Below are 54,782 nucleotides of genomic sequence, written 5' to 3' on the forward strand. Positions count from 1 at the left end.
GCAAAGGGGAACCAACCAGAGCTTTGATACCTGTCGCAAAGGGGACCCAAACAGGGCTTTGATACCTGTTACAAAGGGGACCCAAACAGGGCTTTGATACCTGTCGCAAAGGGGCCCCAAACAGGGATTTGATAACTGTCACAAAGGGGCCCCAAACAGGGCTTTGATACCTGCCACACAGGGCCCCCAAATACCACAAAAGGCTGTGTAAGGATGAATGTGTAAAAATACCACAGCATATGATGTGGGAACTACTGATGTTGGTTGGAACTAGTGTGTCACGGATTCAGCCGAGGCTGCTCCTCCTCCTTGCTCGGGCAGGCTTCGGCGTTCGTCGTCACCGGAGTACTAGCTGCTACCGATCTATGTTCTGTGTTCTACTTGTCTTGTCTTTATTGTTCACACCTGGTTCCCATTAGGTATTGATTACTTCTCTATTTAACCCTCTGGCTCCCACTGTATGTTGTGCGTGTTTGTTCATGTTTGGTTGTCGTCTGGTGAGCAGGTTTGTTTCCTCCCTGCGTGGAGGTTATGTTATTTACGTTACCTACGAGTAAAGTACTTTTTCGATTAGCTCTGTGTCCTGCGCCTGACTTCGTCCTACCGCATCACACTGACATCCTGACATAGTGAGGAAAACGTCTATATGAACACAAGATAAACTCACTTAGACAGTTTTTTTAGATTCTCTTTATTTTTCCTACATGAAATTCCCTCCTGTTCACTAATGTGTTTTAGTGTACATTCAATCTTACCTTGTGCTAATGTGGATGGATACATTTGGTGTAATCACAAATGACTAGACATTACCTGATTTCAAGTCTTCAGTGTGGGCCACTTCCTTATCCCTAAAACCACTATTCCTTTCCTCAGATTTATATTCTGGTTGTCCGAAGCGATCACACCCAGTATCCAGAGGTCGGATGTAGCTGGAGAGATGATCACTACAGTGCTGAAGATTTCGGAGAGACTGGGAGCACTGTCGGTCAACCGGACGGACAAGAGACTGTTCTGGGTCCAGTTCAGTCTGGAGGGAGAAAGTGCCATTGGATCATGTGACTACAATGGGAATGTTATCAATGTCATTGATCAGCCACTACGGTAAGCAGAATATGTAATTCTAGTTATTAAGTCACTAATTTGTAACTACAATGGTTCACTATGTTGACATATTCTAATGAGACCATGTTGCATTAGGGCAGCTATCTATATTTGGCACTAGAACAATATATAATTAGATATCACTTGTAGATCGGTATATATCATTGCTAACTTCTCAATATTCTTCCCACCAGGTCTCAGTCTTTGGGGATGTCTGTGTTCCTGGAGCAAGTCTATTACACTGATGTGACATCACGGACCATATGGTAATTCAGTAAGTACTCAGGGGGTGAGGCAGATAACGTCAACCTAAAGCAAATGACAAACCCCCCTATTGCTGTCAAGGTGGTACATCCCCTCAACCAGCCAATTGAAGACTCCATGCCTGTCTTTCCCGGTCAGAGTTCAAGGTCTGTTTCCTCATTCCTCAATAAATGTGGTCTTACTCCACATTGAGACGTACCATGAACTATTTTTTAAAAATCTGTTCTAAAACTGTTCTAAAACCTTGAACTCTGTTCTAAAACTATTTTCCAAGACCTTGAACTCTGTTCTAAAACTCAGTTCCAAGACCTTGAACTCTGTTCTAAAACTCTGTTCTAAAACCTTGAACTCTCTTCTAAAACTCTGTTCTAAAACCCTGAACTCTGTTCTAAAACCCTGACCTCTGTTCTAAAACCCTGAACTCTGTTCTAAAACTTTGAACTCTGTTCTAAAACTCTGTTCTAAAATTCTGTTCCAAGACATTGAACTCGGTTCTAAAATCCTGAACTCTGTTCTAAAACTCTGTTCTAAAACTTTGAACTCTGTTCTAAAACTCTGTTCTAAAACTCTGTTCCAAGACATTGAACTCGGTTCTAAAATCCTGAACTTTGTCCTAAAACTCTGTTCTAAAACTATGTTACAAAACTCTGAACTCTGTTCTAAAACTATTTTTCAAAACCTTGAACTCTGTTCTAAAACTCTGTTCCAAAACCTTCAACTCTGTTCTAAAACTCTGTACTGAAACATTGAGCTCTGTTCTAAAACTATTTTCCAAAACCATGAACTCTGTTCTAAACCTGTTCTATCTATAACCGTTTCAATGCAGAGTGGGATGGTCGTACAGGAGAATGTGTGAATGTTTGCTCCAACCCTGCTGAGCAGGAGATCTGCCAGTGCACTGAAGGTTTTGACATTAGCAAACACGGGAACTACTGTGAAGGTATGATATCCATTAGTTTAGCACCAATGCTGTGCTATGCTATATGATGTGATATTATGACATTTCAGTGTTACATATTTATTGTATTAATTATTAAGTGTGAAATGGATGATTACCTGGGATTACTAATAAATAATTTGACTAAACATACATTAATCACATCCTAGATGTCAATGAGTGTGGCCTGTGGGACCACGGCTGTTCCTTGGGCTGTGAGAACATTCCAGGCTCCTACTTTTGCACATGTCCCAAAGGTTACGCTCTGCTTCCTGATAGGAAGATCTGCCAAGGTAAGACAGTGCTGCTGAACCACTGATATGTGTCAAGAAAGGGATTACCCTTTAAGGTCTGTGCTGCTCCTTAACCAAAGGTGGTATTGTCTTGTTCATTTGGAAAGTATGGTTATTTACTCCCAAATGTATCTCTTGAAAATGCATTGATATTAATTCACATAAGCGACAAACACTTTGTTGTACATGTTGTGTGTTTAGACATGTATTTGTGTATCGGTGTACTTCACTAATACATATCTAGCGTTAAGCAATTGCCTCTGAGGGTCAAAATGGCTCCCTTGTCTCTGACCAGAGAGCGGAGGTATGTGAGGATCAGGCAGATGTGAGAGGAAGTCTGCCGGATTACACCTATGTGCCAGTCGTGTTAGAAGGGGCACAGCATTATACTAACCCACAAACAAGATGGCGGGTAACTGTACTCTAAGGACCTGCATTGGCATGTTTGTTGTCAGTGCTCTAAACATACTCATAGTTGCTTGAAAACATATAGAGGTACATGTTGAGATAATGTATGGTGTTACCTGTCATTTGGGGTGACTGCTATGGAATTTGGCTCCGATAAATGTCTTAGAAGAGTCCTTTCATTTATCCCATTTGGATCCACTCTTTTGATAGTTCCCTTTTCTCCACTGGTCCAGATGACAAAGTTGTGAACCCAGTCGAACACAAGGCCTGAGATGCCTTTCTCAGACAAGTACAGCTTCTAAAAAGGATGCAGTACAGTTGTGGATCTAGAACCATTCATGTCATTGACTTAACCTCGCATGAAATAGAGATTAGCATATGGTCCACTGACAAATAGTAGGTAATACAGTGTCCATATTAGGACAGCCTCAGAGTCATAATACAGTGTCCATAATAGGACAGCATTTGACATTATACTTTACATTTTAGTCATTTAGCAGACGTTCTTATCCAGATCGACTTACAGTGCATTCATTTTAAGATAACTAAGAGAGACAAACGCAAATCACCGTCATAGAAATCACATACACTACCAGTCAAAAGTTTGGACAAACCTACTAATTCAAGGGTTTTTCTATATTTTTAATATTTTCTACATTGTAGAATAATAGTGAACACATCAAAACTATGAAATAAGACATATGGAATCATGTAGTAACCAGAAAAGTGTTAAACAAATCAAAATATATTTTAGATTTTAGATTCTTCAAAGTAGCCACACTACTTTCTCAACCAGCTTCATTAGGAATGCTTTTCGAACAGTCTTGAAGGAGTTCCCACATATGCTGAGCACTTGTTGGCTGCTTTTCCTTCACTCTGCGGTCCAACTCATCCCAAACCATCTCAATTGGGTTGAGGTCGGGTGATTGTGGAGGCCAGGTCATCTGATGCAGCACTCCATCACTATCCTTCTTGGTCAAATAGCCCTTACACAGCCTGGAGGTGTTTTCCTGTTGAAAAACAAATGATAGTCCCACTAAGCGCAAACCAGATGGGATGGTGTATCGCTACAGAATGCTGTGGTAGCCATGCTGGTTAATTGTGCCTTGAATTCTAAACAAATCACAGACACTGTCACCAGCAAAGCACCCCCACACTATCACACCTCCTCCTGGTTGAGAGAATGCCAAGAGTGTGTAAAGCTGTCATCAAGGCAAAGGGTGGGTACTTTGAAGAATCTAAAATCTAAAATATATTTTGATTTGTTTAACACTTTTTTGATTACTACATGATTCCATATGTGTTATTTCATAGTTTTGATGTATTCACTATTATTCTACAATGTAGAAAATACTAAAAAATAAGAAACTCCCGAGTGGCGCAGTGGTCTAAGGCACTGCATCTCAGTGCTTGAGGTGTCACTACAGACCCCCTGGTTCGATTCCAGGCTGTATCACAACCGGCCGTGATTGGGAGTCCCATAGGGCGGCGCACAATTGGCCCAGCGTCGTCCGGGTTTGGCCGGTGTAGGCCGTCATTGTAAATAAGAATTTGTTCTTAACTGACTTGCCTAGTTAAATAAAGGTAAAAAATTAAACTTAAATGGGTAGGTGTGTCCAAATTTTTGACTGGTACTGTACATCTTCCTCAATAAGTAGCTATCAGCAAATGCAGTACTAGTAAGAAAAGATAAGTGTGAATGTTAGTTCAAGAAAGGAATTGTTGTTATTGTTTGTTTGTTTTTAGGGTGTTGTGGCATTAATCGAGACACTCTTTGAAGAGGGAGGTGACTGTAACTCTTGTCCTTATATGGGCACCGTAATGTTACAGTCTGTTTCATCTTTTTTTAAGGTGAACTAGTAGTATGTGGATGCACCTGTCTCTGTGTTCCATCCATTGCTGCTTTGTAGATGACCCCTGCCTTTTTATTTGCCCAGTAAACTCTCTCCTCTGTGTAGTGGAAGTCCGGAAGAATCGAGTTGCCAACACTGGCCACAACCCTTTTGTTCTAATCGGTATATGGCCTTACCATGGCCGAAGATCAGCTCTGGAGCTTTCCAAAAGGAACAGAGATTCTCAATCATAGATGGTAGATAGCGTATAGTGCATGATAATGCTCATTATCCCATCACACAAAATATAAACCTGGAGGACTGTGATGTTTGGGATTTCAGAAGTGACCTACACCGGACCCACATCTTGGACCGGACGTGACCGGACGTGACGTAAGATTTGAAATGAAGTACTTCTAGAGAAATGTACTTTTCTAGAGAAACTGAAGGTGAGTACACAGTACATAGTAGTATTATGATGTGGCAGTTTGTGGTTGGTAGCTGTCCATGTGCTCTATACGCTCACATCGTTTCCTGGCTGACTCACTATTGCTATAGAATTAGCTACTTCATTGGCAGTCCCTTTTCAATGTGTGCTGCTCTGTGTTGATACCTTTGTTGAATCAATGTTTCTGGCTAAAAGCCTCTTCATATGGCTCTAATGGGGTGGAGTTCAAGGCAGCTCTGGCTGCTTCCCAATTAAACAGTCATCTCTTAGCAACATGTGCTTTCACACTCTCCTTTCACATGGTGAATATCCTCATATGTCAGTGAAGACAGTCTTGGACAGTCTTGCTTGTACAATTTCTGATGTGTGAGATCTTTTGTATCTTTCAAGCAGAGTAATATTGATTCAAATGATAGAAAATGGTGAAAAAATGTTTAGCTTGTGAAAAGGTCCAAAACATGAATGCTAGTTGTGTTGTGTTGTGTTGTATTGTGGTGTGTTGTGTTGTGGTGTGTTGTGTTGTTGTGTTGTATTGTGGTGTGTTGTGGTGTGTTGTGTTGTATTGTGTTGTGGTATGTTGTGTTGTGTTGTGGTGTGTTGTGTTGTGGTGTGTTGTGTTGTATTGTGTTGTGGTGTGGAGTGTTGTACTGTGGTGTGTTGTGGTGTGTTGTGGTGAGTTGTATTTTGTGTTCTGGTGGCTTGTATTGTGGTGTGTTGTGTTGTGGTGTGTTGTGTTGTTGTGTTGTATTGTGGTGTGTTGTGGTGTGTTGTGTTGTATTGTGTTGTGGTATGTTGTGTTGTGTTGTGTTGTGGTGTGTTGTGTTGTATTGTGTTGTGATGTGGTGTGTTGTGGTGTGTTGTATTTTGGTGTGGTGTGGTTTGTTGTGTTGTGGTATATTGTGGTGTGTTGTATTGTGGTGTGTTGTGTTGTATTGTGTTTTGGTGTGTTGTGGTGTGGTGTGTTGTATTCTGGTGTGTTGTGGTGTTGTATTGTGGTGTGTTGTGTTGTGTTGTGGTGTGTTGTGTTGTGGTGTGTTGTGTATGGTGTGTTGTGGTGTATTGTGGTGTGTTGTGGTGTGGTGTGTTGTGGTGTGTTGTATTGTGGTGTGGTGTAGTGTGTTGTGTTCTGGTGGGTTGTATTGTGGTGTGTTGTGTTGTGATGTGGTGTGTTGTATTTTGGTGGGTTGTATTGTGGTGTGGTGTGGTTTGTTGTGGTGTGTTGTGTTGTATTGTGTTGTGGTGTGTGGTGGTGTGTTGTGTTGTAGTGTGTTGTGGTGGGTTGTATTGTGATGTGGTGTGGTGTGTTGTATTGTGTTGTGGTGTGTTGTATTTTGGTGGGTTGTGTTCTGGTGGGTTGTGGTGTGTTGTACTGTGTTGTGGTATTGTGGTGTGGTGTGTTGTACTGCAGTGTATTGTGTTGTGGTGTGTTGTATTTTGGTGGGTTGTATTGTGTTGTGTTGTGGTGTGTATGGTGTTGTGTTCTGGTGGGTTGTATTGTGGTGTGTTGTATTGGGGTGTGTTGTTGTGGTGTGGTGTATGGTGGGTTGTATTGTGGTCTGGTGGGTTGTATTGTGGTGTGGTGTGTTATGTTGTATTGTATTGTGGTGTGTTATATTTTGGTGTGTTGTAGTGTGGTTTTGGTGTGTTGTGTTCTGGTTGGTTGTATTGTGGTGTGGTGTGATGTGGTGTGTTGTGGTATTGTGTTTTGGTGTGTTGTGGATGTGGTGTGTTGTACTGCGGTGTGTTGTGTTGTGGTGGGTTGTATTTTGGTGTGGTGTGTTGCATTTTGGTGGGTTGTGTTATGGTGGGTTGTATTTTTGTGTGGTGTGGTGTGTTGTGGTGTGTTGCGTTGTATTGTGTTGTATTTTGGTGTTGTGGTGTGTGTGTATTGTGGTTTGTTGTACTGTGTTGTGGTGTGTTTTATTTTGGTGTGTTGTGTTCTGGTGGGTTGTATTCTGGTGTGTTGTGTTGTATTGTGTTGTGTCGTGTCATGTTGTGTTGTGTCGTATTGTGTCTGTCGTGTCGTATTGTATTGTATTGTGTTGTGTTTTTTTTTTTTTTTTGTCATTTAGCAGACGCTCTTATCCAGAGCGACTTACATGAGCAATTAGGGTTAAGTGCCTTGCTCAAGGGCACATTGACAGATTTTTCACCTAGTCGGCTCGGGGATTAGAACCAGCGACCTTTCGGTTACTGGCACAATGCTCTTAACCACTAAGCTACCTGCCGTGTTGTATTGTGTTGTGTTGTGGTGTGTTGTGGTGTGGTGTATTGTATTGTATTGTATTGTATTCTGTCGTGCCGTGTTGTGTTATCTCCTTCCCTCCATTTTCTCTGCCTGAGACAGTCATGTAGCCTGTTGTCCAGATAGTGTGTATTCAGATTAGAATGTGTACCCTTTATGTGTGTCAGTCTATCCTGTATAAGTGTCTTCCTCTCCCTGAGTGAATCAGGCTGGATGAGTAAGTGGGGGAACTTGGAGGAGTGGAGAAGACTTGTCAGTGGCCTGCTTGCTTTTTGTTTACTCCGGAGAGCCATCGTCAGACTCCACCAACCAAACTTCTATTCATACCCAGGTTGACTAGCATATTGTTAGCAGCAGTGTCACAAGTGGCTGTGTAAGTAGCTGTAGGAGGGCTAACTAGGCTGAGAAGGGCTCCGTGTCTCCAGCTGTAGTTGAGTTGAGTTAGAAATGTGCCCGCTCAATGGCCTTTGTCCCGTGATTTCACCCTTGTTGACAACATTTCCGGCTCCTCCCATGTTATCAGGATTTATGGCAACACCTGTTCAGGCACCCAGAAGGCCGTGACCCATTGATTACTGTCCCGCTCTCTCACTGTGCACCCAGCCAGTGGGGCTGTAGGATAGGAGAGGAACACACATGAGTCATAGCGGATATATTCTGACATTTACATGCTCAAATACACAGTCACACGCATGTTGGTGGATGCACAGACATCAACATACTCCATAAGTAACATCTGTGAGACAGTGGAAGTGGAGATCACGGTGGGATCAACAGAGAAGACAGAGGAGGGGTTGTAACTTTGAGAAATATATACACCTGTTGCTGAAGTGAGGAAAGGGCACAGAATCCCATTACTCATGGGTAAAGACCAGAGATGATCACATTGGGAAATATCACACTTAATACATAATAGTGGAGTTGTTGTACAGAGAGCCGATGACAGCACTGTAAGGGGTCACATCACATCACATTGACCAACACTGCCATATATACCCAAATGCTTATATGAAATATGAAGACATGAAATACACAAAGATTTGTTTTATTAAAAAGAAGAATACAATACCATTGTATGTACAAAGAAAAACAATATGTTACACAGAAACTGTTGCATTGTTTGTTGGGCAGGTCAAATCTTCTAATATACTAGTAAAGTAAGGCAACAATTAGCTTGAAGGTTAGACTTTTGAGTGAACCATTGCTAGCAGTATAAATCAATGTGTTGTTGGACTAGGATAGTCGGCATGTCTATTGATACTATATTGAGATCAATGAATGTCTTATCTGTTTAAACCTGGTGTGGTGTATAGTGACTAAGAAGTAAGCCATAGTAAACACTGTGGCAGATGATTTCATTATTGTATTATGAAAAATTGCATTAAATTGAGAATGAATGTAAGTGCTGAGCTGCAAAGACAGCAATCTTAAAATGGAGTTGTCATGATGCCAGTATCATGATGCTGTTTGTTTCCAGCATTAGGGCTGTTTTCCTCCTTCTTTTCTTGCCACGATACTTCTGAATATCGCGATGCTGGTATTGTGACAAACCTATCTCAAAGTGTGATTAAAAAAAAAAAAAAATGAAGGCTTCAACAATCAGTGATGTCATGTAGAGTCTTCATCTAGTACTAGCACAAAAATTCTGACCTGGAACTGTCACTCCTGTATGTCATTTGTGAGTCAATGCTGGACCTCGAGAAGAGGAGCATCCTCTCTTGGGACTCCTCGGTCTGCCTGCGGGCCCACAATTCACTGGGATTAGCGTTCAAGGTTCTCTGCTTCATCGACAGTGTCTCGAACTTCACATACGTGTCTTTAGACAGATCGTCTTCCAAACCTGGCACACTACTCTGGCAGTAGAGTGAGAGGATCTTGTAGACCAGCAGACCGATGACAGGTAAAGCCATGGCGCAGGCAATGCCGCTGACGATCATCAGCAGCTGGTTCGCGGCATCGTCCTCAACAATGTCCAGTGTGAAGAAGTTGATGCAGGGGTCTATCCCTGCGGCACTTCCCTTGGTAACCAGACAAACCTGGTACCTCATTCCAGAAGTCAAGCCTTCGAGGAGGACCTTGCCACTCCCAGCATCGGTATCCATTGTCCTTTTGGAGTCGTCCTCATCGTCGTAAGTAGAGTACACAACGGTGAGAGGGGCATCGCTCGGCAAACCGTTGGCCTTCCAGAGTAGAACAGCGCTGTCCACCGTTTCCTCCACGATCTCCAGATCTTGGACGGACTTGGAAACGTCCTTCTTTTTGCTCTGATCAGCCGCCAGCATATTGTCGCTGCCTTGCTGGATCTTGGATGGTTTGGGTGGGGCTTTCTGCTGCACGTTGCTGGGCGTGAGTTTCTTCTTGGTGGGGACAGGTGGCAGCGTTGTCGTGGCTGGGGCGGTGGTGGTAAACAGGGTGCTAGGGGAATTGGGGAAGCCAGTTGCCGGAGCAGAGGACGTTGTGGATGGGCTATTCCCTTCAGCCTCTCCATTGGGCCTCTGTGGGGGCATGGTTGTAGCGACATAACCTGCCACAGACAGGCTGATGGCAGCCTCTGCATTACCAGCAAAGTTCTTAGCCTTGCAGCTGTACTCCCCGTCGTCTTTGTATGAGATCCCATTTAGGCTGATGACGGACCATCGGACACCTTCTCCCGGAGACTCCTGGACAACTGTAGGTAGATCATGGAAATGCCAAGACTTAATCATCACCAAGATGTAGACTTTCTTTGAATGAATCTCAAAGATCAACTGTAGAACAATAGCAAATCCTAACAAATCAATTTTGAAATCTAAAACTATTGTTGAAAAACATGTTGAATAAGACACTGTATGCCTTTTCTTATAATATAATGTCTCACTGTTGATACCTGTGTTGTTGACAGGTGAGCCATCTGAAGTGGTCCAGATGAGGGTAGGTGTGGGGTAACCCGTGGCATCACAGCGAAGAAGCACATTGCTTCCCAAAGAGGCTGTAATCTTGGTGGCTGACATCATGACGGATGGCTTGAGACATTGGTCCAGCTCCGCCCTTTGGAACATAACCCCAGCCAGGTTCTCAGGCCCGCTGCAGGACAGGAACTGATCCATTAGGACTACTGACGTGTCAGACATTTTGGAGAGCTCGATCAGCTTGGAGATCCTGCAGTCGCAGACCCACGGGTTGTCCTGAAGACCTGGAGGGAAAAAGAGAGGAAATGTTTGTGATAGTTATGCTAGATTAAATGTAAATTAATGTTTGTGAAAAGGTTAGGAATGTGCAGTGGTTCAGAGACGAAGAACATGCTAACAATGATAAATGCTAATAGTAATGTGGCTGCGAATGTAAACAAACTAAAAGAGTGGACTCCAGTCTCTCCTAGCTCATACACAAATTATACAATTGGTCACACTTTATAATAACTCCATGTAACAAAGCCTTTAAAATGGATTAGTAAATCGTTTATTAATAATTTACTAAACATTTCTCTATTCATAAGATGTTTAATATAGGCCCTTATAAACCAATCATTAGTTAAGGTTTTTCGCATGGCAAAAGAAAAAGGTAGTCTGTTTTGTCCCATAGTTGCACACGCATTGGTTTTGTTGCTAAACAACCAACCCGTCTATGGCATGTTCATCTTTTTGCGAGAAATTACACTGGTTACTCAAAACATTTATAAAGTATTTATAAAGTGTAAATAGAACACACTTTAGGCCACGCAAAATACTTAACTAATGATTAGTAAATGGTTTATAAGGACCTATATTTAACATGTCATAAATGATCTTATGAATCATTATTAAATACTTTGATAGTTGTATGTAAATGTGTGAATAACTAGGTTACGAAATGTGGGAGTAAAGATCAATAAACAGTGGTGTAAAGTACTTACATAAAAACACTTTAATGTACTACTGAAATAGTTTTAGGGTATCTGTACTTCACTTTACTATTTATATTTTTGACTACTTTTACTTTTACTCCACTACATTCCTAAAGAAATTATGTACTTTTAACTCCCATACATTTTCCCTGACACCCAAAAGTACTCGTTACATTTCGAATTCTCAGGCAGGACAGCAATGCGGTCCATTTCGCGCACCTATCAAGATAACGCGTTTTCATCCCTACTGCCTCTGATCTGGTGGACTCACTAAACGCAAATACTGCATTTGTAAATTATATCTGAGTGTTGGAGTGTGGCCCTGGCTGTCCATAAATAAATAACAAAACTAGAAAATCCAGCCATCTGGTTTGCTTAATAAAAGGAATTTGATGCATAGCATTTACTTTAAGTATGACAATTTAGTACGTTTTCCACTACTGCACTTAAGTACATTTAAAACTAGATTCTATTAGACATTTACTCAAGTACTATTTTACTGGGTGTCTTTCACTTTTACTTGAGTCATTTTCTATTAAGGTATCTTTACTTTTACTCAAGTATGACATCTTGTACTTATCTAAAGTCAACAAAAACATTGACGGCATAATATGCTATGAATTCCATGTTCATCTATTTTCCCGCCAACATTATAGAAAAAAAAACTATACATAGTTAATTTTCTGTACAGTTCTGTACAGCTAGCATGTGTAACTTAGTGTTCTCATTCTAGGTATGGATACAGTAGCGTTACAACTGAGCCATCCTTCTATTACCCTAATGATGGGATTTCTCAGACCGAGGGTCAGACATGGGTCAGATTTGGAGTCGTATCATCTCTTACAAATGACATTAAGTTACTAGCATGTTATGCGTGTGAAAGGAGGGTAGAGCCGCTTTCGCAGAACACACACACAGACACACATGCTAACAGAAACACAGCTACTGTACATAAACACACTCAAACACACATACACTCTCTTTCTCTTTCTTTCTTTCTTTCTTTCTTTCTTTCTTTCTTTTTTCTTTTTTTCTTTTTTTCTTTTTTTCTTTCTTTTCTTTCTTTCTTTCTCTCGCTCTCTCGCTCTCTCGGTCTCTCGCTCTCTCGCTCTCTCGCTCTCTCGCTCTCTCGGTCTCTCGCTCTCTCGCTCTCTCTCACTCACTCATTCACTTACATGCACACTCACACACTCACACGCACACACGCACACACACATGTGGAAGTGCATGTGTATTGTGGAAACCCCTTAACCATGCTTAACCAGATTAGTTGTACTTAACTGGGGACAACCCAACCACAAACTCTAAACCTGTTGTTGGCTTTTTTCCCAACATACTACAGTGCACTACCTGGTCTTTTAAAGGGGCAATCTGTAGTTGTTACATTTTTGGACTTTTGAATTAATGATGTACAGTATACCCATTGATTCTTGAAGAATACCACTTATAAATACCCCATGAGCTTAGTTCAACTGTCTTACCCCATAAAACCCCAAAATAAAAGTTTTTTTTCTCCATTGTTTCTAAACACTGTAATTTTAAACAAACACTGTATTGCCTCAACATGGTTCAAACTATATTGTGACATCATGGATGGTCAGTCCTTCCATCCATAGCTCTGTCTATGAATTTGAGAGTGTTGACATTTCTTCAGCCCTATTCCTCAGCTTTTACCAAAACAGTGGCGGGGTGTCCATTTTGTTATTGTTTGAACTCCAGATTGCCCCTTTAATAGATGGAAGAAAAGAAAAAAGAAAGAAAACATTAACCGCTAATCATTTGTTTTATGTTAGCTCAGGGTATCTTTAAAAACTTCAGTTAAGAGAATTGTTTTACTGAAGACTAGCTCAAATATTGCTCTGTGATACACTCTTGATACAGCCTTTGAGCATTGAAGTGGGCCAACCTCTGAACAGTGCTGAAAAGGTTATTCTATAATGTGATGGTACGGGAAGTGTCTATATTCTTTACATGGGACGTTGTGTGTCTTCCTTAGGGAAAGGCTAATCTTGTTTCTCCTTCCAGGACACCAGCGAATACAACAACTTTTTTCAGTATGGATAAGCTTGCTGGTCCTTAAACACACCATTAACATTATCCCACTCTTCAAGCTAGTTCTCAGACAGAGTGAAAGAGAGAGTATTTTCTTTAAGATGGGTAACCTTCAGTCTTAATGAATTCTATACTTCTTCAGTCATAAACAACATTGTACATGTGATTTGTTTTAGAAATGTCCCATTGGTAAGTCCCTTAACAATTCCCGGTTTATTTATTGATGTATTTATTTATTTGTCTTGTATCCGAATGCTCTCTACAATGTATACATCAGTTTGTACATCAGCATTCTATTCAGCATTTGGCATGCCAATGAAAACCTGGGTACATCTGAGGGCCTGCTTACACCTTCACACAATCTGAAGATTTAGTGTGAAGCCCAAAATACATGGCATGTTTGTACAAATCAAAGCATGGAAAAATAACTAATTAGATTTGTCAAAGCCCAAGGTCAGAAAGGGACTATCATTGCATGATAACTTTAACTCCCCACTTCTTATGAGGTGGATCTAAAATAGGTTGACCTGGTAACAGCTGGTAGAGCATGAGGCATGAGGTGGATCTAAAATAGGTTGACCTGTAGCTCAGCTGGTAGAGCACGGCGCTTGTAACGCCAAGGTAGTGGGTTTGATCCCCGGGACCACCCATACACAAAAATTTATGCACGCATGACTGTAAGTCGCTTTGGATAAAAGCGTCTGCTAAATGGCATATTATTATTATTATTATAACATGCAGCTACTGCACCTAAATGCTGTGGACATGTACAGTTGAAGTCGGAAGATTACAAACACTTAGGTTGGAGTCTTTAAACTCGTTTTTCAACCACTCCACACATTTCTTGTTAACAAACTATAGTTTTGGCAAGTTGGTTAGGACATCTTCTTTGTGCATGACACAAGTAATTTTTACAACAATTCTTTACAGACAGAATATTTCATTATAATTCACTGTATCACAATTACAGTGGGTCAGAAGTTTACATACACTAAGTTGACTGTGCCTTAAAACAGATGTCATGGCTTTAGAAGCTTCTGATAGGCTAATTTACATCATTTGAGTCAATTGGAGGTGTACCTGTGGATGTATTTCAAGGCCTACCTTCAAACTCAGTGCCTCTTTGCTTGACATCATGGGAAAATCAAAAGAAATCAGCCAAGACCTCCGAAAAAAATGTGTATACCTCCACAAGACTGGTTCATCCTTGGGAGCAATTTCCAAACACCTGAAGGTACCACGTTCATCTGTACAAACAATAGTACGCAAGTATAAACACCATGGGACCACGCAGCCGTCATTCCACTCAGGAAGGAGATGCGTTCTGTCTCCTAGAGATGAACGTACTTTGGTGCGAAAAGTGCAAATTAATCCCATGAGGAAGGAAAATTATGTGGATATATTGAAGCAACATCTCAAGACATCAGTCAGGAAGTTAAAGCTTGGTCGCAAATGGGTCTTCCAAATGGACAATGACCCCAAGCATACTTCCAAAGTTGTGGCAAAATGGCTTAAGGACAACAATGTCAAGGTATTGGAGTGGCCATCACAAATCCCTGACCTCAATCCTATAGAAAATGTGTGGGCAGAACTGAAAAATTGTGCGATCAAGGAGACCTACAAACCTGACTCAGTTACACCAGCTCTGTCAGGAGGAATGGGCCAAAATTTACCAAATGTATTGTGGGAAGCTTGTGGAAGGCTACCCGAAACGTTTGACCCAAGTTAAACAATTTAAAGGCAATGCTACCAAATACTAATTGAGTTTATGTAAACTTCTGACCCACTGGGAATGTGATGAAGGAAATAAAAGCTGAAATAAATCATTCTCTCTACTATTATTCTGACATTTCACATTCTTAAAATAAAATGGTGATCCTAACTGACCTACAGCAGGGATTTTTTACTAGGATTAAATGTCAGGAATTGTGAAAAACTGAGTTAAATTTATTTGGCTAAGGTGTATGTAAACTTCCGACTTCAACTGTAGTTGATAGTCTATTGATAGTCTGTTGAGCATCTATAGATGGACTTTCCAAATACAGAGTTACCCAAATAGGTCTTGGAACCTCAATGTGAAGATGGAAATATGCCTTTAGGTTAAACTTAGCAGTCACTAAGTATACACATTGCATTACAGTCCACGTGCCAGAAAAAAAGTGCCATCACGTTGAGGTATTGTCATAACGATTGCCATGGATTTCATGAGCAGCTGATCAGTAGAAGCATGTGTTCTAGTCAGGGCAAAAGCTTGCGCAACCAGTACAGATGTAGGATCTTAATTTGAGACAATTTGCTACAGCAGGAAAATAATCCTGCAGCAACAGGACATTTTAATTATTATGTGGATTATTATTAATGGACATTTTGTAGGGGTAAATAATTTTTTTGTAAAGGAAAATCAAGTCAGAAATGTCTAAGTGGAAATTATAAACTTCAGAAGCCTTTTTAAACCTCAAATACACTACAAGTTTGTGTTGCAGAAAAGTTATCCTGCATCAGGGTGATCAAATTCTACATCTATAGCTCTTGAGGGTGGAGGGTTGTGCACCCCTGCCCAAAGTCCTAACCTTAAACCCTCATCCCCACATCACCCACTCACACTTCAACCTCAGTTCTCTTACCGAGCACCACTTTCTGGGACAGGTTGGAGGAGACATGCATTCTGTTGAACGGCGGCCAGATATCCACGAGGTCCGAAGACAGAGTGGTCAGCTTGTTGCTGGAGATATCCAGGTAGGTGATGTTGACCAGATACGGGATAGCCTCCACAGCCACGCTGGTCAATTGGTTGTTGTGAAGATCCAGCGTCCTCAGACTAGGCATCTCCTTTAGGGACTCCCAGGGAAAGGTGGAGATCAGGTTCCCGTCCAGTCGCAGTTCGTGGAGGACCTTGAGGTTGTAGAAGGCGGCAGCGTCCACAGACGAGATAGAGTTGTAGGTGATCCACAGGTAGCGCAGGTCGTTCAGGTAGTAGAAGGCCTCGGTGGGGATGCGCCGCACTGCCGTCTTCTCTACCCGCAGTTTGACCGTATCCACGGGGACGTTGACGGGGATGTCGGACATGTCTGGGTCGTTACACAGCACAGATCTGAGAGGGTCAGAATAGATAAGCTCAGTTTAAATATATCAAAAACTCATATTTTCTCTCTCCAAAGCTAGAGTTCCATAAAATAGCTTTTACCTATCCAGTATAGTCAGATCAGTGATTACCATTCGGAAGGGGTTGGAGGGTTCTTCAGTCCTTGTCCTTGAGAACCACAGGGTGTTGTTCCAGCCCAGTAGCCTTCTAAACCACCTGATTCATCTGATCATCTAGCCCTTAATAGCTTGAGTATGTGCGTTAACGCTGGGCTGGGACAAAAGCCTAGAAAACTGACCAGGATTGAAGAGCTCTGTACTTTGTGTTTCCAACACTTGAGTTGCAGTTATTCTAAACATGGGATAGGTATTGAGAAAACGTGCACCTCTATTAAACTCATAATTCAAAGTCTAAGAGGTCGGACACAAGGTTATAATACAAAGAGGGACAGGAGGTTCTGATACTAAGAGGGACAGGAGGTTCTGATACTAAGAGGGACAGGAGGTTCTGATACTAAGAGGGACAGGAGGTTCTGATACTAAGAGGGACAGGGGGTTATAATACTAAGAGGGACAGGAGGTTCTGATACTAAGAGGGACAGGAGGTTCTGATACTAAGAGGGACAGGAGGTTCTGATACTAAGAGGGACAGGGGGTTATAATACTAAGAGGGACAGGAGGTTCTGATACTAAGAGGGACAGGGGGTTATAATACTAAGAGGGACAGGAGGTTCTGATACTAAGAGGGACATGAGGTTCTGATATTAAGAGGGACAGGAGGTTCTGATACTAAGAGGGACAGGAGGTTCTGATACTAAGAGGGACAGGAGGTTCTGATACTAAGAGGGACAGGATGTTCTGATACTAAGAGGGACAGGAGGTTCTGATACTAAGAGGGACAGGAGGTTCTGATACTAAGAGGGACAGGAGGTTCTAATACTAAGAGTGACAGGAAGTTCTGATACTAAGAGGGACAGGAGGTTCTGATACTAAGAGGGACAGGAGGTTCTGATACTAAGAGGGACAGGGGGTTATAATACTAAGAGGGACAGGAGGTTCTGATACTAAGAGGGACAGGGGGTTATAATACTAAGAGGGACAGGAGGTTCTGATACTAAGAGGGACATGAGGTTCTGATATTAAGAGGGACAGGAGGTTCTGATACTAAGAGGGACAGGAGGTTCTGATACTAAGAGGGACAGGAGGTTATGATACTAAGAGGGACAGGGGGTTATAATACTAAGAGGGACAGGAGGTTCTGATACTAAGAGGGACAGGAGGTTCTGATACTAAGAGGGACAGGAGGTGCTGATACTAAGAGGGACAGGAGGTGCTGATACTAAGAGGGACAGGAGGTTCTGATACTAAGAGGGACAGGAGGTTCTAATACTAAGAGGGACAGGAGGTTCTGATACTAAGAGGGACAGGAGGTTCTAATACTAAGAGGGACAGGAGGTTATGATACTAAGAGGGACAGGAGGTTCTGATACTAAGAGGGACAGGAGGTTATAATACTAAGAGGGACAGGAGGTTCTGATACTAAGAGGGACAGGAGGTTCTGATACTAAGAGGGACAGGAGGTTCTGATACTAAGAGGGACAGGAGGTTCTGATACTAAGAGGGACAGGGGGTTATAATACTAATACAAAATACATGGACCATTTTAAAAAAATCTGTGAAAAATGATCCAGATTCCAATATAATAAAATATGTAAAGACAACCTCCTGTAAGAAATATGGTAAATACCTGGTCCCCGTTCCATCACTCCGTCCATGGTAAACACAGGTACACTGGGAAGGACAGAAGGAATGGGCCACACTGAAGCAGCACAGGAAGACATGGGCGTAGAGAAGAAGATGCATGGTTCACCAAATCAACCCAACACGCTCACACCACAAGTTCAGGAGAAAGAGGAAAAGACATCCGAATTCATGTAGAAAGGTTAAAAAACACACCTAATTTTTGGTAGAGAGGGGAAAAGAAGAATAGTCCCGGAGTCCCACACGCATAAGAAGTGCTTACAGGTGACCCATCATTAGGATGGGAGAAGGGGGAGGGGAGGACAGTAAGGCCAGATTAGTGGAGGATTTCACGGGGCTGACTAGGTCACGCAAGCCAGGACATGGAGGATAGAAATCAGCCTTGGGGACACGAACGCTAATTGGCTAGCACACTACGCGGGGAGGTTTCCCCTTACCAGATCCCCCAGATCTCCTCACACACCCACAGCCTTCATCACCCCAGTCTACCCCTCCCCCCCTCCCCCCCTCCCCAGCACACACCCAGAGCCTTCATAACCCCAGTCTACCCCCCTGACCCCACCTAACACACACCCACAGCCTTCATTACCCCAGTCAACACTTTTTTGTTTTGTTTAACACTTTTTTGGTTACTACATTATTCCATGTGTTATTTCATAGTTTTGATGTCTTCACTATTATTCTACAATGCAGAAAATTGTCAAAGAAAAACCCTTGAATGAGTAGGTGTGTCCAGACTTTTGACTGGTGCTGTATATATATATGTATATTTAACATAAGATCATTTGTCTTGAATGAGCTCCACCTGTAATCTAAGAGGTGTTATATTGACATCCACTGTGTAGAAATGGTTACTTCACACATATTTATTGTATGGAGAACACTAGAATAATTAACCATTATACTCATAAAAAAATAAGTGTTATTCATTATAAGTGATTTTTTTATATTTACACTTGAGTGGGTCAGAAACAGACTGCTGCTGGTCTTAGCTTGGTCCTGACTGAGAGAAAGAGGGCCGTCTATTGTTAGAATGGCAGTTGGTTGAGAATAGATATACTGGAGTCATTTTGCCTGTGAGGGCAATACATACATACATACAGTACATATACATATATATATATATATACAGGTAACTGCCAAAATAAAGGAATCACCAACATAAAGTGTCTTTTTTTAGGCCGTTGGTCCACCAGATTCTACAAGTGTCTGGAACTCTATTGGAGGGATGCGACACCATTCTTCAACGAGAAATTCCATCATTTTGTGTTTTGTTGATGGTGGTGGAAAACACTGTCTCAGGCGCTGCTATGCGTCTATGAGCCCCCTATTTCAAAGTCACAGAGATCTCTTCTTCTAGCCATGGTAGACAAAATAATGGGCAACTGGACATTTTATACATGACCCTAAGCATGATGGGATGTAAATTGTTTAATTACCTCAGGAACCACACATGTTGGAAGCCGTGCTTTCAATATACTTTGTATCCCTCATTTACTCAAGTGTTTCCTTTATTTTGGCAGTAACCTGTACACACTATTTTCTGTTTGTAATTACTCAATGTTATACTGTACTTACTGCAGTAACCCTAACTCTTACCCCAATCTAATTGGTCATTGGAAATTACAATACTTAAAGGAACAGTTATAGCAATAAGAACACTGCAGAGTGTTTCACAGGGAATAAAGTGATGTTTATTTATGCAAGCAAATTTTGATCCTACAGGTCAGAAAGCCACTTCAAGCTGTTGGCACATGTATGTATAAAACAGATTCAATTAAGAGAATGTTACTATGTAAGTAAGCATTCTTTGTGAAAGTACAAATGACTAGTACGAGGAGAAAGCTGAAAGCATTGTCAGGTCAGAAGCAAAGTTGGTACAAGAATCAGTTCAAGACATGGTTGAAAACTCATCACAAACTAAACAGACACAACTCAAACACTAGCGTCTAATATCAGTAGCATAATGCTGTTACCGTGGGGGGTTTAGTACTGCACATATAAACAAAAGGTTGACAGCCAAAGTGTTAAAAAAAGTGTCCATGCCACGAAAAACATCTACATTCACAGTCTTTACCTAACAGTACAGTTATCCAACTCTGAGTTGAACACAAATGAGCTTACACCTAGAGAGAGCACAGAAATGGTCAAATAAGTGCACAAAACTAGCTCTTAGAAATACTGACAAAACAAATATTGCCAGGCAATGAAATGGTAGGCCACCTTCGGAGTCCTATGGCATATTGATGTGTAAGCAAGACAATCCGACTTTTACTGTCATAAACAAAATAACTTACTGTGACACACACTTTTCTTAAGTCTGATAAATCCACCAAAAAGTGCAATTTTACATGAAAACCCATTTTTTTGCGTCAATATTTTTGTAAGACTTAGCGATTAATAGTGAATTAAACCACAGTAACTTATTTTTATTCTCTTATGAATTGTCCTGAATTTGAAGTGCTTAACATATAGGACCAAAGTATGCATTTATATCTCAATATATGCAGTGCAGAAATCTGCAAAAACTTTTTTCATACTTGTATTTATAAAGTTCAACTTTATGAAATAAGAATGGGGGTATGAGAACATGTTTTCATGTGCTTGTCTGGCATATGATTAAAGACGATGGAATCATTCACAGTCCTTAGATACATAGCTTTAAATTGGCAAGATGCCTCATATTGTAATAAAATAATCCATTGTTTATCATATTGGCAACTAATTTCTTCTTTGATAATGAATTAAGTGTTTCCTGTTTAACAGGCTTCCCGCTGGGCACACATTGGTTAAATCAACGTTGTTTCCACGTCATTTCAATGAAATTACATTGAACCAATGTGGAACAGACAAAAATATTTTAGTCTTCAACACCGATCACCCATCCATGTACGTAGTGCTTCAAAATGAGATCTATATAGACACACAAACATGATAAATGTGCTTGAAACCCTTTAAGCCCCAACTGACCGCCTCAAAACAGAAGATAAATAAATAATACAGGGGGATATGTGACACTTAATAAAACTACAAACTCATACAAATCCAAATAAATTCTCCAAAGTAAAAAAGTATATGAAAAATACTTCTGCTAGCTACTTCCAATTCTACTAAGTACTGAACTACCAACTACTATAAAAGCCATAATAATACAGGAATCATCATCATCATCATCATCATCATCATCATCATCATAATACAGTCCATGAGAGAGGTAATAGGGCTCATCATCTGAAATGCTGTTTGGGGGGGTTGTGTGAGGGTACCCCGGACCACTTTGTCATATGACGCACCAGTGACATCAGCGGCGGCGAGGACCCCAGGCGCCACCCACCCCCCTCTTTAAAGGGGATGGTGGAGATGGAGGGGCAGGGGGGCAGGGGGACAGGGCCAGGCCTCACGCTGGCCTTAGGTGTAGGCGTTGAGACGCTCCTTGGAGCGGGTGGAGTGGATGTCGTGGAGCTCCTGCTCCTCCTTGGACTTGGTGTCCTCGTACTTTTGCATCCTGCACGCGTCCTTCACGTAGGCCCAGTTGGCCGACAGCACCATCAGGTAGTGGATCTGAAACAGAGATGAGTCACCCACAAGTTCAGTCAGGGAGAAAAATCAAAAGCCGCAAATGATTGGTCTTTCACTTTTCCACTGACATCCATTAGGGAAAGATTAATGCCTGTCAAGAAATTGAAGAAAGTGTACCATATTTATATATTGTATTATCACTACAGATTTCATGATACCGTCTTAATGGAGAACATAGAATGAGGAATTAGAATATTAGTAATTTAATAGGATCTCTATGGATTTTCACATCATGACATCATCTGCAGAAATATAAAGTGCTATTATTGTGGCCCACAGCCTTAATTCAAGCTGGAAAATGAGTTAAATTAAGTATACTAGAGGTGAAAAACAATGTCTCAAATTCTGAAATCTTTAATTTTCAATTCACAATGGTGTGTTTCACTGACATGCCAGCAGGTGGCAGTACAATAGAAGAAGTCAGCAGTACCCAGGGTTTCCATGGCAGCAAAGGTTCATGGAGACACATTGCCATTGTGAATGTATTTTGCTTAAATTACTGTGGTTGTTACTTTGCCACAACTTTCACACTGAATCATGGTCAATATAAGAAGCTAATGGATTTAAATCTACACAAAGACCAATTTACTGGTTCTTAAGGATTCCAACAAAAGCTGCGGTCTCAGCTGTGAGGACTTGGAATCGTGAAAAGACTGCATCCATTCTGTTTAACATCTCATGTCGTATTTGATTTTGATCATTAGTCATTTGTTTTAGTAATCAGTTAAATAATCAGCTAAAATGGAAGGACCATGCATTGTTCAATGCATCAACACCTTTTCAGTTCATCATGAGAGAGAAATCAGACTTGCTTTGATTCTTTTTTAACATTGTAGTATCCTTTTTTTACTGCCACGCTTCTGTTGGTGGGCGTCTGTTTCCTAGCCATTTGTTTTGTTAAAATGGGAGGCAATGTCTCACTGCAATTTGCACAATCATCTTTGACTAACGATGACCACATTCTCTTTCTTAGAAAATGGCTCCTCACAAATTACTGAGAGATGTTTTCAACAAGCTCCGGGCCTTTCTTCTCCCAGTTTCCATGACAACGCTGTGACATGCCTAGCATCTCTGGGCCAAAGAAAAACCTTGTCTCACCACTGCGCCAAATACTGCCTCCTGTAGCTCAGTTCGTAGAGCATGGCACTTGCAACGCAAGGGTTCTGGGTTTGTTTCCCACGGGGGCCAGTATGAAAAATGTATGCACTCACTAATTGTAAGTCGCTCTGGATAAGAGCGTCTGCTAAATGACTGAAATGTAAATTGGATCACTAAAAATACTGCCTCCCCATCCATTCCCATAGGCCTACAGCAAAACAGATTTCAGCTACAGAAATCAACCGAGCCCATTAAAACACAACATTTGGTTTACCCCATTACAACTTGTATTTGACCTATTACTGTCATTTTCAAAATGGCCATGTCAAATCAGAACAATTTTTTTGCGTATGGACTAGTTAAATAAAAACTAGTGCAGGGGAAAATCACTGACATGTCTGATTCCTATTTTCTCATATGAGGAACATGAGATATAATCTATACAGTGATCTGTACAGATCTCAGCCGTTCATATAAAGATTGCATGGTCCATTAGATGTGATATTGCCCCCCAAATGGATATAAATCAAAGCTGTACCATCAGCTATATCAACAGAGATAGAAAAGTAATCTGTTTTTGTGTCTTACCATAGCAATGACAGCTGCTCCAGCACCAGCCAGTGAACAAACAAACAGGTGGAATGTCATGTCCAGCTTTATCAAAGACAAAGGAAAGGAAAACGTTAGTCAGGCTTCCCCATGAAAACCACAGTGAACATGTAAAAGACCTATCTGCATTGCTCAAAACATTCATTGATGTTACATGTAAATGTTCATTTTGCAAAAGCTTTTGAACTTTGAAATTTTGAAACCAAGTATCACATCATTTATTAAATATATGTTAAGTGATTTTTATCACCTACCTCATTTGATTCACACATTTTGTAAAACTTGTCAGATCCAGTGCATACAGTCTTCCCCTCCTCAATTGGCACAATACCTGAAAAGAGAGGAGAACATTTCAATAGGCCATTCTGACATTTGCATATTAGTTTTGATTTATCTCAGAATATCTATACCACAGATGTCTATGCAACATTCATGGGTAATATGTTTGAAACTACCCAGAGAGAAGCAGTAAACCCAACTACTGTATATCATGAATCCTTACCATAGTGGCGCGGGTCCAGGCACAGAGTGACTCCCTCCGGGATGGTGGTGTTTTGGCAAATGTTCCAGATGTTGAAGTAGATGAAGACGGGGAGGGAGGTGAACGCTGTCACCCCGAGCCAAGTCAGCATGAAGATGTACGTCAGCATGATGAACTAAGACATAAGATAGGGGAGACTCTTTAGATTCCAGGTTGCAATTTTTATACCTCGTGTCAAGTGAATTAGGAATAACATTAGGAGGTGTTAGTATTTCCCATCAGGATTTATTGTGACTGAATCTATAACTGTGTTTCCCAAACCTCTCCTCAAGTACCCCACATTCCACTTTTTGATCTATTCCAGTACTAGCACACTTAATTCCACTTGGACTTGATGATTGGCCACTTGAAACAGGTGTGCCAGTACTGGAATAGAAAGTGGAACGGATGGGGGTACTCAGAGAGAGGGCTACATTCTGCCCTTTACACAGAATAGTCAAATTTGAGCTACAATATTGTGATTGATGGCACTACCATTTTAAAAGCTACTTTGTCCCTTAGGGACATCACATTACACACATGTCGTTCATAGAAAACGTTACCAGATACTCTTGAAGGTCAGTAAACTTCATCATTCAGTGATTAATTACCCCTTACCCAAGCACTGACACAACGTCCACAGGTGGTGATCTTGAAGTCTCCATACAGGTCCTTAATGGCTCCGCTGGTAAAGAAGCCCTCCACCATCAGCAGAATGCCGTAGACAAAGAACGCTGAGGCGATGCCATAGATTACATATTTAATGATGTCAATGCTGGAAGGAAAAGGGAAAAGTGTGTGAAAACAACTGTAATGTACAGTTATGACATTGTTGTTTCATTGTTATTTTGCATTAAAAACACCTTTATACACCCTCTGTAACTCTGTTTGGTCAAACTTATCATGAAGTTCTATAGATACCATGTAGTTATATTGAATCGTGTATTCACACAATAAATATACAAGTGACTAATTTGAAACCCATTTTAAATCGAGACAGTGTGCTTTCACCAGAATATAATGTTGGTCTTATCTAGCCTATCTGCAATGCAGGTTCTTCTAAAGTACAGAGAGCTTTCAGGTGATACACAACAGTGTGTCTTGAATGTTTCCAGTGTAGGTCATAGGTGTGTTACGTGTGTAGCCTACTCACATGGTGAACACATCAAGGGAATCCACGGGTCCTCTGACCACCTCAAAGTAGTTCTGCAGGATGGTGATGGTCCCGGAGAGGGCCTCGTGCCCGCAGCCGCAGAACAGCGCCACCCCGGCGTACAGCAGGATTGTAGCGATGAGTGATGGGTACGGGATGCCGCCCAGGCATTTGATACAGCACTCCAGGCATCCTGAGCACACAGAGAGAAGAGAGACATTCAGACATCGTGAAAGACAGAAGGGAATGTTCACTATATACAGTAAATCTCTGGACAACAGAGAGCACTGGTTGAGAATGCTGGAAGAAATCTTGAGAGGAATCAATCAGACTAAGCTGTGGTCAGTACAAGGCCTTTATATCACCACCACAACCACTAAAATGATGCTGTTGCATGAGTGTGTGTGAGACTGCCTCAGTCTAAGTGTCTGTGGGCGGGATGTCTGGGTGAATTTGACTGGATCGTTGTGTTTCTACAAAATGCGGTGACCATATTAGAACAGCATCACAATCCCATTGAAGTGTTACTGTATGTTAGTGTTTGTGTATGTGTTTGAGGGGAGTGGTCTGGACAGTGAGTTCATCCTTCATCCTAACGGCTGCTATGCCAACATACTCTACAAATGCATGTCATACATGCTTAACTTTGTTTCAGACTAATGCAATATGCATCAGGTTTGTCCCAATCCAATTTCATTAGTGAACCTCACTCTTTTTCATGGCCAGATATGAGCTGATATTGAGTCAAATAGTATTTCCTCTCCTCCCAGTGCACTCTGAAATATGCTCCCCAAATCAATGAGCAGCACTAATGAAATGCACAAATGTAATTTCACACTCATACAACTGGAGAATTTCCTCCAGTGCCTCTACATCACCATTAGAACCCTTGATTAATTATTCCCCATTCATCCACATTCAATCCCCGCTCAAGTTTCCTATTCAAAAAGAAAAAGTCTTAAAAACCTAGCCAAATCTACTTTTATTGTAATTCTCAGAGATACCAATCAATGACATCTCCCTCATCGCAGCCAAGCAGTCATTTAGCTGCCATCTCCTCTATCACGCCTCGTGTCGATTTTCCGTCACGCTGCAATGCGATAGCAATAGCCCTCTTCCTCCACGCTCTGCATCTGTTTCTACACAGACTGTGACTGGAATAGCAAGTAGGCTAGATATCTACCTCTGCTTCAGCCTGTGAACACATGTTAAGTGTTCCAAAAACACGTGATCACATGGGATCTTATGTGAAGTTAATGTGATAATATGTGACAACATATAAAGCAACATAACATGAAACTATACATGTGAAATCATCCAATCACACGTGAAGTGTTCCAACACGCTTTCACATGATTTCACATTTTCCTCATCCTAGCCATTCTCCAGATGTAATCCACCACCAGTGTTGTCACGTCATCAGGCCCGATTCCCATCGTTTCCCAGCTATGATATTTCCATTTGCGGGGCTCTCGTCCCTTCACGTGGGAATGGGTGACAAAAAGTGTGCCTAGCTGTAACAGAGAGCACTCTGCTGTGTTGAGGGCATGTGATTTAATTGCTCATTGATGTTAATGAGTCGTGTCATGTTCGTTATGAAGGTTTTATTAGGCATACTTATGCATTATTTAGATACTGTATGACTGCTAAATGGAGGACACATTTATTTGAGGTGTATTACGAAAGTTGTGTCTAATTATTATTACAAAGCCACAACACATTGAAATAATAAATAAGGAAAATATATTTAGAAATATGTATATTTAAAATAATATATATATATTTAAACAATATATATGGGGGATTGGAAATTATGCAGACAATTACATTGATGGAAGCCACAATCTATCTGCAATATTAAAGCTGATCTATCCACAAAAAAAAACACAAAAAAAACATTGAAACTATACAGGTTTTACATAGTGTTGACGATGTATAGGAATGCCATTGGAATAAATAATGATGCACTGCAGTTGCAGTTGCTTATGACTGGGCAGAGTTAATAGGCGGTGGTGTGAACTATAGATCACTAAGCACAACTTATACTGATATAATATCCCTGGGACCTGACTATGAAGATTAAAGCTATATGGGATAGAGTTGCCATGGCATCCGCGATGGATATGGGTGTGATCGAGGTGAACACAGAGCAATAAGGAGAGGCTGGAAAAATAATTATGTTTTTTATTGATTATGGGTTTTTGTGAAAAGATTATTGTTGTCTATCAACAATGACAAGCCACAACTTGAAACTAGGATTGAAAATTACTGAGGATATAAGCGAACGATATTGCCACTCCTATTTGCCATATGTTCAATCTAAGCCTACTGGAAAGTGTGTGTCCTCAGACCTGGAGGGCTGAGTGGCGCAGTGGTCTAAGGCACTGCATCACAGTGCTAACTGTGCCACTAGAGATCCTGGTTCGAATCCAGGCTCTGTCGCAGCCGGCCGCGACCGGGAGACTCATGGGCGGCGCACAATTGGCCCAGGGTAGGGGAGGGAATGGCCGGCAGGGATGTAGCTCAGTTGATAGAGCATGGCGTTTGCAACGCCAGGGTTGTGGGTTCAATTCCCACGGGGGGCCAGTATAAAAAAAAAAAAAATTCACTAACTGTAAGTCGCTCTGGATAAGAGCATCTGCTAAATGACTAAAATGTAAATGTAAGCAAAAGTAATTGCGCTACCCAAAAATAGTAAATCCCCCTTTACTGGCTCAAATAGCTGACCAATCAGCCGGTTACCAACCATTAGTAACCTTTTGGAGAAAATTGTGTTTGACCAGATACAATGCTATTTTACTGTAAACAAATTGACAACAGACTTTCAGCACGCTTATAGGGAAGGACATTCAACAAGCATGGCACTTACACAAATTACTGATGATTGGCTCAGAGAAATTGATGATAGAAAGATTGTGGGAGCTGTTTTGTTAGACTTCAGTGCGGCTTTTGACATTATCGATCATAGTCTGCTGATGGAAAAACGTATGTGTTATGGCTTTACACATTTTAGTCATTTAGCAGACGCTCTTATCCAGAGCGACTTACAGTTAGTGAGTGCATACATTTTCATACTGGCCCCCCGTGGGAAACGAACCCACAACCCTGGCGTTGCAAGCGCCATGCTCTACCAACTGAGCTACAGGAGACCACGCTATATCGTGGATAAAGAGTTCTCGATGCCAAACAGTACTAATCAGTGTCTGATCGCGAGACGTATGTACAGGTACTTGAGAAGTGTTCTCCCTGTTTCATTGTGTTTTCAGTCATAGTTAGCATTTCGTATGTTTGCTGTCAGCCTGTTTTTGGAGACCAATTTGCTCCTCCTTTAGTGACAAGTCCATTATTTTGTATCCTGGTTTTGGGACCACCAGTAAAGATCCTTGTTTCAACATCTCTGCCTACTGCCTACTGTCTATCCTGCACTGCACCTGGGTCACACTTCACACCAACCCTTACAGTACACCTGGATTTTGTATTGTAGATATGTGGTAGTAGAGTAGTGGCCTGAGGGAACACATTTAATGTGTTGTGAAAGTGTTATGAAATGTAATGTCAAGTAATATTTTAAATTGTATATAACTGCATAATTTTCCTGGAAGAGTAGTGTCTGCCTTGGCAGCAGCTAATGGGGATAAATACAAATAGAAAATACAAATTGGATTGGTTAGAGTTTGATCTCCATGGAGGGGTCTTCATGATTGGCTGGTAAATGGAAGTATATGAATAAAAACAATTGCCAGTAAGGCAATAGATAGGGGGGTGGTTCTACTAAGCGAACATATGGAATTGCTTTAGGATGGTAATTCCATTTAGGTATCAAAAAATATCTATAAAAATATATTTTATGAAACATTGAATTTGGCCTTACTGCTATTAGCCCATAGCAAAAATACATCAACAGGAATTTTGGCACTAAACTACTTCCATATACAGTGCATTCAGAACATTTTGTTATGTGACAGCCTTATTCTAAAATGGATAAAGTTAAATTTTTTCCTCATCAATCTGCACACCATACTGACAAAGCGAAAACAGGTTTTTTGAAATGTATAGAAAATAAAAAACAGAAATAAATTATTTACATACAGTACCAGTCAAAAGTTTGGACACAAATAAAATAAAATAAAATTGTATTTGCCACATGCACCGAATACAACAGGTGTAGACATTACCATGAAATGCTTACTTACAGCCCTTAACCAACAATGCATTTATTTCTTAATAAAAAAGTAAAATAAAACAACAACAACAAAAAAGTGTTGAGAAAAAAAGAGCAGAAGTCAAATAAAATAACAGTAGGGAGGCTATATACAGGGGGGTACCGGTGCAGAGTCAATGTGCGGGGGCACCGGCTAGTTGAGGTAGTTGAGGTAATACGTACATGTGGGTAGAGTTAAAGTGACTATGCATAAATAATTAACAGAGTAGCAGCAGCGTAAAAAGATGGGGTGGGGGTGGGGGTGGGGGTGCAGTGCAAATAGTCCGGGTAGCCATGACTAGATGTTCAGGAGTCTTATGGCTTGGGGGTAGAAGCTGTTGAGAAGCCTTTTTGACCTAGACTTGGCGCTCCTGTACCGCTTGCCGTCTTTCACAATTTTTATGGCCTTCCTTCCTCAAGTGCAGTCGAATAAACCATCAATGATGAAACTGGCTCTCATGAGGACCGCCACAGGAAGGGAAGACCCAGAGTTACCTCTGCTGCAGAGGATAAGTTCATTAGAGTTACCTGCCTCAGAAATTGCAGCCCAAATAAATGCTACACAGAGTTCAAGTAACAGACACATCTCAACATCAACTGTTCAGAGGGGACTGTGTGAATCAGGCCTTCATGGTCGAATTGATGCAAAGAAACCACTACTAAAGGACACCAATAATAAGAAGAGACTTGCTTGGGCCAAGAAACACAAGCAATGGAAATCTGTCCTTTGGGCTGGAGTTTTTTGGTTCCAACGGCCGTGTCTTTGTGAGATGCGGTGTGGGTGAACGGATGATCTCCGCATGTGTATTTCCCACCGTGAAGCATGGAAGAGGAGGTGTTATGGTGTGGGGGTGCTTTGCTGGTGACACTCTCTGTGATTTATTTAGAATTCAAGGCACACTTAACCAGCATGGCTACCACAGCATTCTGCAGCGATATGCCATCCCATCTGGTTTGGGCTTAGTGGGACTACCATTTGTTTTTCAACAGGACAATGAACCAACAAACCTCCAGGCTGTATAAGGGCTATTTTACCAAGAAGGAGAGTGATGGAGTGCTGCATCAGATGACCTGGCCTCCACAATCCCCCGACCTCAACCCAATTGAGTCGGACCGCAGAGTGAAGGAAAAGCAGCCAACAAGTGCTCAGCATATGTGGGAACTCCTTCAAGACTGTTGGAAAAGCATTCCAGGTGAAGCTGGTTGAGAGAATGCTAAGAGTGTGCAAAGCTGTCATCAAGGCAAAGGGTGGCTATTTGAAGAATCTCAAATATAACATATATTTTGATTTGTTTAACACATTTCTGTTTACTACATGATTCCATGTGTTATTTCATAGTTTTGATGTCTTCACTATTATTCTACAATGTAGAAAATAGTAAAAAATAAAGAAAAACCCTTGAATGAGTATGTGTCCAAACTTTTGACTGGTACTGTAAGCATTTAGATCCTTTGCTATGAGACTCGAAATTGAGCTCAAGTGCGTCCTGTTTCCATTGATCATCCTTGAGATGTTTCTACAACTTGATTGGAGTCCACCTGTGGTAAATCCAATTGATTGGACATGATTTGGAAAGGCACACACCTGTCTATATAAGGTCCCACAGTTGACAGTGCATGTCAGAGCTAAAACCAAGCCATGAGGAATTGTCCGTAGATTTCCGAGACAGGATTGTGTCGAGGCACAGATCTGGGGAAGGGTACCAAATATTTCTGCAGCATTGAAGATCACCAAGAACACAGTGGCCTCCATCATTCTTAAATGGAAGAAGATTGGAACCACCAACACTCTTCCTACCACTGGCCGCTCAGCCAAACGGAGCAAGCATCACGTCCGGACGAAACCAGGCACCACTCATCACCTGGCCAATACCATCCCTTCGGTGATGGCAGCATCACGCTGTGGGGATATTTTTCAGCGGCAGGGACTGGGAGACTAGTGAGGATCGAGGGAAAGAACGGACCAATGTACAGAGAGATCCTTGATGAAAACCTGCTCCAGAGCGCTCAGAGCACTCATGACCTCAGACTGGGGCGAAGGTTCACCTTCTAACAGGACAACAACCCTAAGCACACAGCCAAGACAACGCAGGAGTGGCTTCAGGACAAGTCTCCGAATGTCCTTGAGTGGCCCAGCCAGAGCCCTGACTTGAACCTGATCGAACATCTCTGTAGAGACCTGAAAATTGCTGTGCAGCAACGCTCCCCATCCAACCTGCAGAGCTTGAGAGGATCTCAAATAAAATAAAATAAAATAAATATTACTTGTCACATGCGCCGAATACAACCGGTGTAGACCTTACAGTGAAATGCTTACTTACAAGCCCTTAACCAACAGTGCAGTTTTAAGAAAGAATAGCAAAAAAAATCACACAAAGAAATACAATATAAAATAATACGAAATAAAAGTAACAAATAATTAAAGAGCAGCAGTAAAAATAACAATAGCGATGCTATGTACAGGGGGTACCGGTACCGAGTCAATGTGCGGGGGCACTGGTTAGTCGAGGTAATTGAGGTAAAATGTACATGTAGGTAGAGTTATTAAAGTTACTATGAATAAATAATAAACACAGAGTAGCAGCAGCGTAAAAGAGGGGGTGGGGGCAATGCAAATTGTCTGGGTAGCCATTTGATTAGATGTTCAGGAGTCTTATGGCTTGGGGGTAGAAGCTGTTTAGAAGCAAGAATTTTATATAATAATTGAAATTGAAAAATTCGAAGTTTTGAATCCGACGTCGTTTTGCCTATCAATTCATAAACACTATGCCATGGAATCGGTACGTCAAAAATCTCTTCCCAACTATTTTGGAATCTATATGGGACGGCTGTCAATCCTTTGGTCCTTAAATGAAACTGGTATGTTTCAGTGTTACTTGCCTCGAAGCGAGCATAGAAGTAATTTAGCTTGTCTGGTAGGCTCGTGTCACTGGGCAGCTCGCGTCTGTGCTTCCCTTTGCAGAGAAGAATGGGAGAAACTACCCAAATACAGGTGTGCCAAGCTTGTGACTTCATACCCAAGATGACTCAAGGTGCAGACATCGAGTCTACAGGGTTAATAATCAATACATTGTATGAATAATGTTGATGATTGTGTGCCCAAAATATAATAGAATCCTATGGACGAAGAACCATATATGCGCATTTCAGTGGAGGCTCCTCAGAGGAGAAAGGGGAGGACCATCCTCCTCAGTGAATTTCAGAAAAATAATGGTCTACAGTAGCCTCAACAGCACTCTGTAGGATAGCGCCATGGTGTAGTCGGAGGACACCTAGTTTCCGTCCTCCTCTGGGTACATTGACTTCAATACAAAACCGAGGAGACTCATGGTTCTCACCCCCTTCCATAGACTTACACAGTAATTATGACAACTTCTGGAGGACGTCCTCCAACGTATCAGAACTCCTGCAGCATGAACTGACATGTTGTCCACCCAATCAAAGGATCAGAGAATGAATCTAGTACTGAAAGCATAAGCTACAGCTAGCTAACGCTGCAGTGCATACAATGTGGTGAGTAGTTGACTCAAAGAGAGAGAAAGACAATAGTTGTACAGTTTTGAACAAATTAATTTTAAAAAATGAAGGAGAAGCCAGAGAGAGAGAAGAGAGAGAGAGAGAGAGAGAGAGAGAGAGAGAGAGAGAGAGAGAGAGAGAGAGAGAGAGAGAGAGAGAGAGAGAGAGAGAGAGAGAGAGAGAGAGAGAGAGAGAGAGAGATATGTTTCCTTGTATTTTTTTCACTTTCACTTACTCAGCTAGCAAATGCAACTAGATAGTTTAGCCTACTCAAACATCCGGTTAGCTAGCTGGAACTCTTCCAAGTCAAGGTAAGCTTTTGGTTTTATTAATTAATTGCCACCAGGGCCCGCCGGTGTAACTACTAAACTGCTTGCTGACTGTACACTGTACTGCATGATTGTAGCGGGTTCTATTAGCTATATTGACTATAACATGAGCTAATATGGTTCCAATGATGTAGGCTGTGTGTAGAGTTTAGCGGTTATGATATGAAGGTTCGGCTTAGAAAGTTATTTTTGCCTGGTCACAGACAGCTGATGTGTTGTGCACTGACATCCACAAGCGAAGGGAAAAGGTGAGAGTAGGATAGCGCGTAGATGCGAGAAGGAATTATGCAACGAGCAAAGTGATCATGCTGTTTGAATGTGGCTACTATAAAAGTTAACTGTGTTTGCGTGTGATCAGAGGTGTATTCATTCCGCCGATTCTGTTGAAAAACGTTTCTTAAACAAGCAAACAGAACGAAACGTGGATAAACATACCTGAGTTTGTCCAATCAAAACTCTCGTTTGCAACTGTTGGACTAATGATTATACCCTAGATCAGCTAGATGCAGGCAAGAGTGTGCTAGGCGGTATTGAATGTGTCACTGTCTGTTAACCCTGTGCACCTACGTTATAAACGTTGATTCATAGGCCTCATGATGGTTATAGGGAAAATTTGAGTATCATGTGGTAGCATAAACCTATCGATGTTACATTGAGCTGGGTGAATGGAATATGAATGACAGTCATCGAATATGCTGTAATAGAAATAAGGCCATTCTCATTAAATTAATTCCTCCCTCATCTTAAATGGCACCGACAGCCACTGGTGTTTTTTGAAAAAAATTTGTGGACTTCATGAATCATTATAAAAACTATGGGGAAAAAATAGAAATATTTGACAATATCAGAATTGTTCAAAACTCACATGGTTCTTCGTTGCCAGGGCATTGGGCGGTAGTACTGGTGGCCATATTGGCATTTAATGTTATATGTATGAAGTCTTAGGGATTCATTGAGAACCAGATCTGGTTACAATCAGACATTTGCATGGCACTTTTGTTTTCTAACAAGTTCAACAATTCTCCACTGGAAACAACAGCAACTCCTCCCATCATAACAGTCTAATTACCAGCCTTTTCACAGACTTACACTGAACTTGAGATTCCTGACTCAATCTGTGTGAGTGTTGACGCTAGGCTAGTGAAAATGACAACTAGTGTGAATTGATTGAAAGAGCCACTTGATGCTTGATCCATAATTTAGCACCAACAGGACAGTAACAGCACAGCGCCAACCACTTCCATCCATTATTTACGGCGGCTGCATTACTGTTACATTACCTGGGATGAGAAATATGCCTGTTTAATGAGCTGCCACTGGGGTTCCAAATACGGCTGCTAGAATCCTGACTAGAACCAAGAAATTTGATCATATTACTCCAGTGCTAGCTTCCCTACACTGGCTTCCTGTTAAGGCAAGGGCTGATTTCAAGGTTTTACTGTTAACCTATAAAGCGTTACATGGGCTTGCTCCTACCTATCTTTCCGAGTTGGTCCTGCCGTACATACCAATACGTACGCTACGGTCACAAGACGCAGGCCTCCTAATTGTCCCTAGAATTTCTAAGCAAACAGCGGGAGGCAGGGCTTTCTCCTATAGATCTCCATTTTTATGGAACAGTCTGCCTACCCATGTGAGAGACGCAGACTCGGTCTCAACCTTTAAGTCTTTACTGAAGACTTATCTCTTCAGTAGGTCATATGATTGAGTGTAGTCTGGCCCAGGAGTGTGAAGGTGAACGGAAAGGCTCTGGAGCAACGAACAGCCCTTGCTGTCTCTGCCAGGCCGGTTCCCCTCTCTCCACTGGGGTTCTCTGCCTCTAACCCTGTTACAGGGGCTGAGTCACTGGCTTGCTGGTGCTCTTTCATGCCGTCCCTAGGAGGGGTGCGTCACTTGAGTGGGTTGAGTTACTGACGTGATCTTCCTGTCTGGGTTGGCGCCCCCCCTTGGTTTGTGCTGTGGTGGAGACCTCTGTGGGCTATACTCGGCCTTGTCTCAGGATTGTAAGTTGGTGGTTGAGGATATCCCTCTAGTGGTGCGGGGGCTGTGCTTTGGCAGAGTGGGTGGGGTTATATCCTTCCTGTTTGGCCCTGTCCGGGGGTTTCTTCGGATGGGGCCACAGTGTCTCCGGACCGCTCCTGTCTCAGCCTCCAGTATTTATGCTGCAGTAGTTTATGTGTCGGGGGGCTGGGGTTAGTTGGTTATACCTGGAGTACTTCTCCTGTCTTATCCAGTGTCCTGTGTGAATTTAAGTATGCTCTCTCTAATTCTCTCGTTCTCTCTTTCTCTCTGAGAACCTGAGCCCTAGGACCATACGTCAGGACTACCGGGCATGCTGACACCTTGCTGTCTCCAGTCCGCCTGGCCTTGCTGCTATTCCAGTTTCAACTGTTCTGCCTGCGGTTACGAAACCCCTACCTGTCCCAGACCTGCTGTTTTCAACTCTTAATGATCGGCTATGAAAAGCCAACTGAGAGACCTGAGCCCTAGGACCATACGTCGGGACTACCGGCCGTGGTGACTCCTTGCTGTCCCCAGTCCGCCTGGCCTTGCTGCTATTCCAGTTTCAACTGTTCTGCCTGCGGTTATGGAACCCCTACCTGTCCCAGACCTGCTGTTTTCAACTCTTAATGATCGGCTATGAAAAGCCAACTGAGATTTATTCCTGATTATTATTTGACCATGCTTGTCACTTATGAACATTTTTGAACATCTTGGCATGGTTCTGTTATAACCTCCACCCGGCACAGCCAGAAGAGGACTGGCCACCCCTCATAGCCTGGTTCCTCTCTAGGTTTCTTCCTAGGTTTTGGCCTTTCTAGGGAGTTTTTCCTAGCCACCGTGCTTCTACACCTGCATTACTAGCTGTTTGGGGTTTTAGGCTGGGTTTCTGTACAGCACTTCGAGATATTAGCTGATGTACGAAGGGCTATATAAAATAAAATTGATTGATTGATTGATCATGTTCACAGTGGAATATGGTTGAGTGTGTTGTGGAACTTGTTGGGTATCAACTGGCCCAGAGTCAGTTTAGGTGGGTATATGTTATGAAAGGGACCATTCACTCTCTCTAGCAATGTATTTACAACAAGACCAGTTTTTCTAACCTGGGCTCCAGTCTGTTTGCGTCATCATGACTAAAATGACACGGAGCTGTCATGATGGCGCAAACAGAACTGAGACTAGGCTACAGTTTTTCTTGGAGACAAGCATAACAGAAACGTGAAATTAACTGTTGTTTTTACATATTGGCATTAGTAAAGCATTCCTCCAAAGGTGGCTAATGGTCAACAATGACATAGTCTTTTATATTTATCTCATGATGACCGTACTTTGTTGTTGAACTTTATTCGTATGACACCTTCAAATTAGGGGGCCATTAAATATAAAATGAAGGGGGGGGGGGGGGGGGGGAACAGAGGGAGAGAGAGAAGGAAATAGATTCAAAGAGAAAAAGCTAATTTGTTTCTGCTTGGGGTGTGTTCACATTTGATGAAGTTCATTAGATCTGGTGGCCTGGAGACGTCCATGGGGGGCGGAGTAGGGGAAAATAGGCCAACACTAAGCAATGGGGATGTTTCAGTCTGTGAATGTCGGAAGAGTACGTGTCTCGCCGTTCGCTTTCCCTATACCGTTCACCCCCCCCCCCCCCCCCAGGCTTTTATTTTGTCAATGAGTTGTATTGCCCCTTCTCGCCCACTTGCAGATTGCATATTTCATTACATTACATTACATATACGACAGCAATGGAATACCTGTATTATGGCTTCCCTACTTGAATTCATGTTTTTAGTAATAATCTGATTGATTCCAAGAATTCCAATTTGCCTTGGAATGTTCCCTCTCTTGAGCCTTGACTCCTGATCACATTATCATACACTGACAATAAAACTCAGCCAGGTTGAACAGAATAACTAATACCCTGCCTTGGCCAAGGCAATCCTAACAGGTGGGCCTTACTCAATTTTCCATTCAGAGCTGGAGCAGTCACGTGAGTACCTGTCATCACAAATGCTGCTTGAAGTGGAATGTATTCCTCAATATCATGCTACTTGGACAGAAGATTATGATTTCATTTAACGTTTTTGACAAAACAAATGAGTTTTAATTATGCCGTTTAATTTTGGGGCATTGGGTTTGCTCTCTGTTGATGTTGGTGACTTCTGGCACGTAGCATGAAGCGCTACATTTGGCTAACAGCTGAAGAGAGTCATAATCTGAGATTTGCAGTCTGAGGAGGAGGAAAGAGGAAGGCGTATGGACCATAGAGATCCTGTAATACAATATTTTCCTATATTTGATCAGTTTCTAGAAAGAATAAAAAAAAATTGTCATGTTACCTGGATGCCAAAACCATGGACACTATCATAATGCTATACACATCAGGCTGTGGGAGGATTGTGAATACAAATTGGTTGCTTTTGGTTGCTAAAAAAGCTTAGCCTCTTCCATTTCACAGCCAAAATAGATCTGTACCATTAGTAGCAAGACACAGTAACAGAAGATTAAACGTAAGATGATCAATACCTGTCAAATAACAACTGAAATAGATTTTGTAACCATTTGTTAACGGTAAAACTAAATGTGATGCAAACTATTTGGGGGTGTCTATTGTTATTTTGAGGATTTACAAAGCAGCAGTGAGAGGTATAAAATACAGTTTTTAATTTGCATGTACAGTCATTTTGTGTCTGAAAATCATACAGTGTCATGTTCTGTACAGTAGGTGCATTACATTTTTACTCTTCTCCCATGGTAGCCCCCTGGCTAGTCCATGGTGCCGCTAATGCCAGGACAGGGCTACAGACGACCTATAGAGCTCTGGCCACACATAACGGATGTCCACATAGGAGGTGACAGTTGCTGGAGGAATGGCCCAGAGAAAGTGCACTTACATCTGCTTGTCCTCTTAAATATGTAATGGACCATCGCCAAGCAGCTTGGTGAGAAGGTGACAACAGTTGGTGCGATTAATCGCAAATGGAATAAACACAAAATAACTGTCAATCTCCCTCGGCCTGGGGCTCCATGCAAGATCTCACCTCGTGGAGTTGCAATGATCATGAGAACGGTGAGGAATCAGCCCAGAACTACACGGGAGGATCTTGTCAATGATCTCAAGGCAGCTGGGACCATAGTCACCAAGAAAACAATTGGTAACCCACTACGCCGTGAAGGACTGAAATCCTGCAGCGCCTGCAAGGTCCCCCTGCTCAAGAAAGCACATATACAGGCCCGTCTGAAGTTTGCCAATGAACATCTGAATGATTCAGAGGAGAACTGGGTGAAAGTGTTGTGGTCAGATGAGACCAAAATCGAGCTCTTTGGCATCAACTCAAATCGCCGTGTTTGGAGTAGGAGGAATGCTACCTATGACCCCAAGAACACCATCCCCACCGTCAAACATGGAGGTGGAAACATTATGCTTTGGGGGTGTTTTTCTGCTAAGGGGACAGGACAACTTCACCGCATCAAAGGGAGGATGGACGGGGCCATGTACCGTCAAATCTTGGGTGAGAACCTCCTTCCCTCAGCCAGGGCATTGAAAATGGGTCGTGGATGGGTATTCCAGCATGACAATGACCCAAAACACACGGCCAAGGCAACAATGGAGTGGCTTAAGAAGAAGCACATTAAGGTCCTGGAGTGGCCTAGCCAGTCTCCAGACCATAATCCCACAGAAAATCTGTGGAGGGAGCTGAAGGTTCGAGTTGCCAAACGTCAGCCTCGAAACCTTAATGACTTGGAGAAGATCTGCAAAGAGGAGTGGGACAAAATCCCTCCTGAGATATGTGCAAACCTGTTGGCCAACTACAAGAAACGTCTGACCTCTGTGATTGCCAACAAGGGTTTTGCCACCAAGTACTAAGTCATGTTTTGCAGAGGGGTCAAATACTTATTTCCCTCATTAAAATGCAAGTCAATTTATAACATTTTTGACATGATTTTTTCTGGATTTTCTTGTTGTTATTCTGTCTCTCACTGTTCAAATAAACCTACCATTAAAAGTATAGACTGATCATGTCTTTGTCAGTGGGCAAACGTACAAAATCAGCAGGGGATCAAATACTTTTTTCCCTCACTGTAGGTCTCATACAGTAGACTATAAAATAACTACTAGATAAAAGCATAACTGTTTGATGCTGCTTCTCCCTGAGAGTTGCTCAGATTTATATATAATGCATGGTAAAAGCTAGGTGGCATGACTGCTAAAAGATCAAGGACTTCAGTTCAGACTAGAAACAATGCTACAGGAGCAGTGTTACCATACAGGAGTTTGTTTTCAAGTTATTACATTTTATTACATAATCTCCACAACGCCACGGAAATTAAAACTGAAATGAACTCGTCATCTAAGAAAACATAAAAAAACATCATAAAGCCATTTGAGAGGCCCTCTAACGGCGGAAGCCCCAAGTCATTAATTGTCCTAACTCCCAGGAGGGTGTTAAATCTCCCCTTTCATGTGCTCTTAAACCAGCCTTTCAGCTCAGTAGACTTTACAGTGGTCATGTGAATAATTGTCTCAACCAAGTGACAAGCGACAAGAGACTTAGAACCCTTAATATAACAGTAAGGTGTAATCTATAACTTGGTAATACTTTACATTAATATTAAGAAGTGCTGTTTATGAGGGGTTGTGGTTTTATAAGTAGTTTATAGATCAACATTAGATGATATGTAGTTTATGAATCATTATTAAATAGTTATAACTCATTGTCGTTTTGGTGGTTGCCAAATAATAGGTTTATTTATGGCTGCATATATTACTGTTATTAAAAGATGAATAACATAAAGCACATTACCTCACTGTGAGGGTAATACTGTGAGAGCATACCCAAGTCCCCCTCAATATGGCTATTCTAGCTTTGTATAGTGAAATGTATTTTCCTTGTGTCAATACTTGAAATGTCATGACAATTTTGGGGCAATTTGATGTTTGTTTGAGGTTGATGCCTTTTCTGTTTAGGGGGTGGTTTTAGGGCTAAGGTTTGCATGGAGGAACTAAATGGCAAATATCAACAGAGAACCAAAATTCCATGATTTGCTAGTGGGCAAGACACACTGCACATACTGTAGCAGGCATAGCAGCATGTAGGCCAACCTATTACATGGCATTGTTCACTATTCATGCATTCAGACTTCATAATTGGAAACAGGAGGGTAAAATCATCTTGTTTCAAGCACTAGACTTCTATGTGCCCCTAGCTGAACTTCAGTAGCCTGGTCCCAGACCTGATTGTTCTGTATCCAACTCCTATGATCATTGTTATGGTTTAGCACGTTGTAGAACAATAGGAGTTGGCAACTGAAGTTCATCAGTCTGTGTGTTGTTTCAGAGAGGAAGCAATAAACAAGAAGAGCGTTAATGTGGAGCAGTACTCAGCCAAGCTGCTTTAGCGCCATGTTTTATTTATAACTTTACAAATTTGATGGAGAAGAGATGTGCCAGTTAGCCACCTTTGGGCAAGTGGGGCCGCAGCACTAGTAGTGTAATGAGTGCTTGGCTAAGTAATTATAGATAGACTAACGAGGCCTTCACCCAAATGAATGGGAATGGTGTACTAGAGACATGCATGTTCAGTCTGCATGCTAGTCTCTTTCAGTTGGGTGAGCATTGATGTAGATGGCCAACTGTATGATGTGACAGATTAGACTTCCAGGATGTAGAATTCACACAGAGAGCGCGAGTACACACGAAGTAATGGAGACTGATGGGTATTCAATCAAAACTGCTATCAAGAAATTTCCGGTAGTCATCCCACAGGTTGGAGACATCTTAGTCTCAAAGAGTCATGGACCATAGTGTGAAAACAGAATTCCTGAACCAATATTATATTACAGCCACCAATAGTGGTAACATCTTACCAGACAATAAAGACCTATTACTTTGTAGTACATGTAATTATTTATACACTCAAAAGGGTTCTTCGGCTGTCCCCATAGGAGAACCATTTTTGGTTCCAGGTAAAACCCTATTTGGTTCCAGGTAGAACCATTTTGTGTTCCATGTAGGAACCTCTGTGGAAAGGGTTATAAATGGAACCCAAAACGGCAGCAGGGTTCTACCTGGAACCAACAAGGGTTCTTCAAAGGGTTCTCCAATGGGGACAGCCGAAAAACCCTTGTAAGTTCTAGATAGCACCTTTTTTTCTAAGAGTGTAGGTAAACGACCATCCATGACACTCAAACACGCACACAAACACGCACACAAACACGCACACAAACACACGCACACAGGCACTGTGTAAACTGTGTGTCCAGGATACCAAAATGTAATCTGCAGGAACAGAACAGAGAGCAGAGTGTCTGCGGGGATAATGACCAGACTTGGCCAGTGCCATGGCAACTGTTTCAGCTCTCCCTCATGCCTGTGAAGCACTGGTTTCCAGGAAGGAGAGGAAGGAGGGAAGAAAAGAAGAACAGAAATATTAAGCCCTTTCACATGCACAGAACCTGGGAAGGAGGGTAAAAATGAAGGAAGGAAGGAGGAGGAGGAGTGGAGGGAGAGAAATACACCTAAGAGCGGAGAGAACGATAGCATTTTTCTTCATCCAGTGAGCATTTGAATTAATATGGAAGAATGCTAATTCAAACCAACTGCTTGTAAACATCAATGTATTTATGCACTGCTATTTTCCACTCAAGCCTACACTTCTTCAACACTGGTGAAGGGGTGGGTTTGCATTATAAATGGCAACCCCTTTGCTCAAAGCAAACAACATACCCTGCATGCATATGCACAAGAGAGGAATCTTCACATGCGTCAAATCCTGAAGCTTTTTTTTCTGCTGAAAGAATGAAAGCGCTTTGATTTTAATACAATAGCTGGACATGCATATAGTCTGGATACAATGGTTTTATTAGTGAAAGGGGACTGGCTCGAGGTCTCGTCTTCAATGTTCCCCTGAGCCATTTCGACAGGCATGGGAGAGCCTTACCGAGACGCCCGTGGACAAAGACAATCCTCCCTGTGCTTTCACAGTCAACGCTCACAGAGGCAGTTCACACCCCTCTGACTGTTTCGACAGCAGACAACACACACACACACACACACACACTTTAGTCAAGCAGACACTCAATGGACAAAGGAACAACTCAAACAGATGCTCTTTTATACCAAGAGTATTAATCAAATATTTTCTCAATCCTTTCTGCATAAGTACTTCACTGACACAGACAAATAAATTAGGGGAGGATTTCACTCAAATGGAATCTCAATCCAACCATCTAAATATAAAAGAGACTTATCTTTCCTTACCTTTCTGAGTCTGCCGCTCATCCATATCTTCTTCCATCTTGGCTATTCTAGATGTAGAGCAAATGATGAGACAATAGCTCAAAACCCTGTTTCTGTGTGTGTTGTCGGCTGAGGGATAGTCCACAGAAGTCTCTCTCTCTCTCTCTCTCTCTCTCTCTCTCTCCCTCGCTCTCTCTCTCTCTCTACTCCGTGTTGAGACCGCTTGTCAGCAGAGATTTAATTCAAGTGGTCGTGCCGTTGATTCATGAGAGAGATTAGTGCGTCTTCACAGAGCTGTCCATCGCAAGCCGCTCTGGCAAGTGCTGAAAACCTGGTCTCAACAGTGGCGAATACGGGGGGTGGTGAGGGAAAAAGGGTGGTCTCAGTATGCAGGAATAAGTATGTTTGCAGGAAGGGAGCTAGCAGGCGCAGGTGGTCAGAAAACAGAAAGCAGAGAGGTAATGGTAGAAACATCGGCTCAGCATTGAAAACATCCCTTTACCCTGAGACCAGGTGGAGGGGTGTTTCTTTAGAGGTGTCCAACACTCCCATACCCAGCCCACCCGCATAACCCCTATTTTTTCAGAGAGAATGGTTAAGCCTGTCAGCCCCCTTGGCTATGTTCTACTGCATTAAGTGAACCTTCTCCTTAACTGAAAAAAAATACTTTCAGAGATCCAAAACGGAATTCTCATAATCATATTCATCATCCAGGTTCAATTTGATTATCACAAGGAGTTGTCATGGGACCCTTATCATATATACTGAACAAAAATATAAACGCAACATGCAACAATTTCAACAATTTTACTGAGTTACAGTTCATATAAGGAAATCAGTCAATTGAAATAAATTCATTAGGCCCTAATCTATGGATTTCACATGACTGGGCAGGGGCGCAACCATGGGTGAGAATGGGAGGGCACAGGCCCACCCACTTGGGAGCCAGGACATATCGTGGACATAAGTCAGGATGCCTTGTAAGGATCTGACGGCGAGCGAGTAAACTGCCTCTTCCATCAATCCTATTAGCCAACAAACAATCATTTGAATATAAATTGGACAACCTAAGATCAAGGTTATCCTACCAACAAGACATTAAAAACTGTAATATCTTATGTTTCACTGAGTCGTGGCTGAACGGCGACATGGACAACATACAGCTGGCGGGATATACGCTACATCAGCAGGATAGAACGGCTGACTCCGGTAAGACAAGGGGTGGCGGTCTGTGTATATTTGTAAACAACAGCTGGTGCATAAAATCTAATACTAAGGAAGTCTCAAGGTTTTGCTCGCCTGAGGTCGTGTATCTCATGATAAGCTGTAGACCACACTATTTAACAAGAGAGTTTTCGTCTATATTTTTCGTAGCTGTCTACTTACCACCACAAACCGATGCTGGCACTAAGATTGCACTCAATGAGCTGTATAAGGCCATAAGCAAACAGGAAAATGCTCATCCAGAGGCAGCGCTCCTAGTGGCCGGGAACTTTAATGCAGGGAAACTTAAATCTGCTCTACCTAATTTCTACCAGCATGTTAAATGTGCAACCAGAGGAAAATAACTCTAGACCACCTTTACTCCACACACAGAGACACGTATAAAGCTCTCCCTCGCCCTCCATTTGGCAAATCTGACCATAACTTTTTCCTCCTGATTCCTGCTTATAAGCAAAAACTAAAGTAGGAAGCACTAGTGACTCGGTTAATAAGGAAGTGGTCAGATGAGGAAGATGCCGTAGGTACATACCCCTACCAGAAGCCATGGATTACAGGCAACAATCCACACTGAGCTAAAGGGTAGAGCTGCCGCTTTCAAGGAGCAGGACTCTAACCAAGACGCTTATAAGAAATCCCGCTATACCCTCAAACGAACCATCAAACAGGCAAAGAGTCAATACAGGACTAAGATTGAATCGTACTACACCGGCTCCGACGCTCGTCGGATGTGGCAGGGCTTGCAAACTATTCAAAACTACAAAGGGAAGCACAGCCGCGAGCTGCCCAGTGACACAAGTCTACCAGATGAGCTAAATCACTCCTATGATCGCTTCGAGGCAAGCAACACTGAAGCACGCATGAGACCATCAGCTGTTCCGGATGACTATGTGATCATGCTCTCCGTAGCCGATGTGAGTAAGACTTTTAAGCAGTTCAACATTCACAAGGCCGCAGGGCCAGACGGATTACCAGGACGTGTACTCCGAGCATGCGCTGACCAACTAGCAAGTGTCTTCACCAACATTCATCAACATGTCCCTGACTGAGTCTGTAATACCAACATGTTTCAAGCAGACCACCATAGTCCCTGTTCCCAAGAACACTAAGATAACCTGCCTAAATGACTACCGACCCGTAGCACTCATGTCTGTAGCCATGAAGTGTTTTGAAAGGCTGGTCATGGCTCACATCAACACCATTATCCCAGGAACCCTAGACCCACTCTAATTTGCATACCGCCCCAACAGATCCAGAGATGATGCAATCTCTATTGCACTCCACACTGCCCTTTCCCACCTGGACAAGAAGAACACCTATGTGAGAATGCTATTAATTGACTACAGCTCAGCGTTCAACACCATAGTGCCCTCAAACCTCATCACTAAGCTAAGGACCCTGGGACTAAACACCTCCCTCTGTAACTGGATCCTGGACTTCCTGTCAGGCCGCCCCCAGGTGGTAAGGGTAGGTAACAATACATCTGCCACGCTGATCCTCAACACGGTGGCCCCTCAGGGATGCATGCTCAGTCCCCTCCTGTACTCCCTGTTCACCCATGACTGCATGAATGCATGGCCAGGCACGACTCGAACACCATCATTAAGTTTGCCGACGACACAACAGTGGTTGGCCTGATCACTGACAACGATGACATAGCCTATAGGGAGGAGGTCAGAGACCTGGCCGTGTTGTGCCAGGATAACAACCTCTGCCTCGACGTGATCAAGACAAATTAGGTTATTGTGGACTACAGGAAAAAAAGAGGCCTGAGCACGGGGCTGTAGTGGAACAGGTTGAGAGCTTCAAGTTCCTTGGTGTCCACATCACCAACAAACTATCATTGTCCAAACACACCAAGACAGTGAAGAGGGCACGACAAAGCCTTTTACCCCTCAGGAGACTGAAAATATTTGGCATGGGTCCACAGATCCTCAAAAAGTTATACAGCTGCACCATCGTTGCATCACTGTCTGTTATGGCAACTGCTCGGCCTCCGACTGCAAGGCACTACAGAGGGTAGTGCGTACGGCCCAGTACGCAGGTAGCTTAGTGGTTAAGAGCGTTGTACCAGTAACCGAAAGGTCGCTGGTTCTAATCCCCGAGCCAACTAGGTGAAAAATCTGTCGATGTGCCCTTGAGCAAGGCACTTAACCCTAATTGCTCCTGTAAGTCGCTCTGGATAAGAGCGTCTGCTAAATGACCAGTTTATTTTTATTTATCACTGGGGCCAAGATTCCTGCCATCCAGGACCTCTATACCAGGCGGTGTCAGAGGAAGACCCTAAAAATTGTCAAAGACTCCAGCCACCCTAGTCATAGACTGTTCTCTCTGCTACCACACGGCAAGCAGTACCGGAGCGCCAAGTCTAGGTTCAAAAGGCTTCTAAACAGCTTCTGACCCCAAGCCATAAGACTCCTGAACAGCTAATCATGGCTACCCAGACTATTTACATTGTCCCCCCCAACCCCCTCTTTAACGCTGCTGCTACTTTGTTTATTATCTATGCATAGTCACTTTAACTCTACCCACATGTACATATTACCTCAATTACCTCGACTAACTGGTGCCCCCACACATTGACTCTGTTCCGGTAACCCCTGTATATAGCCTCGCTACTGTTGTTTTATTTTACTGCTGCTCTTTAATTATTTTTTACTTCTCAATTTTTTACTTAACACTTTTTTATTTTCTTAAAAAATGCATTGTTGGTTAAGGGCTTGTAAGTAAGCATTTCACTGTAAGGTCTACACCTGTTGTATTCGGCGCATGTGGCAAATAAAATTTGATTTGATTTGATTCTTGATATGCCACACCTGTCAGTTGGATGGATTATCTTGGCAAAAGAGAAATGCTCACTAACAGGGATGTAAACAAATGTGTGCACAAAACGTGAGAGAAATAAGCTTTTTGTGCATATGCAAAATTCCTGGGATCTTTTATTTCAGCTCATGAAACATGGGACCAATTATTTCTGATCTTGAATTCAAACAATAGCCCAGGCCAATAAAGCGACACACAGATTGCACAATATTATGAGGAAATACAGACAGATTAGTCAGCAGTAGGAATTTGCTCTCCAAACTGTACATTTTCAGGTGATTGTATTTTGAAATTTGCAAAATGGAAAATGACAACCGCAACCAACCATAAAAATATAATCCACAGATGGTAGTTCCCATTCAAATCAGGACTGGCAGTCATTGGTAGTGTACCCATGAGCTTAAGTTTAACAGTTGAATTGCCAGGGTAAGAGGTTCCAAAACTCTTCTATGGATTATACGTCTATGGCCACAACACAACAAGCTGTTCTGTATTTGGCTCGCATGCTTCCCAAATTGCGGCCTTCCCGACTGTATGCATACCGGTAACTGCCAAAAGAAAGGAAGCACTTGAGTAAATGAGGGATACAACATATATGTTATGGTGTGGAGTGCATTTTTATGGCATGGTTTAAGTCCACTTGTAGAATCCATTCCAAGGCGCATTGAAGCTGTTCTGGCAGTTCGTGGTGGCCAACACCCTATTAAGACACTTTATGTTGGCGTTTCCATTATTTTGACGTAGTACGCATTGCTGTTGCAAAGTAAAATGACAGTGTGTCTGAAGTGATCATCAAGGAATCGCTTGCCAAGCATTAATTATGCTAATTATTTTGTGACATCACATTACATCATAGGCGGAACTAGAAGTCTGTGCTGAAGATGATTCTTATCACTAGGGTGATAACAGATATATTACCACAGAGAGTCTCACCTGATACCAGTTTACTTCATTGCATGCATTTGAACTGAGAATTGTAGCCCAGTGTTTCTCAACCTCTGGCCCTATTCCCACTACGAGAGATGAAGGAGAGTCTGAGGAGCGGAGTGGCGAAATAGATTTTTACTTTTCAATTCACATTACATCCTTGCCTTACCTTTCGTTGTGGGCGGCAACGTGACATTCTTCGTCCGCAGCTCAAATTGACCGTAAATATCACAGTAGCCACTAGCCAGTAAACACAAACTATTTAACAATCCAAGCAACTTTTCTTCTAAAACATATTACACTATTGAATAATGCAACAATCCACAAGCATGTGCAGACAATTAAACCCACTGGGCACACACAGGTTGAATCAACGTTGTTTCCATGTCATTTCAATTAAATGATGTTGAACCAATGTGGAATAGACATTGTATTGACGTCGGTGCCCAGTGGGAAGGGTTAATTTTCCCGTCCATACAAATTAACTTAGCTGACAATACACCGCTAACTCCTGCCAGCTAGCTAGCTAGCTAACTAACAACATGCTTCATTATCAAAGTAACATTAGTATGTAAATAAGTAACGTTTACCCCTCCCATACGAATATGAAAGTACAGTAACGTTATCATACAGTGTAATTGATATTAAAACATAGGCTACACAGCTAGGTAACGTTAGCTAGCTAGCTAAACAAAATAATTTCTGCATCCTCACATAAACATGCTGCCTGTAGCTGAATGCTGATGTTTAGCTGAACCATAGCTAAGAGTTTTTAGGCTTACACTAGCAAAGAAAATCAAACACTAACCACGTTTCCATCCACAGTTTTTATGCGAATAAAGTCATACCATATTTAAAAAATCACGATAGTTGTGATGGAAACAGGACGTTTCGGTACAATTTTATAAATGCCGACAGATCATTTGTTCATTCAAAATGGTGGGATCTTTTTGTGTCTGTAAAATTAATTATGTGAGAAATGGCAGTGGAATGCCTTTATGCGCAAATATTGACATAATAACCATGATATCGAAGTAAACTTGGAGTCACGAGATGATATGGTGCGTGTTACTCCCACTACGGCTCGGAAAACCATGCAGTTTATTAGGCTACAGATTAAATAAATTATGATGAACTTCACAGGGTGGTGAAAGAGCACGGTGATCTTTATGCTCCTTTACAATAAATATCAAAGGTCTTATTCTGGTGACATCATGATAGATGCTTTACTGCCGTTTGACAAATAAACACATTCTCGCTCTTATCCATAATCATCTCATCACGTAGACTAGCCTAACCGCACTGTATCTGTGAGCTGTTGGCTAGAGCACAAGTGACAAGACCAGAGTAGGCAAATTTGCTATTTAAGGCAACAGTTTTTGTGACAAAACTATTAGTAGAGTTGAAAATGCAATGGAAACACATTGAACTTTAGATTTTTATTCGGTACATGAAAACTTAAGCGAAAAAGTACATTTCGTGTGCACTATGTCATCACTCACTGACTTTTATCCGCAACAAGTATGTTTGATGGAAACACACCACTGGTGAGAACATTTGCATATTTTCTTTATGCATATTTTAGAATATTCACATGAAAATCTGTCACCAATTGGATGAAAACCTAGCTATTGTTGAGATGTAAAGCTCTGGCGACAACAGGCTGTTACTACAACTTCACGTAAAAACTCAATAAAACAAGTCTAAAAAATAAGGACAATGTCTGTACATTTCAGCTATTTCAAAAACATTGCTATTACAATTTTTACTGTAAGAGTGTTGGCTCAACAAGATATTTCTGTTTACACTGCCCTGCTTAGAGGGGGGCAAATGTTCTAGAGCTGCACCATTGAGAGCATCCTGACCGGTTGCATCACCGCCTGGTATGGCAACTGCTCGGCATCCGACCGTAAGGCGCTACAGAGGGTAGTGCGTACGGCCCAGTACATTACTGGGGCCAAGCTTCCTGCCATCTAGGACCTATATACTAGGCGGTATCAGAGGAAGGCCCCAAAAATGGTCAAAGACTCCAGTCACCCAAGTCATAGACTGTACTCTCTGCTACCGCACGGCAAGCGGTACCGGAGCGCCAAGTCTAGGTCCAAAAGGCTCCTTAACAGCTTCTACCCCCAAGCCATAAGACTGCTGAACAATTAATGAAATGGCCAACCGGATTATTTGCATTGCTGCTACCCGCTGTTTACTATCTATGCATAGTCACTTTACCCCTACCTACATGTACAAATTACCTCGACTAACCTGTACCCCCGCATATTGACTCGGTACCGGTATCCCCTGTATATAGCCTCGTTATTGTTATTTGATTGTGTTATAAAAATATATATTTAGTTTATTTAGTAAATATTTTCTTAACTCTATTTTCTTAAAACTGCATTGTTGGTTAAGGGCTTGTAAGTAAGCATTTCACGGTAAGGTCTACACCGGTTGTATTCGGTGCATGTGATTTGATGTCGGCGAGCATGGTGCGCTACCTCCACAGGAAGCGGTATAGATGTGACAAGTTTGCATGTTTACATTGCAGTATATGTGTATGAGTGAAATTCAAACCATTGGTCAACCATTGGGAAAGTTTAGATTTAGATAATCCAAGATTGATATCGTTGTTCACATTTCTGATCAAATGTAAAAGAAAGATAATTGCAAGCTAATATGTTGACAAAATAAAATATAGATAATTGAAAATTGCAGTATCTCTGTATACAATTTTGGTTATATTCGACTCATATTTATTCCCAGTATGGGTTAACCTCCTAACTATATGCAGTACAGTGTGATGAGAGGGTAGGTCTGCTCCGCTCTTCTCACAATAATATACTATATTTAACTTTTATAGAATAAAAAGGGCTCAATTTAAGGCCTGACGTTACAGGGTAGCTTAGGGGCCCTGTCAGAGGACGTTGTTTTACATGGAGTTATCTAAGGTTAGACAGAGTGGCAACAATGGTAGAGTCATGGGAGGCTGTCACTAAATGTCACAAGATAGCTGTATTTCACAGTTTGTCTCCCAAATGTCACCATATTCCCTTTATAGTGCACTACTTTTGACCAGGGCCTCTGTAGTGCACTGCATGGGGAATAGGGTACCATTTGGGACAAAGCCTACACATCCCACGCAATTGGTAATTGCATTTTTATTTATAAGTGTTAGGCTTTTGGTAGCCATTGTGCTTTACAGACATATTGGAATAAATTAAATGAATTAAATGATTATTTGATTTTTTACTGTTTAAATGTGTATCTCAGGGATAAGGGAAAACATTTGAGTCAGCCTTGAGTATGTACAGTAAAGTGATTATTACCAAACTGAATAAAACATGTGATTAAGCAAGGGTGGTTCATTGCCTGCATATACAGTACCAGTCAAAAGTTTGGACACACCTACTCATTCAAGGTTCTTTCTTTCTTTTTACTATTTTTTACATTGTAGAATAATAGTGAAGACATCAACACTATGAAACAACAACATCAAAACTATGAAATAACACATATGGTACATATTGAACCTCCCCGAGTGGCGCAGTGGTCTAAGGCACTGCATCGCAGTGCTAGCTGTGCCACTAGAGATCCTGGTGTGAATCCAGGCTCTGTCGTAGCCGGCCGCGACCGGTAGACCCCATGGGGCGGTGCATAATTGGCCCAGTGTCGTCCAGGGTAGGGGAGGGAATGGCCGGCAGGGATGTAGCTCAGTTGGTAGAGCATGGCGTTTGCAACGCCAGGGTTGTGGGCTCGATTCCCACGGGGGGGCAGTATGAAAAATACAAAATTTGTAAAAAAATTATGTATGCACTCATAATGTAAGTCGCTCTGGATAAGCGCGTCTGCTAAATGACAAAAAAAAATGTAGTAACCAAAAAAGTGTTAAACAAGTCAAAATATATTTTATATTTGAGATTCTTCAAATAGCCACCCTTTGCCTTGATGACAGCTTTGCACACTCTTGGCATTCTCTCAACCAGCTTCACCTGGAATGCAAGTATTTCATAGTTTTGATGTCTTCACTATTATTCTACAATGTAAATAAAGAAAATTCATGAATGAGTAGGTGTTCTAAAACTTTTGACTGGTACTGTACATAGAACACTATATTATATTTAATTTCTGCTATAAAGGATGCAGTGCTAAACACACACACACAAAGCGCCCCACCCTTGGCCTGAATACCATCACCTCACACACACAGGCCTGTCGTGGCTGCTTTGTTAACAAGGGAGGGTGGTTTGCTGTTGGGGGTTGGGGACTTTTCTGGGGGAATCCTTAGCTCGCAAGGCCCCACAATACTCCCTGGCTAGTCATGTTCCTGGGCTGACCCCCTCCCCCTTATCCACCATCCCTCCTGTTTAGCACTGTCGGTACCGATGGAGGGAGAGAGGGAGAAAAAACTGCAGATGGCGAAACGCTCTGTGAGGGCATCTAGGCAGTCACTGCGAAGCCCTGTATGAAATGATGTGGAAGTGTGTGTGTGTAAATGTTTATTTGTGTGTGCCAGTATGTGTGTGAATGTGTTTGTGTGAATGTGTTTGTGTATGAGCGCATGTGTAAGTGCGTGCAAAATTATATGCCAGTGTTTTTTGTTAATAATAATTTATAAACAAAAGCCAAACAAACTCACAGTAAGCTTATTACTGTTTCCTGGTTATTCTCCAGTCTGTGCTCGTATGTACTCACAAGTTGCCATAGCAACCAGCCCCAGCTATTGTTCAATAGGAAAGACTAACAAATGGAATAAATAAAAACAGCACCTCTGTAACATCAGCCTCTCCCTCTATTCATCGTCGCGCACAAAACGTGATGGTTTATTGAAAACCACAATGTTCATGTTGAAAATCGCTATATTTAATAACCATTAACCCCTAAGACGCTGTGAAATATATTATTCTCAAATCACTGTCCTACTAATTTCAGAATTCATAATTTTCAATATTTCACATTATTTGTACAGTGGCATTTTTTTCTCTCTATTGAAATCTACTGTATTATTTGCCCAACTTGAAAACCCAGCAATTCCAATACAAATCACTGGGCAACCGAACAAGCCAAGAGAGTGTTGTTCAGTGTGAAGTGCTAATGTTTGTTCACGCCCAGTCGAGGTGAGAGAAATCAACAGAATCTGAAAGATTCAGGTCAAATTTTACAGCACACCAGTGAAGAGGTAAATACTTGACTAGGGCTTCCGTTCACTTTGACAACCATGGCAACAAGATGGGGGTCCTTTGAATCAAGCCCTGGGGAGTGAATTTATGTTTCCTTTTAGGGAAAGACACTTACAAAACCGCTGTGGAGAGTTAGATAGATATCTAGTGTGACTCATTTTTGCTGCAAATCAACTGACGTGCAGCTAACACTTAATAAATGCTGCTAGTAGTTTGCGTCTGATTTGTCAATAGACATCATCTGTAGGCGAAAGGGTAAAAGACCACATGCACATCTTATGGCTTTGAGCAGATGCTGGATATTGCATAGCCTCAATGTTCATCAGCAAAAAATAAAGATTTGCCAGTACATTATAGCATTTGACCCTTAGGTTTGTCTGAAACACTGTTGCAAATAAACACACTAAGCTATGTACAGTTAATGCATGAAATCAGGAAATCTATAAATTTTACTAGAGAAAATGGTAACATACTGTATATAACAGTATGCAGTCACTCCCTTTTCCCACATTATCTCCAGGAGATATCTAGCCAGATAGATATGTGTCAAGCCTGAGGGACCAGACTACCAGAGCATTGTCCTATCTGCTAAACCACAGGCTTCTCAGACCACATTGAGGACTGGGCACACAGCCAGAAACACTTATCAGGCTGTCATCTTTTTACACTCAGTTTACAGCTCTATTATAAATTGAGCATCAAGGGCGCAGGCTGCGGAGAGATTTAGGACCAACAGAGCAGCCCATTGGGAGGTAGAATTTGCCTTCAGGGTAACCTGACTACTCTGAATCCAGGTGAAGAGCAGTAGCAACAAGCTCTCTTTCTTTGAACACCGCTGAGGATTATAAAAAAGGTGTTTGTCACAAAATACTCCTGAATTTTGCAGGATGACTCGTAAAGACTCTTGAAAACAAACAGCATATAAGTGGTTATGAGGGTAAGTCTTTATTTGAAACTATGTACATAATGCTGTCATACAATGAAAACCATCATTATGCAATAGAAACCGTTATGCTGATGAAATGCCAGCAGTAAGCAGGCATATTAGCTGACCTAACAAAGGTTTGAAATACAATTTCTAACAAGTGTATAGTCAGTTGATATACTGTACGCAGACACCAGACCAGACAGTTGAAAGATCAGATCAGCTTCTGATCTCTTCCAATCAGTTGTGTAAAGAAAATATCTTCCTGATAATTGGCTGCATGGTTATGTTGCAGGCCAAGGCCTGTGTGTTTGGGGTCCTTTATCTAAATGCTGCTTTCATTCTATTATAAAGGTTACATTACTGTGTCTTATCACAGGTGCAGGGCAAATAGGAAATTATCTGCACATCATTGTAAAGTTCCCCGAGGTGGAATTTTATGAGCTGTACAAACAAAGAACACAATGTCTGGACCTTACGGTTTTCATCAGGTGTATGACACACAATATCTAAATGCTGGTGAAATAAGACATTAGGGTTCTTTCATCACACAACAGCTATTGCATTTCTCATCCTTCATTAGCTGAAACTGGATGGAGCCGGTGTAATACGGAAGAGGTGGTAATTAGCCATGTTTGATACCTGAAGACTTGTGTTAGCTCCCAAAGGAACCTAGGGTTTAGCTCAGCTGGCTAAGACAGTTTTGTGACCCGCAGACGACCCGGGTTCAAACCCAGTCAGTCACAACAAACCAGTCATTATGAACGTGGTGTTGAGATGGATGTACCAGGCGTATTACCGAACACATACTGTAGCAAGGACTCTACATGAAATGAGGGAATTTGCAGACAGAAGAGATGAGCAGACAACGTAATGTCCTATTCACATTGTGTTAGTCACTGCTGTGAAGGTAATAACTGGAATGTTAACAGATCGTTTGTGAAAAGCACAGATTTATAATACAGAATGCATTTATCAAAACGACTGTTTCTCGTGATTTGATTTTCAACCTGCCTAGCCCATGATTATAAACCAGACACAGCACCGCCACCTACTGGTAACCCACTGACATTGTAATTTTAGAGCAACTACTAATGGTTGAAGTACTGTAACTGTAATGGACTAGTGAATAACTAGTAAAACAACACCGCTAAGGTAATACCTTGCATGATAGTTATTGAGAAC

At 41.9% G+C, this 54,782-nt stretch overlaps 2 protein-coding genes across 2 annotated transcripts; both read right to left on the reverse strand.

Moving 5' to 3' along the window:
- Window positions 1–9,159: 9,159 nt before the first annotated feature.
- On the reverse strand, window positions 9,160–18,386 carry LOC311107986 (leucine-rich repeat, immunoglobulin-like domain and transmembrane domain-containing protein 3; the record flags this gene model as incomplete). The annotated part of the gene is made up of 4 exons (XM_084150619.1): window positions 9,160–10,196; window positions 10,395–10,700; window positions 16,067–16,533; window positions 18,271–18,386. The coding sequence occupies 4 exons, from the start codon at window positions 18,384–18,386 to the stop codon at window positions 9,160–9,162; spliced, it is 1,926 nt and encodes a 641-aa protein (XP_084006745.1).
- A 1,572-nt stretch (window positions 18,387–19,958) lies between these two features.
- LOC311107542 (proteolipid protein DM beta-like) lies at window positions 19,959–42,845 on the reverse strand. The gene is made up of 7 exons (XM_084150049.1): window positions 42,552–42,845; window positions 25,244–25,436; window positions 24,709–24,865; window positions 24,073–24,226; window positions 23,825–23,901; window positions 23,550–23,615; window positions 19,959–21,845 (listed from the first exon to the last, which is right to left on the reverse strand). Exons 1-7 carry the CDS (start codon window positions 42,586–42,588, stop codon window positions 21,693–21,695), a joined length of 837 nt encoding a protein of 278 aa, XP_084006175.1. The 5' UTR covers window positions 42,589–42,845; the 3' UTR covers window positions 19,959–21,692.
- Between the last annotated feature and the right edge of the window lie 11,937 nt (window positions 42,846–54,782).

This window comes from Coregonus lavaretus (assembly GCF_964263955.1).
Source record: "Coregonus lavaretus genome assembly, chromosome: 32".
Lineage (NCBI taxonomy): Eukaryota > Metazoa > Chordata > Actinopteri > Salmoniformes > Salmonidae > Coregonus > Coregonus lavaretus.

What these genes read in the sequence shown, in the direction of transcription:
- LOC311107542 (XM_084150049.1), bottom strand. Translation starts at nt 42,588, where the DNA reads ATGGAAGAAGATATGGATGAGCGGCAGACTCAGAAAG. An exon ending in TGAGCGGCAGACTCAGAAAG is followed by an intron (nt 25,437 to 42,551) that starts GTAAGGAAAGAT and finishes CTGTGTGCTCAG; the next exon opens with GATGCCTGGAGTGCTGTATC. An exon ending in AAATGTGTGAATCAAATGAG is followed by an intron (nt 23,616 to 23,824) that starts GTAGGTGATAAA and finishes TCTTTGATAAAG; the next exon opens with CTGGACATGACATTCCACCT.